Consider the following 72,089-nt stretch of genomic DNA (forward strand, 5'->3'; position numbering starts at 1 on the left):
GAGCTAGGCAACTGCAGAACCACAAATGCTACTGTCCACTGCCAGAGTTAGGCCTCATGATGCATTGGTTGTCGTGGTTGAATAACTCTGTGTCTACATAGCCTCCTCATCTTCCTTATCCTCCTCCTCTGCTGAACTACTCAGTTGCATACCTCTGGGTTTACAAAAAGTGTGATCTACTACCTCATCATCATCCTCTCTGTTCTCCCATTCCTCGGCCTCAGAGTCAGCCTCCTCATCTTCCTGCCTTGACAGCACGGTACAGTCCATGAATGCCTCAAATATCTGAGTCTTGTCCCAAATCGATCACTTTCACCCAACAGGGATAACGTCTGTTGAAGCGGGTTTGGTTTATGCTCGGACAAATCTTTTTCTGTCCATAGATCTAAGTGAGAAATAATTTGGCCATCGGTGCAGATAATTTCCTCGTTTTTACTCTGTGAATCTTTAGAGTACACTTCATATGACCATGGCATACAATGTGTGAAGAGGTCTGCAGACTCAGTCATCTGTGGTTCCTAAAAGTCAGTTGGGCACTTGGAGAGTTGTGAAGTGGGAGAAAAAAAGGTTTATTGGGGTGCCACCACTGAGGACTTTACTGTATGTGATGTTAAGGTGAAGAAAGATGAGCAAAGGCCACTTGATGCAGCACTTGCCATCTACTGGCACACATGTTCTTTCTGGCCCTCATCTACAAAGCATATCGCTTTTTGGTTGACAAAGAAAGGGAGCGGAGTTGCCCATCCAGTAACAGAGGTTGCAAAAATGCTGCGCAAATTCTGACTGCAGCAATGCAAATCAACTCATCATACCTGTCTCAAAACCCTAAACAGATATTCAGTACTTTCAATTCTTTCCTGAGTGCACCAGTTCATTCTCCTTCTCCTCTCATCTCAGCTGAATACTTTGCCTCGCCACCTGTGAACTTTACACAATAATGTCCCACCTCATTCTAAACTTTGCCAGTCTCTATCACAAGCATAACCCACCTCTTCAACCTGTCACTAACAACTGGTGTCTTCCATCCTGATTGACACATACCTCAATCACACCCATCCTCAAAATTCCCACCTTTTACCCATCCTCTGTGTCTACCTATTGCCCCATATCATTTCTCTGCTATGCCAACAAACTACTAGCACAACATGTCCATTATGAACTGTCCTCCCACTTCTCCTCTTGCTCCCTCTTTGACCAGATACAATCTGACTTCCGACTGCACCATTTCACTGAAACTGCCCTAACTAAAGTCTCCAATGACCTACTAACCACCAAATGAAAGTGATACAAGTTTTTCCTCATCCTTCTCCTGGACCTGGTATCTGTCTTTGACACAGTGGACCATTCCCTCTTACTACAGAATTTCTGATCTGTTGACATTACAGACTTGGCCCTTTGTTGGATCTCCTCTTACCTAACAGACAGTACATTCAGTGTCTCCAACTCACACACCACCTCCTCATCTCGCCCCCTATGTGTTGTTGTCCACCAAGGTTCAGTTGTAGGACCAGAAACTATGCTTAGAGAGCACATTCACACTCTCGCTCCCTCTAAAATGGACCGCCCGCATCAACCTTAGGTATTCCCAACCTATAGCTGGGTGACACCTTCTATTTAAGGCTTCTCCTCCAATATGGAGGTGCCTGAGTTACATTGATTGCCTTCCATGCTTGCTAGTTGTCAGGTTCCCCAGGTCTACATGTCTGCTTGTCTACCCTGAACCTGTCTATTCTTACCTGTCTGCACCCATCTGTTCATACCTGTCTGTGCTCTTCTGTCCATCAACCAGTCCAGATCGCACCTGCCAGGACCCATCTATCTAACACCCGGTCAAGCACGCACCTGCCAGTTCTTTTCTGTTCATCAGCCAGTCCCTTCTGCACCCATGGTTCCAGAGTCCCTACAGTGCCTGCCTGCATTTTTCATCCCTCCTTTGGGCCCTAGCCACATACCCACTGTAGAGTGTCAGCTGCCACATTCTGTAGGTCTGCCATGGAGTAGCACCTGGTGCCACCTCTTTGTACCTCCTTGGGTCACAGTTTTCACCTGCTGCCACTTATCCAAATAGGGATTTGGTAGGCCACCTAGTTACGTCCCTTCCAGGCTTTCAGTGGGATACAGAACAGTGATTCCACCACCTGTCCCATTACAGTCCCCATCTGTTGGGTTGGCTGTAGTGAATACCTGTCAGTCCCTATTATATTATTTCTACTGTGATGACCAAAGAAGAGACTGAAAAATGTCCAATAATTCAATATAAAAACAAAATTGTTCTGGAAAATATGCACAAAAATAAGGTAGGAAACAATTCCTGAACTTTTTACTTAATACAATGCCCAGTATATTTTCCTGCTCAAAAATAGCAAAGGAAATGTGGTCAACAAAAGTGATGTATGCAAGGTATGACGTATAATGCTGATGGTAAAGTGCATATGCTTATTAATACAGAAGGGGTAGCCAGAACAATCACTGAAAAATCAAGTGATAAATAATAATATAAACATCTAAATATATGTACAGCTAACCCAAAACCTCCAAACCAATAACTTAGTGCACATTTGCAGAGTCCCTAGGATGCACCTGGCCCTGACACGCATTTCGGAATCTGCCTTCGTCTGACGAAGGCAGACGTCTAACCATGTGTCGGGGCAGGGTGCTACTAGGGACTCTGCAACAATGTAGGATAGATCTTCAGCTCACCTGGTTCAGCCTGCCCAGTCCTCCTTTCCATAATCTCGGTGCACGGAGTGGATCCATCCCCATCTGGGAGAAATGCTCAATGAAAAAAAGTTTTTTATAGTTCCAGCACACGATGTGAAAAAATTAAGAAAAGCCTTTATTTAATCCATAATTAAAAAATGCAATTCCAGTGATGATAAAAGCATGTGTAGACTTACGCGTTTCGGATCATATTTGACCCTTAATCATAGCATAAAATACTGAATAAATGTTGCACTTATCAAGGAAAAGCAACCAGAGAAGGCTGCCTTGGGTAACACCCACCAAAATCAGCTGTGAAACTGACATCACTAATTCAAAGTTAACAATAGTACCTCACTGGTTTAACCCTATGATGCATTCATCTTATACAAACATATTACAATGTGAATTCTCACTTAATAATAATCTGATGATTAAACCAAAAACAAACAAACTTCAGCCTCCCTAGTAGCTGGGATTAAAGGTACATACCACCGCACCCGGCAAAAGAGAAAAAAAAACTCCAAAAAAAAAAAAAAAAACCTTCAAAAAAAAAAAAAAACTCCAAAAAAAAACAAAAACATTAATATAGATACATCAATTCATGCTTCAAATTTAATCCTGCTGGATATCTAGTATTAAGTTTTAATATCCATCGAGCTTCAATCATCTGGAGTAATTTAATTCTATCGCCACCACGCCGAGGAGCAGGAACAAATTCCAAAGCACTTACTCGCAGGCTATTCAATTCTCCCTTATGTTCATACAAAAAATGTTTAGAAGCCCCTGAAAGACTACGGGTAGTAATATTATTGATGTCATAAATGTGTTCCGACAATCTTTTTCTTATGCTACGACTTGTGGATCCTACATACTGTTTTCTGCATGTCGTGCAAAAGATGATATAAACACAGTAATCAGTGGCACAATTCATAAAAGTTTTGAGCTTAAATACTTGACCCTCATTACTTATAACAGACTTATTATTATTTATCATGAATTTACATAAACCACATAACTTCTGCCCGCATCTAAATGAACCTTTAGTAGATAACCATGTACAACCTATTTTATCTGTGTTCTCACTGAGTTCACTAGGAGAGATTATATTTCCTATCGTCAAAGATTTTTTGGGGACAAATTTGCAACCATTTTTCAAAATTTCCCTAAGTGTACTATCAGTAGTTAATAATGGTAGATGTTTACGAACAACATTAATTACTTTGTAATAATTACTATGATATGTAGTAGAGAAAATCATTTCATTAGAAAAATCTTTCTTATCTGATTTTTTCGACTGGAATAAATACTGATCTCTGCTTTTTTCATTGGCTTTAGTTTCAGCTTTTTTAACCATTTTAAGATTATAACCCCTGTGTTGTAACCTTTTTTTAATATTATCACATTCTTCCTTATACTTGCTGTCATCGGTACAACACCTACGGGCTCTGATAAATTCCCATGTGGGGATATTCCTAATCACATGTTGTGGATGTTGACTAAAAGCATGCAAAATGGAATTTCCTGAAATTTTTTTACGAAAAAGCTGACAATCTACTTTTTTCTTCAGACTATCACCACCCAATTGCATGTCGACAAAGGAAATCATATCCCTATTGGTATCTACTACGAAAGACAGATTTAGATTATTATCATTAATATAATCTTTAAAGCTGGACACTAGGTCATCTGATCCTTTCCACACTATCAAAATATCATCTATGAATCGTAAATATTGTTCTATATAATCTGAATAAGGATTAAATTCAGAATAAATAAATTTCGACTCCCACCAGTTCATGTACAGATTAGCCAGGGATGGGGAGAATTTAGCTCCCATGGAACAACCCTGACACTGCACATAGAACTGGCGGGAGAATCTAAAGTAGTTGTTTTGAAGCAAAAATAAAGTAACATCTAAAATATATTCTTTCATTACATCAGAATAATTGGAATATATATTTAGTTGATCTGTCAATGCTTGCATAGCTAAATTATGTGGAATGCAAGAATACAGTGTTTTAACATCACAAGTCATCCACATGAAATTCTCATCCCAATTCTGATTTAACATTACTGATAGCACATGTTTGCTGTCTTTCAAATAACTAGGTGACATAACTACCAATGGTTGCAATCTCTCATCTAACCAAGAACCTAGTCTTTCCAATAATGAATCCACACCTGACACTATAGGTCTGAAAGGAGGAGGAAAAAGCCCTTTATGGGTTTTAGGTAGGGCATGAAAAATGGGAATTTTGGGATTTACTGGTAATAAGAATTCTTTTTGTTTTAAATTAAGAATGCCTAGATCAAATCCTTCTTGTAAGATTTTTTCCAATTTAATTTTTATAGTTTCCGTTGGATCTCCATCTATTTTCTTGTAAGCATGACTTTCATTTAAAATACTATTAACCTCTCTTACATATAGGGTCTTATCCAATATTACCACTGATCCCCCCTTATCAGCATTCTTCACTACAATGTTTGGATTATTTTGTATGTTTTTTAGAGCTTTTCTTTCTCCCTTAGATAAATTATCCCCCTTGTTATTATCAGAAAATACAGATTTTAATTCCCATTCCACAGAGAGCTGAAATTCATCCATAATGGGGACTCTTGATTGTAAGGGATAAAAGTCCACATTTGGCACTCTAGAGACCACACTATTGTCACTGACAAAATTGTCCCTTTGTGAAGAATCAGATAAGGAATTAAGTTCAGTCAAGGCAAATTGTTCTCTGAAGGTAAGTCCTGCATATTCATTAAATGGTAAGAGAGGAGTGTTGATTTCAGCAGCTGATTGATCCTGATCAAAAAAATGTTTCTTGATAGTTAATCTTCTCACAAATTTGTTGACATCCAAAATTGTAGAAAAAAAATCTCCATTATTCTTAGGCACAAAATTGAGCCCTTTACGCAATACTTTCAATTCATTATTAGTAAGGATACATGCAGATTGATTTAGGACCGTAAACTGATTTATTTGCGATACCTCATTCTGTAATTGTATTTTCTGTGTTTTAACTCTGTGCTTATGCCCCGCTCTTCTATAGGATTTTGATTTGGATCTATATTTGGGGTTACACCGTTTTTTGCCCCACTAGATCCTTCCCCTGAACTATAGCGATCATTTTCATCTTCTTCCATTTCTCCATCAGTCGTTTCAAGTTCAGAGGAACTGAAAGTAACTCGTGATGTTCCTCCACCTTCTGATATCCTATTAACTCTTTGACCTTTCAAAATAGATTTTGGTTTCTTAGAAAACCTAAAATTTCTATAAGGTCTTTGCGGTGGTCGCCAGTCATACACATGTCCGGTCTCAAAATCTTTGACATCTCTTTCATATTTTTTCTGTTTATTTTCAACAATAATGTCCTCTAATTTATCCAATCTATCCATAATGTCAGATCTCAGTTTCTTATATGTGGCATTATCAAAAGATTCTGTCAAAGAATTTTCAATTTCTTTAATTTTTAAATCAAGATCTTTCACTTTTTTTGTTCATAATCTATAAGAAGCTCCATAAGCTTAAGGGAACATCCCGTCAAAATGTCATTCCATTCTTTTTGGAAAACTTCATCAAATCGAACATTTTTCCAATTGTTGCATGTTATGTATTAAATAAAGGCTTTTCTTAATTTTTTCACATCGTGTGCTGGAACTATAAAAAACTTTTTTTCATTGAGCATTTCTCCCAGATGGGGATGGATCCACTCCGTGCACCGAGATTATGGAAAGGAGGACTGGGCAGGCTGAACCAGGTGAGCTGAAGATCTATCCTACATTGTTTGATATTGTTACTGTCTGAACTTTTTTCGTGCTCCCTGGTTTATTAACGCTGAAGGAATTTTTTATCCTTCATCAATAACAGCGTTACAGCTGCGCATAGGAGTTATAAGTGTTTGTTGCACTCTCCTAATTCCCCTTTCATTTGAATTATATATTTTCTGATAAAATGGAAGTCACTTTCAAGGAAACTTTATTCCTGAGTTTAAATGACAAATCCAAATTGGAAAAAGTGGCAACTATAGTCTCCAAAAATAAGGGAAATCCCAATATGGAAGGTCAGGCAGATTTAAGACATAACATGCAACAATTGGAAAAATTCTTGTCTACACGCCTGAGAACCTGATGGGATCATATCATGCTTGAAAAGTATGTAGAAAATTGGATGATTCCCAGAGGACTGAGAATAAAAAAACAGTCTACTGTTCGATTTGATGAAGTTTTCCCAAAAAGAATGGAATGACATTTTGACGGGCTGTTCCCTTAAGCTTATGGAGCTTCTTATAGATTATGAACAAAAAAAAGTGAAAGATCTTGATTTAAAAATTAAAGAAATTGAAAATTCTTTGACAGAATCTTTTGATAATGCCACATATAAGAAACTGAGATCTGACATTATGGATAGATTGGATAAATTAGAGGACATTATTGTTGAAAATAAACAGAAAAAATATGAAAGAGATGTCAAAGATTTTGAGACCGGACATGTGTATGACTGGCGACCCCCGCAAAGACCTTATAGAAATTTTAGGTTTTCTAAGAAACCAAAATCTATTTTGAAATGTCAAAGAGTTAATAGGATTTCAGAAGGTGGAGGAACATCACGAGTTACTTTCAGTTCCTCTGAACTTGAAACGACTGATGGAGAAATGGAAGAAGATGAAAATGATCGCTATAGTTCAGGGGAAGGATCTAGTGGGGCAAAAAATGGTGTAACCCCAAATATAGATCCAAATCAAAATCCTATAGAAGAGCGGGGCGTAAGCACAGAGTTAAAACACAGAAAATACAATTACAGAACGAGGTATCGCAAATAAATCAGTTTACGGTCCTAAATCAATCTGCATGTATCCTTACTAATAATGAATTGAAAGTATTGCGTAAAGGGCTCAATTTTGTGCCTAAGAATAATGGAGATTTTTTTTCTACAATTTTGGATGTCAACAAATTTGTGAGAAGATTAACTATCAAGAAACATTTTTTTGATCAGGATCAATCAGCTGCTGAAATCAACACTCCTCTCTTACCATTTAATGATTATGCAGGACTTACCTTCAGAGAACAATTTGCCTTGACTGAACTTAATTCCTTATCTGATTCTTCACAAAGGGACAATTTTGTCAGTGACAATAGTGTGGTCTCTAGAGTGCCAAATGTGGATTTTTATCCCTTACAATCAAGAGTCCCCATTATGGATGAATTTCAGCTCTCTGTGGAACGGGAATTAAAATCTGTATTTTCTGATAATAACAAGGGGGATAATTTATCTAAGGGAGAAAGAAAAGCTCTAAAAAACATACAAAATAATCCAAACATTGTAGTGAAGAATGCTGATAAGGGGGGATCAGTGGTAATATTGGATAAGACCCTATATGTAAGAGAGGTTAATAGTATTTTAAATGAAAGTCATGCTTACAAGAAAATAGATGGAGATCCAACGGAAACTATAAAAATTAAATTGGAAAAAATCTTACAAGAAGGATTTGATCTAGGCATTCTTAATTTAAAACAAAAAGAATTCTTATTACCAGTAAATCCCAAAATTCCCATTTTTCATGCCCTACCTAAAACCCATAAAGGGCTTTTTTCTCCTCCTTTCAGACCTATAGTGTCAGGTGTGGATTCATTATTGGAAAGACTAGGTTCTTGGTTAGATGAGAGATTGCAACCATTGGTAGTTATGTCACCTAGTTATTTGAAAGACAGCAAACATGTGCTATCAGTAATGTTAAATCAGAATTGGGATGAGAATTTCACGTGGATGACTTGTGATGTTAAAACACTGTATTCTTGCATTCCACATGATTTAGCTATGCAAGCATTGACAGATCAACTAAATATATATTCCAATTAATCTGATGTAATGAAAGAATATATTTTAGATGTTACTCTATTTTTGCTTCATAACAACTACTTTAGATTCTCCCGCCAGTTCTATGTGCAGTGTCAGGGTTGTTCCATGGGAGCTAAATTCTCCCCATCCCTGGCTAATCTGTACATGAACTGGTGGGAGTCGAAATTTATTTATTCTGAATTTAATCCTTATTCAGATTATATAGAACAATATTTACGATTCATAGATGATATTTTGATAGTGTGGAAAGGATCAGATGACCTAGTGTCCAGCTTTAAAGATTATATTAATGATAATAATCTAAATCTGTCTTTCGTAGTAGATACCAATAGGGATATGATTTCCTTTCTCGACATACAATTGGGTGGTGATAGTCTGAAGAAAAAAGTAGATTGTCAGCTTTTTCGTAAAAAAATTTCAGGAAATTCCATTTTGCATGCTTTTAGTCAACATCCACAACATGTGATTAGGAATATCCCCACAGGGGAATTTATCAGAGCCCGTAGGTGTTGTACTGATGACAGCAAGTATAAGGAAGAATGTGATAATATTAAAAAAAGGTTACAACACAGGGGTTATAATCTTAAAATGGTTAAAAAAGCTGAAACTAAAGCCAATGAAAAAAGCAGAGATCAGTATTTATTCGAGTCGAAAAAATCAGATAAGAAAGATTTTTCTAATGAAATGATTTTCTCTACTACATATCATAGTAATTATTACAAAGTAATTAATGTTGTTCGTAAACATCTACCATTATTAACTACTGATAGTACACTTAGGGAAATTTTGAAAAATGGTTGCAAATTTGTCCCCAAAAAATCTTTGACGATAGGAAATATAATCTCTCCTAGTGAACTCAGTGAGAACACAGATAAAATAGATTGTACATGGTTATCTACTAAAGGTTCATTTAGATGCGGGCAGAAGTTATGTGGTTTATGTAAATTCATGATAAATAATAATAAGTCTGTTATAAGTAATGAGGGTCAAGTATTTAAGCTCAAAACTTTTATGAATTGTGCCACTGATTACTGTGTTTATATCATCTTTTGCACGACATGCAGAAAACAGTATGTAGGATCCACAAGTCGTAGCATAAGAAAAAGATTGTCGGAACACATTTATGACATCAATAATATTACTACCCGTAGTCTTTCGGGGGCTTCTAAACATTTTTTGTATGAACATAAGGGAGAATTGAATAGCCTGCGAGTAAGTGCTTTGGAATTTGTTCCTGCTCCTCGGCGTGGTGGCGATAGAATTAAAGTACTCCAGATGATTGAAGCTCGATGGATATTAAAACTTAATACTAGATATCCAGCAGGATTAAATTTGAAGCATGAATTGATGTATCTATATTAATATGGTTTTTTTTTTTTGGAGTTTTTTTTTTTTTGAAGTTTTTTTTTTTTTTTTTTTGGAGTTTTTTTTTCTCTTTTGCCTGGTGCGGTGGTATGTACCTTTAATCCCAGCTACTAGGGAGGCTGAAGTTTGTTTGTTTTTGGTTTAATCATCAGATTATTATTAAGTGAGAATTCACATTGTAATATGTTTGTATAAGATGAATGCATCATAGGGTTAAACCAGTGAGGTACTATTGTTAACTTTGAATTAGTGATGTCAGTTTCACAGCTGATTTTGGTGGGTGTTACCCAAGGCAGCCTTCTCTGGTTGCTTTTCCTTGATAAGTGCAACATTTATTCAGTATTTTATGCTATGATTAAGGGTCAAATATGATCCGAAACGTGTAAGCCTACACATGCTTTTATCATCACTGGAATTGCATTTTTTAATTATGGATTAAATAAAGGCTTTTCCTAATTTTTTCACATCGTGTGCTGGAACTATAAAAAACTTTTTTTCATAGGGACTCTGCAAGTGTTCACTAAGGTATTGGTTTGGAGGTTTTGGGTTAGCTGTATATATATTTAGATATTTATATAATTACTAGATGGAGGCCCTATCCTATCGCATCGGGAGGGCAGTAATGTCACGATGGGGGCAGGCTTTGAAGCGTTGAGAATCTCTCCCCCATGTGCTCACCCACCTATCCACTCTCTCTTTCTCCATGTGCTGACTTCTCCTGTCTGTGCTCTCTTCTTTGACCGGTCTACCCCATGTGTTATACCGCTGTCTCTCTCTTTCCTGTGCTGTGTTCTCCCCTCATGTGCTGTCCCGTTTCAGCTGTCTCCTCCCTGTGCTCTGTCTGTCACACCCCTGTGTGTCATGCTGGCCATGACTGTTATGGCGCATGACCACTGGAGCAGTGTTCACGCGCACTGAATTATCATGCCCGCCATGTCTGGTATGCCTCATGACTCCTGGAGCAGTGTGCACGTGCACTGAACTATCATGCCCGTTATGTCTTATGCTGCAAGATCCCTGGAAGCAGTGTGCACATGCACCTCATGACTGCTGTGCTGCAAGATGCCTGGAGCAGTGTGCATGCGCGCCTCATCTCATGGCTTCTTGCCACTGCGCATGTGTGCTTTGCCTCATGGCTATACGCTGTTGCTGTGTGACCAGCCGTCTCTGCTCTGCCTGCAGCAATCCTCTCAGTGTTTCTGGAGCCCCTGAATATGTGACCTTCTCTATGGTCCAGCCCAGTCTGATCTAGCAATGCTCTCTATGATACTGGAGGAACTGAACCGGAAGTCCTCTCCTGGTCCTGACCCGGAAGTGCAGGTGCTAATGCCCTATATCAGACCGCCCCTTCCTATAGTCAGGGCCTGAGTATTCTGTGACGAGTCAGCTTCAGCTGAGTCGACTTTTTATTTAGAGTGGACCATCTGGGTCGTGGAACTCACCCACTGAGGGCGAGCTGACCTTGTGAGGAACCACCCCCTACACTGATGACACCCAATTATACGCTTCTTCTCCTGACATCACGCCAGCCTTTCTAGAAAACACCGGCGATTGTCTAAACGCTGTGTCTAATATCATGTCCTCACTATATCTGAAACTGAACCTGTCAAAGACTGAACTCCTGGTGTTTCCTCCCTCTACTAATGTACCTATACCCGACATTGCCATTTCTGTGTGTGGTTCCACTATTACTCCCCAGCAACAGGCCCGCTGTCTTGGGGTCATACTTGATTCTGAGCTTTCCTTTGCCCCCCACATTCGATCACTGGCTCGCTCTTGTCATCTGCACCTCAAAAACATTTCTAGAATTCGACCTTTTCTTACCTTTGACTCTGCAAAAACTCTTACTGTTTCTCTTATTCATTCTCGTCTCGACTATTGTAACTCTCTTCTAATCGGTCTCCCTCTTACCAAACTCTCCCCCCTCCAATCTGTCTTGAATGCTGCAGCCAGGATCATATTCCTCACCAATCGTTACACCGATGCCTCTACCTTGTGCCAGTCATTACACTGGCTACCCATCCACTCCAGAATTCAGTATAAACTTATTACCCTCACTCACAAAGCCCTCCATGGCTCAGCACCACCCTACATCTCCTCCCTTGTTTCAGTATACCACCCTACCCGCGCCCTCCGTTCTGCTGATGACCTGAGATTAGCATCCTCAATAGTCAGAACCTCCCACTCCCGTCTCCAAGACTTTACACGTGCCGCGCCAATTCTTTGGAATGCACTTCCCAGATCAATACGATTAGTCCCCAATACCCACAATTTTAAGCGTGTCCTGAAAACGCATTTATTCAGACTGGCCTACCACCCCAACACATTAACCTAATCTATCCCTGTGTGGCAGAGCCAAAAGTTTTACCATAACCAGGTTCCCCGCATCATGTTCCCACATGCTTTATGCCTTCATTAGCCCTCTGTGTCTGTACTGTTACACACTTAACATTATGACTGGTCCATACAATCAGGGCAACTGTTACCACCCACCTTTCGTGTCTCCCTCTTTCCTCATAGACTGTAAGCTTGCGAGCAGGGCCCTCTTTCCTCTTGGTATTTGTTATAATCTACTGTATGTGATTATTGTTATGCTGTAATGTCTATTGTCTGTACAAATCCCCTCTGAAATGTAAAGTGCTGCGGAATATGTCGGCGCTATAAAAATAAAATTTATTATTATTATTATTATACAGGGACTGTCAGGGGCAAGACCAAGGGGGTGAACCACCACGACTGCGCAGTCGCACGAACAAAAGTTAATTTTAAAAATTGTCTGTGTCTGATCACATACAGAACATATCATAGCTCCTGGGCAGGGGAGAAAGCAAAAGACAATACTGACATTGCACCAGGAGATCGCAGAGAATACAGTTTATGAGGTAAAATATTGTTTAAAAACAGTTAGTGAAACATTTTACCTTACAAAATGAATCCTCTGTGCTCCTCTGCTGTAATGTCAGTATTGTCTTTTGCTTTCTCACCTGCCCAGGATATGTGGTATGCTCCGTACAGGATTAGACACAGACAATTTTTAAAATGAACTTTCGTTCGTGGAAAAATCCCTTTAATGTGATTGGCTTCTTCTGCCTGTAGACACGTTGTGCATCTGCTGCTGGGATCAGCCGAATGATTCACTGCACCTGCACGTAATTTGCACAGGCGCAGTATGACGGTGTTCCACTGGTGGTACCGCACAAGCAGCTGTGTGAGTGTGTGAGTGTGAATGTTAGTGTGAGTGTGTGAATGTGTGAGTGTGTGTGTGAGAGTATGATTGTGTGGGTGTGTGAATGTGAGTTTGAGTGTGTTAATGTGAGGGTGTGAGAGTGTCAGTGTGAGTGTGAGAGTGGGAGTATGAGAGTGAGTGTGAGAGTGTGTGAAAGTGTGAGTGTGTAAGTGTGAATGTGAGAGTGGGAGTGGGAGTGTGTGAGAGTGTGAGTGTGAGCATTTGAGTGTGTGAGTGTGTAAGTGTGAGTATAAGTGTGTGAATGTGAGAGTGTGAGTGTATGAGCGTATGAGAGCGTGAGTGCGAGTGTGTGAGAATGTGAGTGTGTTAGCGTGAGTATGGGTGTGTGACTGTTTGACAGTGTAAGTGTGAGTTTGGGAGTGAGTGGGAGTGTGTGAGAGTGGGAGTGTGTGAATATGTGTGTGAGAGTGTGAGAGTGTAAGTGTGTGAGTGTGAGTGTTACGGGCTGGCGGAACGCACCAAATAATAAAGATGGTATTTAGGTGCGTTCGCAGCCCGGGGTCCACCGTGCAGAGGTGTAAACTGCTGCACGGTAATGGCGGACGCTATATGGCGGTTTAATAATGGGACACACGGGGTTAACCTCACCCAATGTGTAGAGAGGCGGACTCTTATCTCTCAGAGCTGCACAACCACCAAATAATAAATGCCGTAGCCTGTTATTTCTCACAGAGCTCGGCAGTGTGAGCGCTAGCGTATAGTCACAGAACTCAGCCTTTAGACCGCAGGACTGAAGTCCCTCTAGACCGCTAGCGCTCGTCACTGCAACTGCGATGCCAGCAAGGGTTAAATCACATGTGCAAGTGTGCACAGTGCCACTCAGGTGGACGCCACTAATCACCCTGGGTTGGGCCAGGTAAGTGCACAGGTTGCGCAAGGTGTTGCACCGGCGTGGCTGTCACTTGCCGCAGTTCGATAGTGCCCTGCAGTGGGCCACACCATCAGACGCTAGTGTGCAGATGGCTGGTATGCACTGTGGCCTATAGACTAGCCACTGACAGGCGCTGACTCGGACTCTAAACCCTAACCACATTGGTATTATCAGAGGGAAGGGGTTTCATAATGAGTCAGTCACCAGATACATGCATCCATCATCATACATTCAAACTATTTCAGTCTATACTAGCGCATGAGCGAGCAGCCATGTGAACCTTTTACAGCCACGGGCATCCGGGACCTTCCTGGCTTCTCGGATGGGCCAATCCGAACACGAGCAGGACCTGAGCATGTGACCACTCCACGGGCATGCTCAGTGGCCCGACATGAGGACTTAGTCCCTGGAAAATCTCGCTGCTGAGCAGCATGCATTGTCATAGCTGTGCCAGAGGTGGCAGCAGCAAGCAAACCCACAGAGTTGGCCTGGGCAGAGCGCTGGGACCGACAAATCTGCTGAGCAGGCTCCACTGCGGCTGAAGAAGAGTGGTAGACCGCTGGGTGCAAGGCTCTGGATTCCTGCTGTGCAGTGGCAGGAACCCGACGCCTAACAGTGAGTGTGTAACTGTGAGTGTGAGTGTGTGAGTGCTTGAGAGTTTGAGTGTGTGCGTGTGAGTGTGGGAGTGTGTGAGTTTGTTTTTGTGAGTGTGTGTGTGTGGTGCATACGGCATAGAGAGTGTGTGTGTGGGGCAAAGGTGTTTTGCTGGTGGTACCATGCAATAGGTTTGTACAAGCAGCAGTTTCCATATTGAGACACCCATCACTTGGATGTCCCAATATGGCGGTCGCTTGGAATTCTGGGATACGGTGACATCTGGACAGAACAGGAAATTAAAATATTACAAAGAAATTATATAAATAGATGTATCACTTGATTTTTCAGCGATTATTCTGGCTACCCACCTCTGTATTCATAAGCACATGCACTTTACCATTGGCACTATACCTCATACCTTGCACACGTCACTTTTGCTAATCACATATCTTTTGCTATTTTTGAGCAGGCAAATATATTGGGCATTGCATTAATTCACAATTATGACATATTACTTGGGTGTCCCAATATGGCTGTCGGTGAACTTCCTCTGCTTGGAATTCAGGGATATGGTGACATCTGGACAGAACAGGAAATGAATACATTACAAGGCAATTATATAAATAGATATTTTAAGATGCATCATTATCTTTTTCTTGCCCCCAAAAGTTCTGGAATTGTTCCCCACCTTATTTTTGTGCATATTTTTCAATAATTTTTTTTTTATTGAATTATTGGACATTTTTTGGTTTCTTCTTCGCTCATGACATTGATTTCCCGATTTTCCTTTGGATTATCCATGGATGCACATATGGTGATGGCATTCTGTATTAGATATTATTTATATCCACAGAGGTCATATATGCACTTTGCCTCGAGTTTTTCTAAGTATTATTTCTACTGTGGTGAAATTGATGCCACTTTGTTGGTGTCTGCTAGGGATGAGCGAGTATACTCATTAGGAATCGGTACTCGGTGAGTAATGCGGTTCTCGAGGTACTCAAATTCTGGCGAGTAAATTTCACTTCTCACCTCGCAATATTCGGCACAGCCAGCACAGTCCCCACACAGCCCAGCACAGTCCTACACAGCCCAGCACAGTCCCCGCACAGCCCAGCACAGTCCCGCACAGCCCAGCACAGTCCCCGCACAGCCCCGCACAGTCCCAAACAGCCTGGCACAGTCAGTGCACAGTCCCCGCACAGCCCAGCACAGTCCCCACACTGTCACGGCACAGCCCGGCACAGTCCCTGCACAGCCCGGCACAGTCCCTGCACAGCCCGGCACAGTCCCTGCACAGCCCGGCACAGTCCCGCACAGCCCAGCACAGTCCTTCACAGGCCAGCACAGCCTCGCGCCCACACACACAGCCCATTACTCGCATTTCCCATAGACTTACATTGGACTCGCTACTCGTTACGAGTACCCGAGTATTAGGAGCTACTCGTAACGAGTACAGCGAGTCCGAGTATTTCACTACTCACTCATCCCTACTGTCTGCCAATACCCATGTTACTATCTTACATTTTTCTGACAGTGGTAGTCTAGAAAACTGATATTTGTGCACCTGAGTGTGGCTCAGTATGAAATCAAGTAGAGGTGTTGCATGTGGTATCAGGGCTCCTCTTACTGTGACGTTCAATTGAAAGCTGTAAATGCTGTCCCAGACCCCAATACATTATGACTGGCTGATAGCTGCAGTGCCATGCAAAAATCAGTACTGTGGGTGAATTGAGGACATTTTTCTGGTATCTGTCCCTCATTTGATGTGTTTTTGAAGCATTTGGAGCCATTCTATGGTTTTCTGCATGTGTTTATTTTTGCCTCCCATTGATGTGAATGGCGTTCGGTTATGTTCAGCGAATATTCAACAAATTAATTGGCTAATATTGCAAATTTGGCGAACGGAATCCAAACAGAACACTGAAATATTCACTCATCTCTACTTATAAGATGTAACTAGTTCTTTGCTATGAGCTTTGGGCAGGGTCACACTCTATTATAACTACCACGAGTCAGATGCAAGCTTTTAGTTATTATGATATATTTACCCTGGTCTGCTGTTATCAATAACTTGGTGCTCGAGTTTATTGGTGATAGTTGTTCCAGACCAAGATCCGTTTGGCTAATTTCTTGACTATTCTGTCCCAGACTCCACCCTCCTGGTATTAATTTTCCCATTTTCTGATTCAGATTTTGTCTTGTTTTTCCACCTCTGGTTGAGGACCAACTAGTCCACCCTTCTCTGACAGATGCCTCTAGCAGCCAACAGCGACTCCGTGGACATGGTCTAAAAGACTATATTTCTGTACAAGGATTAAAGGAGGATGTCCAAGTTTCATTTGGGACATGCTAAATGTAGTGACTGTAGCTAAACCTATCCAAGGAAACCCCTATTAAGAATTGCAAGGAAAAATAAATATCCAAGAAGTATCGTTTCTCCTTGCAGAGATTGACATGCTAAGCATGCCAAGATGAGAAGAATTAAAGCCACAATGCTCCTCTGGGGAATATGCAAATTGTCTCTTCAGAGAGGAAGAGGACCAGAACTCTAGTGCCACCTATTGGAAGTAGCAATCCTAAAAGTCAATGTCGACCATTTAACTAGCCTTGTCACATGACATATGCGACATATGTCTTGTGACAAGGCTCATTAAATGGTCGACATTGACTTTTAGGATTGCTACTTCCAATAGGTGGCTCTAGAGTTCTAGTCCTCTTCCTCTCTGAAGAGACAATCTGCAAGGCGAATTAAATAAATTTATTAAATTCAGCAAAATTGGGGCTAGCTGGCTGTCATTTCAATGAACCCTAGAAAGCCAACAAAAATTAAAAAAATATATATATATTCACTTTAATCCATGAATGAGAAGCTGGCTGTGTAATTCCAGCCATGCATGCTTGACTATGAAATGCTCCATTGACTAGTAGCAATGGCCAATCCCCAGCAACTTCTCCCTGTCCAATCTCCTTAAGCAACAGGTCTCTTCCCCCATGCATTTATATGGATTTTAATATAATATGGATTATTACTAGTGATTAACTGTGTGTAGGGAGAATCCAATGAAGACCTGCCTTTTCGATTAGTCACCCATGCAGCTTGGACCTTGAAGAGCTTTCAAAGTATGTTTCTTTCTTAAATACCATAGCAGTTCAGAGTCAAATATACAGGGCTGAAATGCTGAAATCATACAGCTGGTGTCTGATACATGCTTCCCATGGACGATGCAGCATGATTTGTTTCCACTTAACATTTTTTGAGATTTACCTTGCTTTTAATATCAACTTGCATGATTTATAGCTATTTTACGTTTGATAACGCATTTGAAATATGCTGACAAGGTTTTGGCCACATAATGTTTGGTTATCCTAATATATTTATGTTTGAAATTCTATTTGTGTTATAATGAATATGCATTTGAATTTTTATAAAATGTGTTCTATGTATATTTTTGTTGCATATTTTAGTGCTGTGTGTCCAGTTACAGTTGTTTGATTCAAGAAATTTTAGTATATTGGTACAGGTGATGCATTTTGCGTTGTTAACAAATGCTACATCTGTATATTATAAAACTGGTTGAATGTTTTTAGTTATGACAGGCGTTATGAGTGCTTTTCACTGGGTATAATATTGTCTTCAAAGTGGTGCTAAATAAAGCTTTCAGCTTACTATCCAGTCCGCATGCCATGCTATTTGTAGCTACCACCAAATCAAAATCTTATCTCTCAAGAAGAACTTTGAAGACTGTCTATACTTTTAAATTATTTTAAACAATCTTCTTATCAGCATTTATTCACACATTTTTTATTCAGATTTGCATTGAGTCAATGCCATAATCCAAAACAGGATATTTGTATTATTTATGAAAAGAATATAGTTGGACTTTTCTTATTTTGTAATTCCGGAAATATTAACTTCATATATCACTGACAATGTACCGGTCATGTTGTTATTGTTTTTTTAATGCCATTTAGACTTTTTAATAAATGATTTACTGGTAAACATACTTCAATTCTGTCTAGACAAAACAGATACAATATCACTCATTGCAGTTAATATGTATTAATACAAATATATTTGCCTCATATAGGAGCATAATTGGTATTCATGATGCATTTTACATTCAGTTATAGTATAACATATTATACAACCCGTCCTATAGTGAAATGATGGCTTATTAAATTTAGCAAAGTAACTTACGCATGCAACATACTGATATTTTGTTATAATGTACATTTTCATTAATTATTTGTAACACAAAGTATATAGAGTTATCCCTTTAGGACATATTATGTGACAATTAGATATATTAGCATTGAAATAATATGTGCTGTCTCATAGCAACTATAATAATAATAATAATAATAATAATAATAAATTTTATTTCTATAGCGCTGACATATTCCGCAGCACTTTACATTTCAGAGGGGACTTGTACAGACAATAGACATTACAGCATAACAATAATCACATAGATCATAACAGATACCAAGAGGAATGAGGGCCCTGCTAACAAGCTTACAATCTATGAGGAAAAAAAGGGGAGACACGAAAGGTGGGTGGTAACGGTTGCCCTGATTGTATGGACCAGCCATAATGTTAAGTGTGTAACAGTACGGATGCAGAGGGCTAATGGATGCATAAATCATGTGGGAACATGATGCGGGGAACCTGGTTGTGGTAAAAAAACTTTAGGCTGTGCCACACAGGGATAGATTAGGTTAATATGTTGAGGTGATAGGCCAGTCTGAATAAATGCGTTTTCAGGGCACGCTTAAAATTACGGGGATTGGGGACTAGTCGTATTGACCTGGGAAGTGCATTCCAAAGAATTGGCACAGCACGTGTATAGTCTTGAAGACGGGAGTGGGAGGTTCTGATTATTGAGGATGCTAACCTCAGGTCATCAGCAGAACGGAGGGCGCGGGTAGGATGGTATACTGAAACAAGGGAGGAGATGTAGGGTGGTGCTGAGCAATGAAGAGCTTTGTGGGTGAGGGTAATAAGTTTGTACTGGATTCTGGAGTGGATGGGTAGCCAGTGTAATGACTGGCACAAGGTAGAGGCGTCGGTGTAACGATTGGCGAGGAATATGATCCTGGCAGCTGCATTCAAGACAGATTGGAGGGGGGAGAGTTTGGTAAGAGGGAGACCGATTAGAAGGGAGTTAAAATAGTCGAGACGAGAATGAATAAGAGAAACAGTCAGAGTTTTTGCAGAGTCAAAAGTAAAAAAAGGTCGAATTCTAGAAATGTTTTTGAGGTGCAGATAACAAGAGCGAGCCAGTGATCGGATTTGGGGGACAAAGGAAAGCTCAGAGTCAAGTATGACCCCAAGACAGCGGGCATGTTTCTGGGGAGTAATAGTAGAACCACACACGGAAAAGGCAATGTCGGGTATAGGTACATTAGTAGTGGGAGGAAACACAAGGAGTTCAGTCTTTGACAGGTTCAGTTTCAGATATAGTGAGGACATGATGTTAGACACAGCATTTAGACAATTGCCGGTGTTTTCTAGAAAGGCTGGCGTGATGTCAACTAATAGCAACTAATCATCATTATGTCCTACTGTCAATTAAATAATGGAAGCAAAATTGTTATGGCAAGGAATACTTGGATTGATACACACAAAATTAGGGAGCTGTTATCTGATGTTCTAGATTGTCGTGAGTTAGAATGTGTGCCCACGTTGCATTTTTTAAGCGTTTCTGACATGTTTTTGCAGCTGCGGAAATGCTTAAAAAACGCTAACAAAACGCATTCCCATGCAATCCTATGGGATTCCACAGTTGCTGTGCCAATGCTGCTGATTTTTCTGCTGCGGAATTGCATAGCGGCAAAATCCGCAGCATGTCCATTAATTGTGTGGAATCATGGTGATTAAACTACTATAGGATTGCATTGAAATGTTCACTTTTTATGCATGTGGCTATACCCACCATGTGTAAAGTGAGCGCTTCATGTGCGAATGGTACTCAGGGTCTGGAGGAGAGGAGACTCTCCTCCATGCCCTGGGTACCATATTGCTGTAAAAAATAGAATTAAAATAAAAAATAGGGATATACTTACCCTCTGTCAGCCGCCCGAGTCCTCCTGGCCCTCAGTGGCGCTGCCAGCAACTTCTGTTCCAAGGGATGCATTGCACAAATGACCTGTGATGATGTAGTGGTCTCGCGTGACCACTACGTCATCAGAGGTCATTCGCGCAATGCATCCCTGAGAATGGAAGTTGCTGGAAGCGCCGATTAGGACTGGGAGAACTCCGGGAGCTGACACAGGGTAAGTACAGTATATCTCTATTTTTATAATTATTTATAACATTCTTTCTTTTACTATTGATGCTGCATAGGCAGCATCAATAGTAAAAAGTTGGTCACACTTGTCAAGCACTATGCTTGACAAGTGTGAACAACCTGTCAATCACTTTTCCAAGTGATGTATCAAATCGCTTGGAAAAGCGCAAGAATTCTGCAAGCTAAAAGCGCTTGAAAAATGCTTGTGTTTTGCGGGAAAACACATCTAAAATTCGGATGCATTTTACCTGTGGCAGGGAGCTGTGGAAACGCTGTGGACAATTCTGCAGCATTTCTGCAATGTGGAGACATAGCCTTACTGTAGAAAGTAGTTTTGCTTCCCAAATAAAGTACTATTGGTATCCATGCAGCTTAGTATAGATACTGCCCCTTATTGTAAAACCGAATTGTGTATGGAAATGTATTTAAAGGCTCCTTGAAAAAAAGTACGCAAAATAGCTCAGAACAGCTAGAAAAGAAATATATACAGTTGTGCTCAAAAGTTTACATACTCTGGCAGAGTTTTTGCTTTCTTTGCCTTTTTTCAGAGAATATGAATGATAAAACCTAAACTTTTTCTCCACTCATGGTTAGTGGTTAGGTGATGCAATTTGTTGTCAAATGTCTGTGTTTTCCTTTTTAAATCATAATGACAACCCAAAACATCAAAAAGTTCACTTACCCCATTTCTTAATACCGTGTATTGCCCCCTCTAACATCAATGACAGCTTGAAGTCTTTTGTGGTAGTTTTGGATAAGGTTCTTTATTTTCTCAGATGGTAAAGCTGCCCACTCTTCTTGGCAAAAGCCTCCAGTTCCTGTAAATTCCTGGGCTGTCTAGCATAAACTGCGCACTTAATATCTCCCGAGAGTGGCTCAATGATATTGAGGTCAGGAGACCGAGATGGCCACTCCAGAACCTTCAGTTTGTTCTGCTGTAGCCAAAGACAGGTCGATGTGGCCTTGTGTTTTGGATCTTTGTCATGTTGGAACATCCAAGTATGTCCTATGAGCAGCTTACGGGCTGATGAATGCAAATTTGACTCCAATATTTGCTGATAATGTGCTGAATTCAGATTTCCTTCAACTTTTACCAAGTTTCCTGTGCCTTTGTAGCTCACACATTCCCAAAACATCAGTGATCCACCTACGTGCTTTACAGTAGGAATGTTGTTTCATTCATCATAAGCATAAGCCTTGTTGACCTCTCTGAAAATGTAACATTTGTGGTTGTGACCAAAAAGTTCAATTTTGGTCTCATCACTCCAATTTACATTGTTCCAGAAGTTTTGAGGTTTGTCTCTGTGATGTTTTGCGTATTGAAAACCAAAAGCAAAACACAAAACAAATATCCTGGAATAAAAAAGTAAAAAAATATATTGCAAAAATTGCATGAAGGTAGTAATAATAGTAATAATAAGGGTATTTAGTTAACATAATTTTGATCAAAATAATGTAGAAGCCATCCCGCCACGTCACGGCAACCCTTGTGGGACAGTCCTAACTCTTGTATTTAAAACCTTTCCACTTGTCAAGTGACGTAAATGTGAACAAGGACAGAGGGACTGAACCACCAGTAATAGTATAGGCCAGACAGGATGGATTTTCCAACTCAGAAACAGGGCGGTCACACCCTTATATGCACAGAATGCACAATGAAACAAATGGGAAACTGGGTCTGAGCAGAAAAAGTAAATTAATGTGCATGCAAAATGTAATTGCATATGAACACATGACCTTTACACAGAGAAAACCAAAAGCAAAACACAAAACAAATATCCTGGAATAAAAAAGTAAAAAAATATATTGCAAAAATTGCATGAAGGTAGTAATAATAGTAATAATAAGGGTATTTAGTTAACATAATTTTGATCAAAATAATGTAGAAGCCATCCCGCCACGTCACGGCAACCCTTGTGGGACAGTCCTAACTCTTGTATTTAAAACCTTTCCACTTGTCAAGTGACGTAAATGTGAACAAGGACAGAGGGACTGAACCACCAGTAATAGTATAGGCCAGACAGGATGGATTTTCCAACTCAGAAACAGGGCGGTCACACCCTTATATGCACAGAATGCACAATGAAACAATGGGAAACTGGGTCTGAGCAGAAAAAGTAAATTAATGTGCATGCAAAATGTAATTGCATATGAACACATGACCTTTACACAGAGAAAACCAAAAGCAAAACACAAAACAAATATCCTGGAATAAAAAAGTAAAAAAATATATTGCAAAAATTGCATGAAGGTAGTAATAATAGTAATAATAAGGGTATTTAGTTAACATAATTTTGATCAAAATAATGTAGAAGCCATCCCGCCACGTCACGGCAACCCTTGTGGGACAGTCCTAACTCTTGTATTTAAAACCTTTCCACTTGTCAAGTGACGTAAATGTGAACAAGGACAGAGGGACTGAACCACCAGTAATAGTATAGGCCAGACAGGATGGATTTTCCAACTCAGAAACAGGGCGGTCACACCCTTATATGCACAGAATGCACAATGAAACAAATGGGAAACTGGGTCTGAGCAGAAAAAGTAAATTAATGTGCATGCAAAATGTAATTGCATATGAACACATGACCTTTACACAGAGAAAACCAAAAGCAAAACACAAAACAAATATCCTGGAATAAAAAAGTAAAAAAATATATTGCAAAAATTGCATGAAGGTAGTAATAATAGTAATAATAAGGGTATTTAGTTAACATAATTTTGATCAAAATAATGTAGAAGCCATCCCGCCACGTCACGGCAACCCTTGTGGGACAGTCCTAACTCTTGTATTTAAAACCTTTCCACTTGTCAAGTGACGTAAATGTGAACAAGGACAGAGGGACTGAACCACCAGTAATAGTATAGGCCAGACAGGATGGATTTTCCAACTCAGAAACAGGGCGGTCACACCCTTATATGCACAATGAAACAAATGGGAAACTGGGTCTGAGCAGAAAAAGTAAATTAATGTGCATGCAAAATGTAATTGCATATGAACACATGACCTTTACACAGAGAAAACCAAAAGCAAAACACAAAACAAATATCCTGGAATAAAAAAGTAAAAAAATATATTGCAAAAATTGCATGAAGGTAGTAATAATAGTAATAATAAGGGTATTTAGTTAACATAATTTTGATCAAAATAATGTAGAAGCCATCCCGCCACGTCACGGCAACCCTTGTGGGACAGTCCTAACTCTTGTATTTAAAACCTTTCCACTTGTCAAGTGACGTAAATGTGAACAAGGACAGAGGGACTGAACCACCAGTAATAGTATAGGCCAGACAGGATGGATTTTCCAACTCAGAAACAGGGCGGTCACACCCTTATATGCACAGAATGCACAATGAAACAAATGGGAAACTGGGTCTGAGCAGAAAAAGTAAATTAATGTGCATGCAAAATGTAATTGCATATGAACACATGACCTTTACACAGAGAAAACCAAAAGCAAAACACAAAACAAATATCCTGGAATAAAAAAGTAAAAAAATATATTGCAAAAATTGCATGAAGGTAGTAATAATAGTAATAATAAGGGTATTTAGTTAACATAATTTTGATCAAAATAATGTAGAAGCCATCCCGCCACGTCACGGCAACCCTTGTGGGACAGTCCTAACTCTTGTATTTAAAACCTTTCCACTTGTCAAGTGACGTAAATGTGAACAAGGACAGAGGGACTGAACCACCAGTAATAGTATAGGCCAGACAGGATGGATTTTCCAACTCAGAAACAGGGCGGTCACACCCTTATATGCACAGAATGCACAATGAAACAAATGGGAAACTGGGTCTGAGCAGAAAAAGTAAATTAATGTGCATGCAAAATGTAATTGCATATGAACACATGACCTTTACACAGAGAAAACCAAAAGCAAAACACAAAACAAATATCCTGGAATAAAAAAGTAAAAAAATATATTGCAAAAATTGCATGAAGGTAGTAATAATAGTAATAATAAGGGTATTTAGTTAACATAATTTTGATCAAAATAATGTAGAAGCCATCCCGCCACGTCACGGCAACCCTTGTGGGACAGTCCTAACTCTTGTATTTAAAACCTTTCCACTTGTCAAGTGACGTAAATGTGAACAAGGACAGAGGGACTGAACCACCAGTAATAGTATAGGCCAGACAGGATGGATTTTCCAACTCAGAAACAGGGCGGTCACACCCTTGTATGCACAGAATGCACAATGAAACAAATGGGAAACTGGGTCTGAGCAGAAAAAGTAAATTAATGTGCATGCAAAATGTAATTGCATATGAACACATGACCTTTACACAGAGAAAACCAAAAGCAAAACACAAAACAAATATCCTGGAATAAAAAAGTAAAAAAATATATTGCAAAAATTGCATGAAGGTAGTAATAATAGTAATAATAAGGGTATTTAGTTAACATAATTTTGATCAAAATAATGTAGAACTCAGAAACAGGGCGGTCACACCCTTTTGATCAAAATTATGTTAACTAAATACCTTTATTATTACTATTATTACTACCTTCATGCAATTTTTGCAATATATTTTTTTACTTTTTTATTCCAGGATATTTGTTTTGTGTTTTGCTTTTGGTTTTCTCTGTGTAAAGGTCATGTGTTCATATGCAATTACATTTTGCATGCACATTAATTTACTTTTTCTGCTCAGACCCAGTTTCCCATTTGTTTCATTGTGCATTCTGTGCATATAAGGGTGTGACCGCCCTGTTTCTGAGTTGGAAAATCCATCCTGTCTGGCCTATACTATTACTGGTGGTTCAGTCCCTCTGTCCTTGTTCACATTTACGTCACTTGACAAGTGGAAAGGTTTTAAATACAAGAGTTAGGACTGTCCCACAAGGGTTGCCGTGACGTGGCGGGATGGCTTCTACATTATTTTGATCAAAATTATGTTAACTAAATACCCTTATTATTACTATTATTACTACCTTCATGCAATTTTTGCAATATATTTTTTTACTTTTTTATTCCAGGATATTTGTTTTGTGTTTTGCTTTTGGTTTTCTCTGTGTAAAGGTCATGTGTTCATATGCAATTACATTTTGCATGCACATTAATTTACTTTTTCTGCTCAGACCCAGTTTCCCATTTGTTTCATTGTGCATTCTGTGCATATAAGGGTGTGACCGCCCTGTTTCTGAGTTGGAAAATCCATCCTGTCTGGCCTATACTATTACTGGTGGTTCAGTCCCTCTGTCCTTGTTCACATTTACGTCACTTGACAAGTGGAAAGGTTTTAAATACAAGAGTTAGGACTGTCCCACAAGGGTTGCCGTGACGTGGCGGGATGGCTTCTACATTATTTTGATCAAAATTATGTTAACTAAATACCCTTATTATTACTATTATTACTACCTTCATGCAATTTTTGCAATATATTTTTTTACTTTTTTATTCCAGGATATTTGTTTTGTGTTTTGCTTTTGGTTTTCTCTGTGTAAAGGTCATGTGTTCATATGCAATTACATTTTGCATGCACATTAATTTACTTTTTCTGCTCAGACCCAGTTTCCCATTTGTTTCATTGTGCATTCTGTGCATATAAGGGTGTGACCGCCCTGTTTCTGAGTTGGAAAATCCATCCTGTCTGGCCTATACTATTACTGGTGGTTCAGTCCCTCTGTCCTTGTTCACATTTACGTCACTTGACAAGTGGAAAGGTTTTAAATACAAGAGTTAGGACTGTCCCACAAGGGTTGCCGTGACGTGGCGGGATGGCTTCTACATTATTTTGATCAAAATTATGTTAACTAAATACCCTTATTATTACTATTATTACTACCTTCATGCAATTTTTGCAATATATTTTTTTACTTTTTTATTCCAGGATATTTGTTTTGTGTTTTGCTTTTGGTTTTCTCTGTGTAAAGGTCATGTGTTCATATGCAATTACATTTTGCATGCACATTAATTTACTTTTTCTGCTCAGACCCAGTTTCCCATTTGTTTCATTGTGCATTCTGTGCATATAAGGGTGTGACCGCCCTGTTTCTGAGTTGGAAAATCCATCCTGTCTGGCCTATACTATTACTGGTGGTTCAGTCCCTCTGTCCTTGTTCACATTTACGTCACTTGACAAGTGGAAAGGTTTTAAATACAAGAGTTAGGACTGTCCCACAAGGGTTGCCGTGACGTGGCGGGATGGCTTCTACATTATTTTGATCAAAATTATGTTAACTAAATACCCTTATTATTACTATTATTACTACCTTCATGCAATTTTTGCAATATATTTTTTTACTTTTTTATTCCAGGATATTTGTTTTGTGTTTTGCTTTTGGTTTTCTCTGTGTAAAGGTCATGTGTTCATATGCAATTACATTTTGCATGCACATTACTTTACTTTTTCTGCTCAGACCCAGTTTCCCATGTTTTGCGTATTGTAGGCTAGATACTTTGTGGCATTTGCACAGTAATGGCTTTAATAATAATAATTTTATTTCTAAAGCACCAACATATTCCGCAGCACTTTACATTATAGAGGGGATTCTACAGACAATAGACATTACAGCATACCAATAAACACATAGATCAAAACAGATACCAAGAGGAATGAGGGCCCTGCTCGCAAGCTTACAATTTATAAGGAAAAAGGGGAGACATGAAAGGTGGATGGTAACAATTGCTTTTATTGTTTGGACCAGCCATAGTGTAAGAATTGGGTGTTCCTGTGATGCTGCATGAACCAGTTAACAGTCTAAATATGTAATAGTACAGACACAGAGGGCTATTAAATGCATAAAGCATGTGAGAACAAGATACGAGGAACCTGGTTATGGTAAAAAAATTTGAATGAGCCACACAGGGATATTTAGGTTAATGCATTGAGGCGATAGGGCAATCTGAACAAATGTGTTTTTAGGGCATGCTTAAAACTGTGGGGATTGAGGATTAATCATATTAACCTTGGCAGCGCATTTCAAAGAATTGGCGCAGCATGTGAAAATTCTTGAAGATGGAAGTTGGAGGTTCTGATTATTAAGGGTGTTACCCTTAGGTCATTATCAGAACAGAGGGCACGGGTAGGATGGTAGGCTGAGGCGAGGGAGGAGATGGTTAGCCATGGAGTGGTTTGTGAGTGAGGGTAATAAGTTTATACTGAATCCTGGAGTGGATGGGCATCCAGTATAAGGATTGGCACAAGGTAGAGGCATCGGTATAACGATTGGTGAGGAATATGATCCTAGCTGCAGCATTCAGGACAGATTGGAGAGGGGAGAGTTTGGTAAGAGGGAGACCGATTAGTTGAGTTACTATAGTCCAGACGATAAAGAATAAGAGAAACAGTAAGAGTTTTTGCAGAGTCGAAAGTAAGAAAAGGTTGAATTCTAGAAATGTTTTTGAAGTGCAGATAACAAGCGAGCCAGTGATCGGATGTGGGGGTGAATGAAAGTTCAGAATCAAGTATAACCCCAAAACAGCGGGTATGTTGCTGATGAGTAATGGCGGAACCACACACGGAAAGGGCAATGTCATGCATAGATAGGTTAGTAGAGGGAGGAAACACAAGGAGTTGAGACATGTTTCCTGATGAAGCCCAGTGCAGTGAAACATGCATTGAGTATCCTGCGCGTCTCCTCAGCATCCCTGCATGTGGCATTTAAACATATCTCAAGGTAATATCCAGACCGCCATCTTTATTTCACTGCTTTACTAATTAATCGGCCATGTATAAGCCGACTTTCAGGTCTGTTAACCTTATATTCTCTGTAGAATCTTGCCGTTTATTAGACATGCAGTCTTGCTATGAGACGCTTGTTGCTCTATGTACTGCATTTCCATCTTGTAATGTACTAACTCCTTTAGCTGTCACTTGTATTGGCATATGAATAACCTGTCTATTTTGTATAATGTTGTTGCAATAAATTTCATTATTTTGCTAAAAAAACCCTATATTCTTTGCATTTGTATTATTACATTATTACTTAATTTCAGTATAATTTACTGATTCTTTTTGGAAGGATCTTTTATGTCAAGATCCTTCTGTTCTTTTTTGGTTTTTATGTCTGAATATATAGGAGGCCAGTTCTAAGATTTCTTAGGTTTTTTTTCTCTCTTTAGCAATCAAACTCAATTGAGACAGCAGGAAACAATAAATGTAGTGAGCAGATAAACAAGTGTCCAGGCCTACATGGATCATAAACCACTTTGAAGAGTTACTTGGCCTCATAGCATAAGGGGACAAGCAGAGTAAGTTGAAATAACTATATACCATTATATATGCTGCTAATATGAATAACATAGTTAGGACACATGCAGGTTTGAGTGCAGTAGCTTGAAAGAGTTAAATACTATTATATATGCTGGCTTTTTTCTGGCGACTCAACCATGCAGCCCAGTTTTCTTCAAGTGTCTCCTTATTGTGCATCTTGAAACAGCCACACCACTAGTTTTCAGAGAGTCCAGTATTTTAGCTGTTGTTATTTGTGGGGTTTTCCTTTGCATCTCAAGCAATTTTTCTGGCAGTTGTGAATGACACTTTTGTTGGTCTACCTGACCGTGGTTTTGTTTTTACAGTGCCCCTGATTTTCCATTTGTTAATCACAGTTTGAACGCTGCTGGCTGGCATTATCAATTCCTTGGATATCGTTTTGTATCTCTTTCCTGCTTTATATAGTTCAACTACCTTTTCCCGTTGATCCGTTGACAATTCTTTTGCTTTCCTCATGACTCACAATTCAGAAATATTAGTTTTTGGATGAAAGATGCAAGAGTCTGTCTGGATCCCTGAAACTCACTCAGCTTTTATGCACACACACTGACAACAACCAAACAGGTCACAGGTGAGGATGTTACCTTTAGTAGCCAATTAAACCCATTTTTTTCAACTTCTGTGCATGTTATCAGGCCAAAATCACCAGGGGATGTGAACTTTTGATCAGGGTCATTTGGATGTTTTGGGTTGTCATTATGATTTAAAAAGAAAAAACACGGTAGTTTTACAACAAATGGCTTCACCCAACCACTAACCTAGAGTGGAGAAAAAGTTTTGGTGTTGTCATTCATAATCTCTGAAAAAAGGCCAAAATAAGTGAAAATTCTGCTAGGGTATGTAAAGTTTTGAGCACAACTGTAGTAACAATTCGAATTTGCCAAAGATTATGAATTTTTTGTTGTAAACTAATGATATTAATTTCTACTAATATTCATCATACCTTCCTACACAAAGCAATTTTAGCACATTATGTACAGGACTATACTTGAAAAGAATTCAGTTTACTAATATTCTTGTCAATCATTAAACTGTCAATTGTATTCTAAATTACAATCGTAACCATAGAACTCTTATATTATGAATAAGCAAATATTACATTGTGTCATATACTGTACATTTCTGGTTAATATTTTAACAGGCCATTTAGTCACACAAAACAAAAAAACACATGATTTATTTTTTTATTCAATACCGAAATGTATTATATATTGTTAATATATACAAATCACTACCACATCAAAAAAGGCTTTGAATTTTATAGTAAAGTATGAAGCTACTACTCTATCTGGAAATTGCATGGGGCGCTGGTTCTAATTTATTTCCTACTATAAATTTCAAATATGCCATAGCTTCAAAACAAGGAACAAATGAGTTCATTTATTAGCTGTACAGAGTCGGGCCAGAGATCAACTGAATATTTTTCTGGTAACATTTATTTATTGTTCATGATTTTCAGTGGCATGCCAAAGAAATGTCTGAAAGATATGTAGGTGGAAAATACTAGGTACGGAACTCCTGCAAACTGAAAAAATGAAAAGTGAAAGATATTTAATGATCAAGTATGAATTGAATACTTACACAGATTTATAGCAAACTTCATTCTCAAGTCATAAATGTATTTTATACGCTTACAAATGGACGTGAACTGTGTTATCTAATATACATAATAGTTAATATAAAAAGGCAGTATATTTACCTTGTGCAATAGAATACTAAGATGTAGGGAAGTCAGAATAAATTATTCACACACATAACTGCATCAATATTCTAACTTTTCCACATATAGTTGTAAAGAAAAGAGCCATTTGAAATATTGATTTCAGTTTTGAGCATTATATTTTAGGCTGATTCAAAACTATTTGGGAGTGGATTTGCAGATAAAAGCACCATATTCTATATATAGGTAGATAGATAGTGGCACTTGTACAGGTAATACAACCTAGCAGCAAAAAGGACAATAAACACAAATTTGTCTAGGATTGATAGCTGAAACTAGTAAATTTTAATCACGCTTTAGTATAATTTACAGAGAAGAGAGGACCACTAGAAATAGTGCCCCTTTTTTAGTATATAAACTTGCCCCAAAAAATAGCATGTTTACCTGGCTTAGTAACACCATTTTTATTTGAATGTGTGACGAACAGCCCACGGCCGTTCGTCCACTTACGGGCGACGACTAACGGGAGTCCCGCTGCCACCAAAACTCGACGGACAGCGGACCCTGTGTCACCACTATGTCACGATCCCACCACTGACACCGGTGTATCAGCGGACGGAGGGACGTGACACAATGCCGGCACACGGCTATCACAGGCGCAGTGGGGCTTATCTTAGTTATCCCACCACTGGCACCATGTGACAAAAATATCCAGCAAGCTAATCTCGCTCTACAATTTGCCGCAGGGGGAGTTTAATTTGGATGCCCCACCACTGCTATCAATCTTCCAAGTACTGTGGGGATTTATGTATATCCCACTTTCTCAGTTCCACTTTGGAACTCGCAGCTCTCCGGCGCCCCCCTTACCCTCAGGTCAGTCAGGGAACTGCACCTAGGATAATTAGTCGCCGGACGGGCTGCCTGTTGTGAACCGGCAATTAGGCTTCTGCAGTAAGGGAATTATCAATGCTGTGGCTGAAGCCCCTTACTCAGCAATATAAGACCCTTCTAGACTGCCAGCAAGCCGTAATAGCCGTACACAACGCGCTGCCACCAGTCACGGTTACTTAATTCACAGTGTTAAATTAAGAGGGTCCGTGGCAAACCCCTTGAATTAGTAGCGATTATCTATCAAAGGCGTATAGTTCGATTCTTAGAGCATGGAGACAGATCTAAATAATTTCATTTATTTTCCGAAAGAGGACAGTGATTACAGATAAAAGTTGCTATAAAATTGAGACATAAAATATGTACAGTACAGGTATAAAATAAAAGTGGAGAAAACAAAGAGATTACACTCACAGTTCCATATTGTTCCTTAGGCAGACCATGCGGCTTTAAGGGAGGAGGAGCCACACGTCTCCATTCATCTGGAGTTCTTGTCAGCACCGACTCTGCAGCTGTTCTGCCCTGGTTTGCCCAGGAAATGCCTTATAGACTTTCCTATGTGACATCACGGAGAGGTGCATTCTGGGTTGATCCCACCTCTCTTATCCAAGTTATGTTTTGGCTACAAAACTTAGATTAGCTATAACTTTATGGGAGAAGCTGGTATGGACTCATCAGTGGTATCATGTTTCCCAGCGTAATGAGCCCATCAAGAAAACATCAAACATCTATGCGATATGACCGTCCATTTGGGCGCAAATCATATCTCAGGTTCTGGACATCCGAGAGTTTTGCAACAGGCACCACAGCGAAGCTGGGTCTGCTCGGATCGCAGAAATATGATTTTCATATCTCTACTGGGTATGGTTTTCGTAATATGACTTTTATGTTTCCCATATACCGGCATACAGCCTGTGTTTTTCCGAACAAAGGGATCCCTTCCCCCTGCTCTTCGAGAGGAAGTTGGTTTAAGGTTTCAGAGCTAGCCCAGGCAGGGGGGCACTGGTCAGTGTGTGAGTGAGCCATGGGCGAAAAGAGGAGGGGGGAAGGTGCTGCATGAGCTGACAGCCTGCATTGGCATAGAGGGCTGGATTTTTCTGGAAAGTTACAACAGAAAACATCATATTTTGTAGACAAAACCCCATACCTCACAGACATTGTACATCACACCTCCCCCCTTAAGAGGGCGCTAAGGAGGCATTACCTCTCGGTAATCGGCCATGCGCACCTCAGCGGGTTCGCCCCGGCGGGACAACCCATCGGCATTGCCGTTTTCGCTGCCCTTCCTGTGTTTTACAGTGAAGTCGTACTGTTGAAGGGCAAGGCTCCAGCGTAGCAACCTTCCATTGGTTCCGGACACTGTGTGCAACCAGCTCAGAGGGTTGTGGTCGGTTACCACCGTGAAGGCGCGCCCATACAGGTAGGGCTGCAAACGCTGCAGTGCCCACACCATGGCCAGACACTCCTTCTCGATGGTCGAGTATGCCACTTCCCTCGGCAAAAGTTTCCGGCTCAGGTACAACACGGGGTGCTCTTGGTCCCCCGAGTCGACCTGGCTAAGCACAGCACCGAGGCCAAACTCGCTGGCGTCGGTCTGTACCAGAAACGGGCGACTGCTGTCGACTGCTCTCAACACTGGAGAGTTGCACAGGGCTGCTTTCAAAGCTTGGAAAGCCGCCTCACAGTCATCTGTCCAGTTGACTGTTTGGGGTAGCCTCTGCTTGGTGAGGTCAGTCAAGGGTTTGGCAAGGGCGCTATAGTCCTGTACGAACCGCCTATAGTACCCTGCAGTGCCCAAGAAGGACTTCACCTGTTTCTTGGTCCTGGGGGTGGGCCAGGACACGATTGCGTCCACTTTTTCTGGCTCCGGACTCATGGAACCCCCGCCTACCCGGTGCCCCAGGTAGTGGACCTTGTGCATGCCTATCTGGCACTTCCCCGGCTTGATGGTCAGGCCTGCCTGGTGAAGACGCTTGAGCACCTCCTGGAGGTGCTGAAGGTGTTCCTCCCAGGTGGAACTGAAGACGGCAATATCGTCTAAGTACGCCACGGCGTACTCCTCCAGTCCCCGAAGCAGGTGGTTGACCATCCGCTGGAAAGTGGCAGGGGCATTCTTCATGCCGAAGGGCATGACCGTGGACTCGTACAGTCCAAAGGGGGTGATAAAGGCGGATTTCTCCTGCGCCTCAGGGCTCAGGGGAATCTGCCAGTATCCCCGACTCAAATCCATGATGGATATGTAGTTGGCGTTTGTCAACCGCTCGAGCAGATCCTCGATGCGCGGCATCGGGTGGGCATCAGAGGTTGTGATGGCGTTGAGCCCCCTGTAGTCCACGCAGAACCGGGTGGTTCGATCCTTTTTAGGCACGAGGACTACAGGTGAAGCCCACGCACCTTTTGACCGTCGAATCACCCCCAGCCTTAACATCTCATCGATCTCTTGGCGCATGACTTGTTGCACCGTTTCAGAGATCCGATAAGGTGTTCGCCGTAATGGGGCATGATTCCCGGTGTCCACCTCATGAACCGCTAACTCCGTCCTCCCAGGACGGTTGGTGAACACGGGCCGGAAGAGTTCCAGGGTGGCCATCAACTGCAACCGCTGGGACACGGTGAGCGAACCACTTATCTCCATGTCCTCAATGGACCCATTGGCCTTGGCCTGGGCCAGCATGTCCAGGAGGGAATCTTCCTCCCCATCCTCTGGCAGATTGCAGACCGGTAGGACGCAAGCTTCACGTTCGTAGTGCGCCTTCAGCATGTTGACGTGAAAGGCCTTGCGCCTACCCCGAGCATGGTCAAGCGTGACCACGTAGGTGACCGGGTTGAGCTGTTGGTGGACGACGTACGGGCCTTCCCAGGCTGCCTGAAGCTTATCCGTTGGTACAGGGACCAGCGCCCACACCTTTTGACCCACCTGGTAGGTCCGCTCCCGGGCGTTCTGGTCGTACCAGTGCTTCTGGTCAGCCTGAGCCTGCGTCATGTTGTCATGCACCAACTGCGTCAAGGTCTGCATCTTGTCACGGAAGCGCATGACATAATCCACGATGGACACTTCTGTGGGGTTTGGCTCATCTTCCCAGGATTCTCTTATCAACCCAAGGGGTCCCCGGACTCGCCTGCCATACAGGAGCTCGAAGGGGGAGAACCCGGTCGAGGCCTGCGGAACTTCTCTGTAAGCGAACAGCAGGTGTGGGAGGTACCGCTCCCAGTCGCGCCCTTGGGTCTCAACCAGTATGCGGAGCATCTGTTTGAGGGTACCGTTGAAGCGTTCACACAAACCATTAGTCTGTGGGTGATACGGACTCGATACCAGGTGCGTCACCTGCATTTTCTCACAGAGAGCCTCCATTAGGCGAGACATGAATTGGGGCCCTTGATCGGTAAGCATCTCCCTGGGAAATCCTACCCTTGAAAAGATGGTCACCAGTGCGTCAGCCACCTTATCTGCCCTGGTTGAAGACAGAGCTACTGCCTCTGGGTACCGGGTAGCGTAGTCTACCACGGTGAGAATGTATCGCTTTCCGGAGCTGCTGGGGACGGACAGCGGTCCTACAAGGTCCACCGCGATTCTCTGGAAAGGCTCCTCTATCACCGGCAAAGGAATAAGGGGAGCCTTAAGAGCAGGCCCCGCCTTACCCACTTTTTGACAGGTGGCGCAGGAGCGGCAGTAGTGTGATACATCTGTCCCCATCTTGGGCCAATAGAAGTGTTGAGACAGCCGTGCCTTTGTTTTGCTGATCCCCAAGTGTCCAGCGAGTGGAATCTCATGGGCAATCCGCAACAACTCGGTTCTGAACTGATAGGGGACGACCAGCTGCCTTTCCCTCAACCACTCCTTTTTAGGATCTCCGGGTACTGTCTCCCGGTACAACCTTCCTCGTTCCCAGAACACCCTCTCCTTATCAGACTTGGAGGTGGGCGTCTCGGCGAGACCTCTCAATTTCTCCAGGCTGGCATCTGAGTGCAGAGCAGCCTGGAACTCCATGCTGGAGGCTGCCAGAAGTGACGTCAGGGTCCCCTCTTTACTGGGACCCTCTGGAACCGGCTCTGGGTTCACCTCTGGTTCAGTCTCTCCTGTAGCAGCAGAGGGTCCAGAAGACAGTGCGTTACCTGCGATCTGGGCACTCTGACTGCGTGTGACAGCTGCTATGTATGCTGTCTCCCTGGGGATTTCTGCAGACCCACCAGCTGGTGCTGCCCTGGGCTCTACCTCCCCATCCACCCCCAACACTTTAGGAGCAGTGCTACTTATGGGCCAGTTACCTTCCTCGGTGGCACTGGTCAGCTGCATGGCATTACCTTCCTCATGGTCCCCATGCACCTCCCCATTTCCTTGAGCACCGTTGCTTGCTCCTGCCAGGGGTTCCTCAGCCGTCTCACTCCGCAGAGTGACGGGGCTGAGCACCTCGGTACCTGTGGACACATCTACCGTTTCAAAGAAAGGGTTAACGGGTTCAGTCGGCACAGATACATCATCATTCCTAGGAAAAGAATGGTTATCAGTTTGCTTTGGTACATTCACATCAGCATCAGCATCGTACCTGGGGAAAGAATGGTTGTTAGTTGCATCATTACTCATCAAGGCATTAGCAGGTAACACATTCAGTTTCCCATCATCAACATCATCAGGGTTAACGTTACCCTTATTATCAGTTTGGGGAAGGGTGTCAGGGACATAGTATGCAACCATCCTCCCCAAGTCCGTCCCCAATAAAACATCAGTGGGCAAATTTTCAGACACTCCCACCTCCCTCAACCCGCTCCCGGCACCCCAATCAAGAAAAACTCGTGCCACTGGCAAGGGACAACGGGTGCCTCCAATCCCGGTGACAGTCAGGGTTTTCCCCTCAACAAACTCTTCAGGGGCCGCCAGTCCAGGACGGATGAGGGTTCGTTCAGCCCCGGTGTCCTTGAGGCCTGTAGCAAGACGGGCCCCCACCTGAACAGGTTGAACGTTGTCGTCAGCCCTCCCAACCACACCTCCCACCAAAAGAACAGAGGCGTTGGGCCCGGGGGCCTTGGCTGGGGGGTTCTTCGGCCTATTCGGACAGGTGTAAGAGAAGTGACCAGGCCGCTGGCAGTGGTGACACAGGCGACTGTCAGTAGCCGGCCTGTTGTTGGCAACAGGGACAGGGCCTCCGGAGGGACGGCCAGCTGGGGCATTGGGGTTGGTTGCTGGCTTACCCCCTTTCCAGCTGGTGGTGACTGGCCTCCGCGTCTCGGGCTTCCGGTTGGCCTCGTGGTTGTCGGCGATCTGCGCCGCTTTGTCCGCGTTCGTTGGTTCGCGGTCCAGGATGAACTGTCGGACCTCAGCTGGGCAGAGATGCAGGAACTGGTCTTTGATCATCAGGTCCCGTAGCTGCTCAAAGGTTTCAACGGACAGTCCATGGATCCACTGGTCAAAGTGGGTCCTGAGTCCTTGCACCACATCACTGTAGCTATCGTGTGGGCCACGTTGGAGGTGTCGGAACTTCTTTCGGTATACCTCAGGTGTCAGCCGGTATTTGGCGATCAGCGCCTGCTTTATGGCGTCATAGTCGTCATCGGCTTCTGGCGGAAGAGAAGCAAATGCCTCCAGGGCTTTGCCTTTTAGCCCTGGGGTCAAGTACCTTGCCCATTGGTCTCTAGGCAGCTGGTACTGTCTGCAGGCTTTCTCAAAGGCTCGCAGGAACGTGTCCAAGTCCCCATCCTTTTCCATCACGGGAAAATGCTCTGGCCGGGGTTTAGGAGTCTGGACGCTGCTGGGCTCACGGCTTCGGGCTGTGGGGGCATTCCACCCCCGCTGGAGCATCTCCAGCTCATGGGCCCTCTGAGCTTCTGCATGACGCTCACGTTCGGCTTGGGCCTCCTGCCGATATTGCTGGATCAGCCTCACCCGCCCATCCCTGTCTTCGGCGGGGAGTTCGTCCAAGGCCATTTGCAGATAGGGGTCCACCCCGTTCTGGTTGAATGTGGGGCCAGCGCTCAGGAGTGGAGCCTCTGCTGCAGCCCCATGGCAACTTGGGCCAACTTCTGCGCTCGCTGGATTCTGGTCGTTGTCCAGCTGCACTAGAGCCGCGATCATTTGATCTTTGGTTCCTCCTGCGGCGTCTATGCCTCGGTACGTGCATAACCCAGCAAGGGTGTCCTTTTTCTGCTTCTGATACCACTCCACTGTCATCGCCGCCATGGTTGCCAAATAAAAGATAGAAAAAGAAAAACGAAGAAACGGGAGGGGGATACTTGCAAGTACACACTAATGTCTCAGGACTAGTAACCACTGAGTCTGTTCTCCAAAACCTATGATGCAGGATTCCCGCAGGAACCGTGCAGGTCTTTAGTGAGAGGAATGATTGCTCAAACCAAATCACTAATGCTCTAGGATTATCCCACCGCTCTGCCACCAATATGTGACGAACAGCCCACGGCCGTTCGTCCACTTACGGGCGACGACTAACGGGAGTCCCGCTGCCACCAAAACTCGACGGACAGCGGACCCTGTGTCACCACTATGTCACGATCCCACCACTGACACCGGTGTATCAGCGGACGGAGGGACGTGACACAATGCCGGCACACGGCTATCACAGGCGCAGTGGGGCTTATCTTAGTTATCCCACCACTGGCACCATGTGACAAAAATATCCAGCAAGCTAATCTCGCTCTACAATTTGCCGCAGGGGGAGTTTAATTTGGATGCCCCACCACTGCTATCAATCTTCCAAGTACTGTGGGGATTTATGTATATCCCACTTTCTCAGTTCCACTTTGGAACTCGCAGCTCTCCGGCGCCCCCCTTACCCTCAGGTCAGTCAGGGAACTGCACCTAGGATAATTAGTCGCCGGACGGGCTGCCTGTTGTGAACCGGCAATTAGGCTTCTGCAGTAAGGGAATTATCAATGCTGTGGCTGAAGCCCCTTACTCAGCAATATAAGACCCTTCTAGACTGCCAGCAAGCCGTAATAGCCGTACACAACGCGCTGCCACCAGTCACGGTTACTTAATTCACAGTGTTAAATTAAGAGGGTCCGTGGCAAACCCCTTGAATTAGTAGCGATTATCTATCAAAGGCGTATAGTTCGATTCTTAGAGCATGGAGACAGATCTAAATAATTTCATTTATTTTCCGAAAGAGGACAGTGATTACAGATAAAAGTTGCTATAAAATTGAGACATAAAATATGTACAGTACAGGTATAAAATAAAAGTGGAGAAAACAAAGAGATTACACTCACAGTTCCATATTGTTCCTTAGGCAGACCATGCGGCTTTAAGGGAGGAGGAGCCACACGTCTCCATTCATCTGGAGTTCTTGTCAGCACCGACTCTGCAGCTGTTCTGCCCTGGTTTGCCCAGGAAATGCCTTATAGACTTTCCTATGTGACATCACGGAGAGGTGCATTCTGGGTTGATCCCACCTCTCTTATCCAAGTTATGTTTTGGCTACAAAACTTAGATTAGCTATAACTTTATGGGAGAAGCTGGTATGGACTCATCAGTGGTATCATGTTTCCCAGCGTAATGAGCCCATCAAGAAAACATCAAACATCTATGCGATATGACCGTCCATTTGGGCGCAAATCATATCTCAGGTTCTGGACATCCGAGAGTTTTGCAACAGGCACCACAGCGAAGCTGGGTCTGCTCGGATCGCAGAAATATGATTTTCATATCTCTACTGGGTATGGTTTTCGTAATATGACTTTTATGTTTCCCATATACCGGCATACAGCCTGTGTTTTTCCGAACAAAGGGATCCCTTCCCCCTGCTCTTCGAGAGGAAGTTGGTTTAAGGTTTCAGAGCTAGCCCAGGCAGGGGGGCACTGGTCAGTGTGTGAGTGAGCCATGGGCGAAAAGAGGAGGGGGGAAGGTGCTGCATGAGCTGACAGCCTGCATTGGCATAGAGGGCTGGATTTTTCTGGAAAGTTACAACAGAAAACATCATATTTTGTAGACAAAACCCCATACCTCACAGACATTGTACATCACAGAATGAATATATGTTTATGGGGTACTTGAATACTTAGGTCATAAGAGGTAGTTATAGATAGCCTATTGGGGTTCAGGCAGTTCATAAAATGGTCTTGTTACAATAAGGTATATAATAATTTTGTCTTGGTAAATATATGGTGATGTTAATACCTTAACCCCTTAACGTCCAATGACGGTCATAGCCCATCATTGGACATCTCCCCTGCTTTGATGAGGGCTCCGGTGGTGGACTCGCATCAAAGCTGGGACATGTCAGCTGTTTTGAACAGCTGAAATGTGCCCGCAGTAGGCGCAGGAGGAAGCACGATCCACCTGCGCATATTAACTAGTTAAACGCCGCTGACAAATGGTAACAGTCGCATTTGACAAGAGCTGCCAGCCGCACGGCTGGAAATGCGCACATCACTGACCCCGGTCATGTGATCGGGAGTTAGCGATGCATTGGCATAACAACAAGAGGTATCCTGGAGATCTCTATGGTTGTTGATGCCGCATTGCTATGAGTGCCACCCGGTGGTCGGCGCTCATAGCAATGCAGTAATTCTGCTACATAGAGGAGATCTGTGCATCGCCTATATGTAGCAGAGTCAATCAAGAATGGGATGCTTCTAGCATCCCATGGAGGCTATTAAATCATGCCAAAATTTTTAAAAAATGTTTTTAAAAATATGAAAAAATATAAAAGTTTAAATCACCTACCTTTTGCCCCATTCAAAATAAAACAAATTAAAAAAAATCACACATACACATATTAGGTATTGGCGCGTTCAAAATCACCCAGTCTATCAATGAAGAAAAGCATTAACCCGATCACTAAACGGGTAGTGAGAAATAAAATCAAATTGCCAGAATTATGTTTTTTTGGTCACTTTGACATTGAATTAAAATGCAATAACAGGCACCCAAAAGAGCGTATATGCACAAACATGGTATCATTAAAAACGTCAGCTTGGCGTACAAAAAATAAGCCCTCACCCAACCCCAGATCACAAAAAATGGAGACGCTACGGGTCTCGGAAATGGCGCTTTTTTTTTACAAACTTGGAATTTTTTTAACCACTTAGATAAAAAAAACCTAGACATGTTTGGTGTCTATGAACTTGTATTGACCTGGAGAATCATAATGGCAGGCCACTTTTAGCATTTAGTAAACCTAGCAAAAAAAGCCAAGCAAAAAACAATTGTGGGATTGCACTTTTTTGAAATTTCACCACAATTGTTTTCCCATTTTCTAGTACACAACATGGTAAAACCAATGGTGTCGATCAAAAGTACAACTCGTCCTTCAAAAACCAAGCCCTCATATGGCCATTTTTATGGAAAAATAAAAAAGTTATGACTCTGGAAATAAGCGGAGGGAACAATGAAAATGCAAAACCAAAATCGCTGTATGTAAACGGTGCTAAAAAACAATCCGTGTCAGAGGTTCAATTGCACTCCTCCTTAGTCACAATTGAAGGACTGAGAGGTGCAGTATGCACGTAATAGTATATCTTTGGAGTGTGGGAGGACACTGGAGTCTTCAGAGGAAGCCCTCACAAACTCAAAGTGAACATTCAAACTCGTTGCAGATGTTGTAATCAGTAGGATCCCAGCGCTGCAAAGCAACCGTACTAACCACTGAGCCATCATGCTCCCTTGACAATGTGTGGAATGGATTCAAGAGTATTGGTGAAATAAATCCATTTCTAGCCTTGGTTCAAAAAGTGTCCTAGGAAACTGCACCACAATTTGCATCAAAAACTTCATAAATAATTACAGACTAAAACTGCCAATTAATTTGAGGAATTTTACAAAAGGAAATATAAATATATTTACAAAAATGGTTTTAATAACATAATTGTTTCTACTATGGCTTAAACACTAAAGTAATTCTTACATTTAGCAATCAGAGGGAAGTGAATTTGATACATTACTTAAAACACATTATCATTTCTGAAAATATGTCATATCTGGATTTCTCAAAAGCTCTGGCAACAGTGTTCCTATTTTTAAAGACTAGCCCTTTATCATTTCTGTCATCAGTTGCTGTAGGCTAATATGTGCTTGTTGATATATAGGTCTCTTGTTTTCATATCTCTGCTTCTCTTATTTTAAAGATTGATTCTCGTGAGCTTCTGTATTATTTCTGAGGTTGAGAGCTACATTTCTTAATCTGAACTGTGTCAGCTGGTGACTTTTGAATGGAAAACAAATAGGGAACTATTTCATGCTATTATTAGGAGTATGTCTTATATTTACTTTTTTATCAGATGCCTGTCAGTAACATATAACTTGGTTTATTTAATTTGATCTAGATTTGTATTGTGTTCAGTATTTGTCCTGTTTTCATTACTGCCATAATTCTGTGCTGTTGATGGATGCTGAATGTCCCTTTCTGACATAAAGAGCATGTACTCTTGAGACAACATGAATCAATAGTGATGTGCCGAACTATACAAACCTCATTTAGTTGGTCACCACACAGTAAAGCTTCCCAGCTTGTAGAATCCTGTAAAAAAGTAATACTGTATATAAGAGTAAGTTACCATATACAGCATTTTTTATAGAAATGTTCTTAATTATATTTCTGAAATATTTTATTACAATCCAATAAAAAAGCACTTAAATAAGCACTCCCTTCTAGATTTATTTATTAAATTTGTGTGTATATGCATGTAATTTAACATGAGTGTATTAATATACTCACCTACCTCTGCTCTCTCTGGTGTCCAGCACTGTTCTGCTTCTCAGTGATGTCACTGTAATTGCAACTAGTCAGCTCATTATATGCTCTATGCATGAGCCTGAAGTCTCTTTTACAATGAGCACATGAATCAAAAAATCTGTAGAGTGAAGATGTCACTGAGAAGAAAAGAAGAACAGCGCTGGACACCATTGAGAGCAATTTTAGGTGAGTAAATTAATAGACTTACAATATATTAAATGCATATATAAACACATTTAAAGAAATATAGATTGGACAGCTTCGCTAATGGTCTTAGATATTCATTTTTGACACTTTTATTCTGTTGGCCATCATTTTATATATTTGTAACTGTATTACATAGTAACATAGTTATTAAGGTTGAAGGAAGACCTTAAGTCTATCTAGTTCAACCCTTATCCTAACTTAACATGTCCTAACATGTTAATCTAGAGGAAGGCCAAAAAAACCCATGTGGCACACAGTAAGCTTCACATTGGGGAAAAAAAATTCTTCCCAACTCCACATACGGCAATCAGACTAATTCCCTGGATCAATGCAATATCAAGGAAATTAATGTATATAACCTGTAACATTATACTTTTCAAAAAAGGCATCCAGTCCCCTCTGAAATTTAAGTAGGGAATCACTCATTACAACATCATATGACAGAGAGTTCCATAGTCTCAATCCGCATCTGTGATTATGATTAAACCTTCTCTCCTCCAGACCTAGCGGATGCCACCTTGTCCCTGTCAGAGGTCTATGAGTAAAAAGATCAGTAGAAAGGTCTTTGTACTGTCCCCTCATATATTTATACATTAAAATAAGATCACCCCTTAGCCTTCGTTTTTCCATACTAAATAACCCCAAGTGTAATAACCTTTCTTAGTATTGCAGACCCCTCAGTTCTCTCTGCACCCACTCCAGTTCAGCTATGTCTTTCTTATACACCGGAGACCAGAACTGCACACAGTATTCTAAGCGTGGTCGCACTATAGAGGTAAAATTATGTTCTCCTCATGAGCATCCATGCATCTTTTAATGCATCCCATTAGTTTATTTACCTTTGTAGCAGCTGCCTGACACTGGCCACTAAATGTGAGTTTGTCGTCCACCCATACACCCAAGTCTTTTTCAGTGATGGTTTAGCCCACTGTTTTACAATTAAGCACATAATTATACATCTTATTTGCTCTACCCAAGTGCATGACCTTACATTTATCCCCATTAAAGCTCATTTGCCATTTATCAGCCCAAGCTTCTAGTTTGCATAAATCCTCCTGTAGTATAAAATTGTCCTCCTCTGTATTGATTACCCTGCAGAGTTTAGTGTCATCTGCAAATCTTGAAATTCTACTCTGTATGCCCCTTACAAGGTCATAAATAAATATGTTAAAAATAAGTGGGCCCAATACTGACCCTTGTGGTACCCCACTGCTAACTGTGACCCAGTCCGAGTTGCTCCATTAATAACCACCCTTTGTTTCCTATCCCTGAGCCAGCTCTTAACCCACTTACACATATTTTCCTCTGTTCCCATTGTTCTCATTTTATGTATCAACCTTTTGTGTGGCACCGTATCAAAAGCTTTTGAAAAGTCTACATACACTATGTCCACTGCGTTCCCTTGGTCCTGTCCAGAACTTACCTCTTCATAGAAACAGATCTGATTAGTCTGACAGGAATGGTCCCTCATAAACTCATGTTGATATTGGGTCATGAGGTTATTCTTCTTCAGATACTCCAGTATAGTATTCTTATTGATAAGTTTCCTCTGTTAAGTTAGTGCTTCAAGACAATTTTCATAATCATCAAAAGTGTCCCTCCCATAAGTCTATTAAAAGTCCCACTTACTCCCATCCCAATATATCCCAGGTGCACACTGCATGCTGATATCATCCAGCCACATTCTCTTCTCTCAAAGAGAAAGCTCCGGGCAGGAAGCTGATAACAGATTCCTGTAGCTATGTTGCCAATTTCTCCTGCAGGCAGAGGAGCTGGAGGAATCACTCCATGCCCACGTGCGTTTCTCGTGGACTTCATCAGGGGGCTGTCCGAGGAAGCCCACGTGAAATGCGCGTTGGGCCTGTGTTTTGGACACACTCATTGGCAGCTACACATGGGTAAGAGATGCATTCCTTCTCTTGTGGCCATTCATTCATGATATGCTCATGATATACACTTGTATCTTAATTATTTTGTTTGCTCCTGGAGATTTAGCTAGGACTGCCTACTACTGATATGCACTATGCACATTTTGGGATCATTGTGATTAATTGTTGTGAGTAATGCTTTATAGGGGATTGCTCTCATTATCCATACTGCTACAATAGTGTTTCTGTGTCCATCATACATGAGCTTTGCTTAGTGCTTTGTCTTTGTCTGCATATTATATGTACCTCAATTTATATTATATTAATAAAATTATTGCGTTTTATATAGTGTGGACCATATCTCCATTGTTTTTTGTAGGATCTATGTTATATTGGAGTGTCCGTATTACGCCATGTTCAGAGTATTGGTCTATTGACCTTGTATTTTATGGCTATGTATCAGTGGATTTTGTTCTACAGAAAGCTATATGCAGACTTTTTTGGTGGTCATCCATGCTTAGCGACATTAAAAAATTTTGTATCCAAGCTAAAGTTTTTCGTAACTGGGCGGACAGGGAAATGGCACCATTGCCTATTCCAGAAAGTGTGTGGACCCATTTTTTCCATTGATTTCATCACTAATTTGCCTTATTGTAGTGGGAAAATCGTTATTTGGATGGTGGCTGTCCGATTCAGTAAACAAGCTCACTTTGTTCCCTTATCAGGGTTATCTAATGTGGAGATGCTTTCCAGGTTATTCATGAATCATGTGGTGAGATTGCATGGCATTCCTTTGAACATTGCATCTGATAGGGGGGCAGTTTGTCTCTAAATTCTGGACAGTGTTTTGTAGAAGATTGGGGATAGACCTGTCGTTTTCCTCTGCTTACCATCCTGAAACCATCGGTCAGACGGAGAGAGCAAATCAGTCATTGGAACAAATTCTAAGGTGCTTTGTTATGGTTCATCAGGAGGACTGGTCCTCATTCTTACCTCTTGCTGAATTCGCCTTTAACAGTCGAGTTAGCCAGTCTACTGGAACCTCACCTTTTTTTGTAATTATGGCTTTTATCCTCATTTTGGTGAATTCTCGAGGATGAGTTATGATTGTCTGGGAGCAGAGGTTGCTATACAAAAACTGGGGCATGTCTGGAGAGAGGTTGAGAGGAATATTGAGGTAGCCCAGAGTCACCAGAAAGGGAAGGCTGATAGGAAACATTCAGGGGTCCCAAATTCAGAGTTGGTGGTAAGGTTTGCCTTCCAAAAATATTAAAATTAAAGTGCCATCAGGGAAGTTGGGCCCTAAGTTTACTGGTTCATATGAGATTTTGGAGGTAGTTAGCCAAGTGGCTTTCAGATTAAAACTCCCTCCATCATTTCACATTCCAAATGTATTTCATAAATCACTGAGTTTGTCCCTTCCATTTTGTCTCCTTCATCTGTACCTCCACCTGTTTCTGTCAATGACAGTTTTGAGTTTGAGGTTCAAAGGATTGTTGATTCCCAGAAAGTCCATAATTCCCTCCAGTACCTCATTCATTGGAGAGAATATGGACCGGAAGAGAGATCTTGGGTCCCTGCTCATGCTGTCAGTGCAGATTGTCTGGTCAGGGCCTTCCATTGAAGGCTTCATGGGAAATCTGGGGTCCGGTAGCCCCCCCTAGAAGATTCCTCCGCTCAGTGAATGATTGCTAATCTGTTCTGTGGAAACTGTCTCGCTGAGCAATCTTTGTATTGATTGACAGCTTGGTTGTCCAATACTGTGATGGGCCTGCTGGGCTGATGGTGCCTTGATTGACTGCTTAGCTTTCCATTCTGAGTCTGGGGCATGTGGGACTTTCTGCAGGTGTTCAGTGTTCTGGTAATCGCATAGCTACTTAACTGAGCTGTCTGACCCTAATACCTGCCAGATTCTGTTGCTCTAAGCTCTGATCTTCTGCTGCCTAACCTTTTCGACCGTGTTCTGACTATACGTTTGTCTTGTTTTTCAGCTTTTGATCTGCTGTCTCTTGTTATTGATCCTGTACTATGACCTGACTTACCCCTTCGTCTTTCCCCTTGGTTATCTATGTACTTTCTCAGTATTGACCCAGGAACATCTAACTCTTTTGCCTCCTGGCCTGTTTGTAAGTAGTGACTAGCATCACAAATGTCATAGATATGGTGGTTAATAGAATTACTGTGATTGGCCGGCTGTGTTACCCCATGGGGTCTTATTGGACCCGGTGACACAATTCTCAGCACACTGTGTTCAGGAACTAGTTCAGAGAGAGTTGTTATAGAAGACAGATCTTATGTTTAACCTAATTATTTATTTTTAAATAAATAATTAAAAAATATATGATTCCCCCCCTATTTTTGATAACAAGCCAAGGTAAAGCAGACACCGAGGGGCTGATATTTTCAGCCAACAAATGCCCAAGAATTGGCTCACCACATTAGATGCACCCAATCTGGCACTTTTCCCAGCTCTTCCCAATTGCCCTGGTGTGGTGGCTGTTGGGGTCATATTTTTGGGGGTTGATGTCAGCTCTCTAATGTCAGAAGGCATCGAGCTCAGGAGGTGGTAATGGAGAGACACCCATCACCCACATTACTAACCTGTTAATAAAAAATAAAAGCACACACACATAAAAATACTATATTTGAATAAAGAATTCCCAACACTATCCCTTATTTACCAATTTATTTAAAAAAAAAGTTCACACAAAGCTTCACCGATGTATTCCATGATCCTCGTGTGTGACTTTGGCATCCATGAAAGCGAGAACTAGAAGTTCTGATGAGAGATGCCCTTACTCCATAATGCCTGTGAATATCAGTAGAGTACAATATTAAGCCGGTGGCTCTAATGAGACATGTCATCACTACCCGGTGCCTGTCAATATCAGTGCTATGGACCTTCCCAGCCTGATAATATCAGTCCCCAGCTGTCTGTTTTACTTTGGCTGTTTATTAAATTGGGAGGGACTCCACAGAAATATTTTTAATTATTTATTTTGTTCCAGGCAGCGACCTGGGAGTCAGAAATGCATCCAGGCATCTTCCCAACTCTGTTCTCATTTCAATTGAGAGCTGTTTCTGTTTCAGCAATTTTCCTGCCTCCCCCTGTGCTCTTGATAGGGTCTGCCAGAAAAATGCTTGGGTTTCCAGCAAATTTCCATTATACTTGTAACTCGAGTTGAGCCCGTCTGAGCATCCGAACTGCTCAATTAAAGTATCGAGCACTCAAGCATTTAAGTGCTCAATCATCACTAGTTATAACTTTAGACAGCAAACAGGATAGAGCTACAGATATATTTTCAGTTAATCATGTTTGTGCCCAGTGATTATGATTTGAGGAGTAAAAGAGATAAATAGTGATGAGCGAACACTTTATCTGAGCATGCTCTGTTTCTGTCCAAGTGTCTTGGGCGTGCTCAGAAAATTTGTCGAGTCCCTGTGGCTGCATGTTTTGCAGCTGTTGGACAGCTGCAACACATACTGGGAATGCCTATTTGTTAGGCAATACCTGCATGTATTGTGGCAGGCTAACCACCACAAAACATGCAGCCACAGGGACTTGAGCATATTATCTGAGTACACCCAAGATACTCTAATAACACCTGATCATGCATGGATAACACATTATACAAGCATGTTTGCTCATCACTAGAGATTAAACCTACAGGCCAAAGTTCTTCCTGGCAGACAATCAAACATTTAACTGTTCAATATATGTATCAAAATCAACTATAAGTCACCAATGAAAATATCTAATCTCCACACATTTCTGTTCTTATTGCTCATTGACCAAAACTTTCCCAAAAAAGTTATAAATTATAGCAGACAGAAAGATATTTAAAATATAATATGCACTTACATTGGTGCTGATGAGTTTAGCTGTGACTGGTAAACTTAGAACATAGCTTTAGACTCTATACAGAACATTTCAAACAAAATAACGGTTGACACAGAATTGACGCAGAAAAACACATAAAAGAGTTCCAACATCAACCGGAGTTAACTCTGTATACAATAATGCTTAAAAGATAAAGACATGGACAAGAATTGTATCTCCTAAACCTTTCCAATTGTGTCTAAAATGTAGCGTAGTTGTATCAAAATACTTACCGACTGCTGTCTTCCCCATTTTCAAGTGTTTATTAGTTACTCTTCTGAGCCATGTGATTTCAAATTAAACTCACCAGATCACACATGGTGAGGTACAATAGGCATACACTGATGAAGCAGCATCAACCAGCACAATGTTCCCAGTGTGAGTCAGCAAAGGAGTGGATCAAAGCAGTTCTTAAAAGGGGAAGATGATGATCGGTAGGTATTTTAATATAACTATAAGTTACATATATATTTAGAAAGGTTCAAGAAAAAACATTTCTGCATGGAGGGCTTATTCTTTTTATATAAAATGCCCAGCTAATTTGAGTCATTGACACATGTTCTACAAGCTGTTTATAACAAACCTGCAAGTACTTAAACTACCCACATGATATACTTGACCACTCTCTTGAAGCTTTTGCTTTAAATGGATCATAGCTTCTTCTTAAATACTGCTTTGTTGTTGACTTGCTGCAGAGAGCTTTCCAGGTCCGGACTAGAGATGAGCGGTCCGGATATTTAGTTTCTTAGGGTTTGACTGAACTCGAGTAAAAACCCGAATCCAATATAAATCAATCGGAACCCGAACTTCGGTTTGTTAACCACATAGTGACCAAGCCAATTTTGACCTTAATGTCCAAGTCAATTTTTTGCAATTCTGACCACTGTCGCTTTATGAGGTTATAGCTCTGGAATGCTTCAGCGGATTCCACTGATTTGGAGCTTGTTTTGTGTGACATGTACTTCATGTTAGTGGTAAATTTTCTTCAATATTACTTGCGTTTATTTATGGAAAAATGGAAATTTGGCAAAAATTGAGAAAATTTTTCAATTTTCAAACTTTTAATTTTTGTGCCCCTAAATCAGAGAATTGTGTCACAAAAATAGTTAATAAATAACATTTTCCACATGTCAACTTTACATGAACACAATTTTGGAAACTTTTTTTTAGGATGTTATGAGTTAAAAGTTGACCAGCAATATGTCATTTTTGTAACAAAATTTAAAAAAACATTTTTAGGGACCACCTCAAATTTGGACTGAACACCACCACACCCCTAACCCTAATCCCAACCCTAATCCTAACGACAACCATAATCCTAACATAACCCTAGCGCTAATCACAATCCTAACCCCAACACCACCCTAGCATCAACACCACAACTGTAACTTCAACACAACCGAAACCCCAACACAACCGAAACCCCAACACAACCCTAACCTCTACGCAACCTTAACCCTAACTCTAGCCCTAGCTCTAACCTCAACCGTAACGTCAACCCTAACCCTAAACTTAGCTCCAACCCCAACCCTAACCCTAGCCCAACCCTATTACTAGCTCTAACCCCAACCCCAACCCTAACCCTTGCCCCAACCCTATCCCTACCTGCAAAGAATGGGAAAAAAAGATTTTTTTTTATTATTTTAGTTAATTAAGGGGGTGACACAGGGGGTTTGATTTACAATTTTTTTATTTTGATCACTGTGATATTATCTCTTATTTTTGTTGGGTACCGGCATTCACCCATCATTTTCTTCTGGGGCGATGATGTGGAGGGCCATGGGATGCAGCCATAGGGTCAGGGGATAGCAAAGGTAACCAGGGGGCTTGAGGACCCAATTTCTCTCTCCTTTGGTATTCTAGATCATATCAGAGGAGAGAGAAATTAATTGAAAATCTGACGTTTTTTGTAATCGCTATTCGGTGAACGGTGATCACGTGACTAGGGACAGTAAAAACTGACCCAAATCATGTTCTCCAGGGCCTCAGCTACCTCCCAGTAGTCGAGGTTGTGGGAGAGAGGCATAATTCAACAAGAGACTCCTTTACGTCTGGCTAATTCCGATGTGGCATCTTATACTGAACCTATGGAGGTAGGGGCCACCAACCTGAAGGAGGAGAGGAGGTGACGACGATAAGGGAGATTGTGTTTTTACTGTGGAGATCCTGAACATTGGAGAAAGGACTGCCCCTCTGGCCCATCGACTGATAAGCTGCCGAGTCTGGGTAATCATCGAGGAGGTCTCCCAGACTCTCAGGTACCTTTTTCCTTATGTCAAAAAATGTTGCTGGATTTGCAACTTTATCATGCGGATTGTTTCACACTCACTTCAGCTTTCATAGACTGTGGGTAGTCCATGAACTTCATTGACTCATGCTTGGTGTCTAAGTGTCAGATAGGGACAGTTAGGTTTGAAACACCAATTCATATCATTGCTATTTATATTTATGGTTAAGAACATTGTTAAATTTGTCTCGGAGGCATTCCTCCTCAAGGTGGGTTCCTTGCATCAGGAACGCATGTCATGTTATGTTCTGGATAATCTACCAGTGGGACTGGGGTTGGGATTCCCCTGGCTGCGGTTACATAATCCTGTTATTGACTGGGAATCTCAGGATATTGTAAAATGAGGGCCTAATTGTTTTAAAGGTTGTCCTTCTACTGTAATGGTGTCGTCCATTAATCTGGATGGTATTCTGGGGTAACTGAAGGTTTTTAAGGACGTGTTTTCTGTAAAAGTTGCTGAGGTTTTACTTCCACATCGCTACTATGATTGCACTTTCAATCTCATTCCGGGTGCTAAATTGGCCAAGGCCTGTCTGTACAATCTTTCTGGCCCGGTACGCTCTGCTATGAAAGAGTATGTCTCTGAAAGTTTACGTAAAGGACATATCCATCCCTCTGTCTCTCCTGTGGCTGCTGGATTTTTTTTGTTAAGAAAAAAGATGGTGGTTCATGCCCTTGCCTCGATTTTTATGAACTTAATAAGATTACAGTGAGAAATACTACCCTCTCCCGCTCATCCTGATCTTTTCAACAAATTGTCTGGGGCTAAGTGGTTTTCCAAGTTTGACCTCAGGGGAGCAAATAATCTTATTCGCATTCAGGAAGGGGATGAGTAGAAAACGACATTTCTCACCTCTGAGAGTTAGTTTGAAAACCTAGTTATGCCCTTTGGTGTCACCAATGCGTCAGCTGTGTTTCAGGATTTCATTAAAAATGTTTTTTCTGATTTCATCAGGCGTTTTATGGTGATATATTTAGATGGCATCCTGGTGTTTTCATCTGACAAGGAACCTCACTTGGGTCATCTGTGTACAGTTCTCCAGAGGTTACGAGAAAATTTGCTGTTTGCTAAACCTGGGATATGTGTATTTTTTGTCCAAGAGCTGTCCTTTCTTGGGGTCATTCTGTCTCCTAAATGGTTTCGCATGGACCCTAGAAAGGTGCGGGCCATTGATGATTGGGTGCAACCAAAAGATCTGAGAGGTCTTCAGCACTTTTTGGGGTGTGCTATTTATTATGGGAGATTTATTAAAGGGTTTTCTCAGGTGGTCAATACTTTCACTGATCTCACTCATAAGGGGCTGATCTTAAAAACTGGTCAGTCTCAGCAGTTGCAGCATTTTCTTAATTGAAAAAAATGTTTTGTCTGCTCCTGAGTAAGTCCAGTTCGATCCATCTGAACCATTCATTATTGAGGTAGACGCATCGGAGGTGGGAGTGATGACAGTGTTGTCTCAGAGACCTGCCACTTTGACTTACTTGAGACCTTGTGCATTGTTCTCCAATAAATTTTCTCCTGCTGAGAGAAATTATTGTCGGGTATTAGGAGTTATTAGCCATAAAACTGGCTTTTGAAGAATTAAGGCACTTTTTGGAAGGGGATGTTCACCGGATTGCGGTGATTACCGGCCACAAGCACCTGTCCTACACTGAGTCAGCTAAATGCTTAACTCCTAGGCAGGCGAGGTGGTTGCTTTTTTTTACGGTTCCATTTTTCCATCACCTTTTGGCCTGGTTCCAAGAATGTCAGGGCTGATGCCTTGTCTCGCAGTTTGGATCTGGTGTCACCTCCCCGAACCTCCCTCCTTCATTCTTTAGCACAGGGTAGTCATTGCTGGCGTGTTCTCAGAATTGGTGCAGGAGATTAGTGAGGCTCAGTCTCTTGCTCCTCTGCCTTTACTTCATAACGCCTTTCTTCGGTATGGTTCAATACCGGTTGAGGGTGCTCCAAGAGTTTCATGATTCTGCTCTCAGTGGGCATCCTGGAATCTCGGCCACCCATTGTTAGGTTGTTTTGGTGGTCCTCTATGGCCTCTGATGTCACCGTGTTTGTGTCTGCTTGTGATAAGTATGCTCATGCTAAAAGCTCCCATAACCGGCGGGTGGGGGAATGGATGCCATTGCCAATTCTGGATAGACCTTGGACTCATTTGTCCATGAATTTTATCACTGATCTCCCTATTTTCAATGTCAAAAGTGTGGTCTGGGTAATGTTGACAGATTAAGTAAACATGTGCATTTTGTACCGTTGGCGGCAGGATTACCTAATGAGGATACTTTATCCAAGTTATTTATTGAGCATGTTGTGTGGTTGCATGGTGTGTCTCTGAATTTGGTGTCTGATAGAGGGGTGCAATTTGTGTCAAAGTTCTGGAGGGCTTTCTGTAAGAGACTGGCTATTGATTTGACCTTCTCCTCAGCCTACTATCCTGAAACCAATGGGCAGAGGGAGAGAACCAACCAATCACTTGAACAAATTTTGCAGTGTCTTGCCACATCTCGGCAAGATGATTCGTGCTCCTCATTGCCGGTGACTGATTCACATTCAATAATCGGGTTAATCAGTCCACTGGTACTTCTCCGTTTTTCTGTAAATACTGTTTTCACCCCCATTTTGGTGAATGTTCCAGGCTGGATTTGGGGTGTCCAGGGGCTGATATGGCAGTTCAACGGTTGGAGGAAGTGTGGAGGGAGGTTCAGAAGAACATTGGGGTGTCTCAGGGCAAACAAAAACATTTTGTTGATAAGCTACGATCTGTGGAACCTAAGTGGCTTGTGGGAGATAAAGTCTGTCTACCAAGAGCGTACATCTGAAGGCTCCTTCCATTAAGCTGGGTCCTAAGTTTATTGGTCCTTACGAGATCATTCAGGTTGTCCACCCAGTTGCCTTCAGTTTATGCTTACCTCCGTCACTTCTGATCCCCAATGTGTTCCATAAGTCCCTTCTTAAGCCATATGTACCTTCCTCTATTGGGTCTCCACCTCCTCTGCCTCCGGTCTCGGTGGATGGTCAGACTGAGTATGAAGCTGAATGGATTGTCGATTCTCGGATGGTTTTCAGTTCGCTTCAGTACTTGGTCCATTGGAGGGGTTACGGTTCTGAGGAGCGATCTTGGGTTCTGACGCGTTCCATCCATGCTGTTTGTCTGGTTCAGACATTTCATGCATGTTATCTGGTGGCCCCCCTCGAGAGGAGGGTACTGTCATTGGGCAGCACGGTGGCTCAGTGGTTAGCACTGCAGCCTTGTAGCGCTGGGGTCCTGGGTTCGAATCCCAACAAGGACCACATCTGCAAGGAGTTTGTATGTTCTCCCCGTGTTTGCGTGGTTTTCCTCCGGGAACTCCGGTTTCCTCCCACACTCCAAAGACATACTGATAGGGAATTCAGATTGTGAGCCCCATCGGGGACAGTGATGAAAATGTGTGCAAACTGTAAAGCGCTGCGGAATATGTTAGCGCTATATAAAGATTATTATTATCCAGTCCATGTTTTGAGTCCTGGCTTTGACTCTGACTTGACATTGCCTCTGGTCCCTGATACTTCTGCCTTTTGTCTGGTATTGACCCTTTGACTCTCCACTGACTCTGTGCTTGTTTTTCCCCTTTGTACTGCATGATGGGTTTTGACTTTTCTGCTGCCACCTAGTGTTGGCTTCGCTGCAGCACTGCAGGTCTGCTCTTGCAGACTTGCTAATATCCTTCCACTCTATTGCCATCTAGTGGAGGTTTCAATTAACAGCATAGCTGCAGCGTGACACAGAGTAGATTTATTTTTTTTGCCACACTGCTCGTCTACACATAGCAGTGCAGTAAAATTGTTTTTGTGGCCTACTTATGGCAAAGAAATGGCTACAGAGTGCAATAACGTTTTCGTAATAAAAAATGGCAAAGACATGACTTCAGACTAGAATTAGTTTTTTCCACACTACTCATATAAACACAGTAGTATAGTAGAACTATTTTTTGGCCTAGAAATGGCAAGGGGAAGGCTGCACAGTAGATTTATTTTTCTGCCATACTATTTGTATACACAAAGAGGTACAGTAAACATATTTGTTTAGCATATAAATGGCAAAGAAAAGGCAACAGAGTACAATAAGTTTTTTGTACCAAAAATGGCAAAAACAAGACTGCAGAGTAGAATTAGTGTTTTGCTATACTACTCTTTTAGACACAGCAATACAGTAAAATTATTTTTTTGACCTACAAATAGCAAAGAGATGGGTGCAGAGTAGATTTATTTATTAGGAACAATACTTTCACAGACATGGCTGCAGAGTACACAGAGGCTTTTAGGAACAGTAGTCCAACAGATGAAGCTGCAGAGTACACACAGCCATATTTGGCACAGTACTTCCATAGGTGGGGCTTAAGATATCACCTGAGTGCAGTGCAATTCCCGCGGATGCCGGCAGGTGAGGAGATGGTCAAATTAATTTCTCCGTCTCCTCCGCACCTGTGTTCCAATTCTCTCATGTGAGAGTATTGGAGCACAGAGAACTGACACTCAGCTCTGCTCGTAGCAGAGCAGGAGCCGAGTGTCATTAGCATATCTCATCCGATACTCTCTCATCGAATGTGATTCGCTAGTGGGACCCCGGCCATAGGCTAACTTTAACAGGAATATCATACTGAATGACACTCGTTTCTTCAGCAGACTCATGGCTGTCATGGCAACTCTTCATCGCCCTGGGATCATGTCACGGGGATGCCAGTGTGAGCATAGAATAAATTGCCCCTGCCGAGTGCGTTAAATGCTGCTGTCAGAAATTGACAATGGCATGTAACAGGTTAACAGCAGCATGCAGAGCGCAACTCCACCCACAGCTGTTAGAGTCAGGTTTTTGCTGAATACTTCAGCCATGGTCTACCTATTAAGATTCAAACTCGGCTTGTGAACCTGCATCAAAGTCAGGAACCCAGCATATGTCGTAACTGTTCATCACATGTCGAAAAGAAGTTTTTAATGCTGAACTGGAATTTTTTTAAATTGAAAAATGCAGCAACCAACATATTGATCATGTCATTGGATATGTCAAATGTTACTTCATCATGGTTGTCCTGATTTGGTCACATATATAACCGTACAGTAATATTTAATCTATTGAAGTCAGTTAAACATTAAAGAAATTGGATATTTTTAATGGAATTATACTGCACTATTAAATATAAAAAAGTGCATTTGTAATGAGTGTAAACATCTAGTTATTTTTGACTAAAATAGGCTAAAGTGTTTAACAAACTTCTAAAGAAATATGGTTATAGTGCAGGACATTGCAGAATAATTACTATTCTAAATGTATTTATTAGAGGTTTTGCTGTTAATCAACAGCATGAACTAGTTGAGTCCTGAGCTTTGGGTGGACTAAACTAGGAAACATGCTATTTCTCATGTACATGTTTCTCATGTAACCCTTTCTCATGTACAGCCTCATGAAATTAATGGCGCTATATAAAGAAACTAGCTGAAGAGCCTGGTGCTGCCTGGGCATAGTAACTAACTGTGGTTATTTATAGCAAATTATAATTATCCTCCATCCCATAGTCCCGTGCCCATGTACCCATCATTCATATCCACGATCCCATAGGCCTGTGCCCATATACCCATCATACATATCCTCCATCCCATAGTCGAGTGCCCATATACCCATCACACATCCTCCATCCCATAGTCCCATGCCCGTATATACCCATCACACATCCTCCATCCCATAGTCCCATGCCCATATACCCATCATACATATCCTCCATCCCATAGTCCAGTGCCCATATACCCATCACACATCTTCCACCCCATAGTTCTGTGCCCATATACCTGTCATACATATCCTCCATCCCATAGTCCTGTGCCCATATACCCATCATACATGTCCTCCATCCCATAGTCCCATGCCCATATACCCATCATACATATCCTCCATCCCATAGTCCAGTGCCCATATACCCATCACACTTCCTCCATCCCATAGTCCCGTGCCCATATACCCGTCATACACATCCTCCATCCCATAGTTCAGTGCCCATATACCCATCACACATCCTCCATCCCATAGTCCTGTGCCCATATACCCATCACACATCCACCATCCCATAGTCCCGTGTCCATATACCCATCACAGATCCTCCATCCCATAGTCCCGTGCCCATATACCCATCATACATATCCTCCATCCCATAGTCCCATGCCCATATACCCATCATACATATCCGCCATCCCATAGTCCTTGCCCATATGCTCATCACACATCCTCCATCCCATAATCAACCATTATAACATCATAATGAGTGGCGGCAGGGCTTGCAACCTATGATGACATCAGCGTCGCCATGGCAACCATTGTGACATCATAATGAGGGGTGGAGCTTGATACGCACACATTTTTTCCCCAGTATGCAAATAGGGGCATTATGACATCATAATGAGGGGCGGGGCTTGACACGCACACACTTTTTCCCCAGTATGTAGATAGGGGCAAAATTGTTTGGTGAATTGGAATGCGCGGGGTTAAAATTTCGCCTCACAACACAGCTTAGGATGCTCTCGGGGTCCAGACGTGTGACTGTGCCAAATTTTGTGGCTGTAGCTGCGACGGTGCGGATGCCTATCCCGGACATACACACATACACACATGCATACACACATACATACATACATACATACACACTTTGAGGTTTATATATTAGATAATAATAATTTCTATTGCCAGGTCACAGTCCAGTCTTCAATACAAGAGAAGCATCAAAGGAGTTTACAACATGCGCTTTACACTAAAGAGTAGCGAATAAGCAGGATATGGTTTGCTGTAGCAACAGCACAGAAAGCCATCAAATAAATAATTTACAAAAGCAATTATTAAGTAAATACCTGCACTATAATTATTTTTTTCTTTTAAAACTAAATATGTAATTTAACATTCATCAAAAACACAAAAAGTTAACTATTAGTCCTCTTTTCTACCCCAGATTCAGATAATGTAATTCTGTAATTAAAGGGGCATCCTAAATCAGCATGGGGTCTGGGATCAGACTGCTGGAATCCCCTCCAGTCCTAACAATATGTCTCTAAATATTATTATACTTTGCTTTGATAGCGCCATCATATTCCGCAGCATGTTTCAGACATCATCACTGCCCCCTTTTGAAGCTAACAATCTAAATTTCCTATCAGCATGTATTTGGAATGTGGGAGGAAAACAACGCAAACATGGTGAAAACATACAAACTCTTTTCAGATTAAGTCCTTGGTGGGATTTGAACCCACAATCCAGTGCTGAAAAGCAACAGTGCTAATCACTGAGCCACCAAATGGATAAATGGCCAAGCATGTTCCCTTTATTGTCCACAGAACTGCTGTTTTCAGCTATTTCCAGCAGTCCCATGAATGATAAATGAATCGATAGTCAAAGTTCCACTCAAATGGGGCATTTCAGTGCCCCTCCATACTTAGGAAATTTACTATATGTGTATATGAAAAAACTATTCCCTATGTATCTTTATGTAAAATAACATTTTGTTAATCGCTACTCACTTTCAGTAGTGAGCTTCCATGTATGCTACATGAATGAACATCATTTACGAAGAGATCTGTGATATATACGCATTTCATTATCAGTTAATAAATGCGACAGTATGTTAAAGAATGATCATTCACATACTTTCCTAAGACTTCATTACTTATGAAATAATATAAAAAATGGCATGCGAATATCAGTTCATTTTAACCTTTAAGCAAAAATCTGTTCATTTACAAGCTAGAGAAAACTATTTTAATATCTTTTTTTGTACTGAAACCAATCTGAATACCTCACAGAAAAGTGGAACAACACGCTAAACACGATTTTACTATGAGATAGAAAAAAGACAATATTTGAGCATTCACTAGACCCCTTTAGAAGTATACAGCTGCTGAAATGTCATACTGATAATGAAATGTCATTGCTAGGTCAAGTCAATTTTTGAGAAAAGGAATGGCAGGTTTTTTTTTATTCTCCGTATTTGCCCATTATTTTCTTCCACGTCAATATATTGAGAAATTTGTATGAGCAAAGAGCTAAAAATGAATAAAACATATCTATGTGTAATTTTGTAAAGAATATATATCAATACTTAAACATTACTGCATCAAATTCTATTCAAGATTCAAATATTTCCTTTACAAACCGACATGACTTTAGTAATACAACTTACAGTATTTTAAGTAGAGTTTTACCCGTCACTGATTGACAGCAAAAGTGAGAACAACATGTCCTCTGGCTACTCTGCAGGGGTTGAATATATTATTATTTGTTCTAATGTGAGCAAAATCAAAACAAACTGAAAAGTTGCATCTATTACTTCATATGTTTGGTTAATAATTCATGAGAAAGTATACAGTGGTGTATGACTTGAATATCATATTCATAGCTAAAGTGACTTTCATTTTTGTTTCTTAGGAAAACATCGCAACAAAATTGATTATACTTATCTGAGTTTTTTTATTTTGCTCATTGTTTATATTTGCAAAAACACTGAATTAAATCTAATTTAAAACCACAACAAAAAAAACCTTTTCAATTTTATTGTCTGATTTTGTGGAAATAAGTTTCAATAAAAATTGCAATGCAGCATAGAGAGGTGTGTGTTTTCATATGTCAAGGGAAAGGCAAAACCAGGGGTACACCCAAATAGTAAATTGGTCTTCTACATGTAAACAGAAAATGTTTTTGATGAATGCTTTTTAAATAGAAGGAAAAAGGCTTTATCACATAACGTACAAGCTCTACTTTTAGGTCTGCTATGGATACAGACACTTAACACTAAGTTATATGAAAAATAAACACACAGGAAATAATGTTTATTTGAATAAAGACTCCCCCACACATTCCTTGGTTTACCCATTTAGTAATAAAAAATAATCCCAGCTGCTCCAACACAAACCATTGTGGTTCCCACGATGTTAAGCGATTCTCTCCTGCAACCTATGGAGCATTGTTCTGAGAAAGACGCTTCATAGGTTACTCGCGGTCATGTCTTGCGAGTAACCTATGACCGCAACTAACCTATGGAGCATAGTTCTCAGAACAACGCTCCATATGTTCAAGGAGAGAATTGTTGAACGTCGTGGGAACTACAATGTATTACATCGGCGCTGCAAGGATTTTTTCAGTAATAAATGAGTAAACCAGGGAATGTGTGGGGTGTCTTTTTTCCAATATACTTTTTCTTCCTGTTTGTGTGTCTTTGTACATTTAAACATGGGCTTAGTAATGTGTCTGGCTGATAGCTCTTCCCTTACTAACATTGTGCAAGGTATGATAATCTGTAAGTTACAGTGCATTATGGGAAGGCCTGTGCTGCAATGCAAAATTAGAGCAATGCAAAATTATATTTATCTGCTCATCTCAATCTTTCATGAGTAGGGATGAGCAGACCCGTATCTTTTTCATTTTTGCGTTTCTGTTTTTTGTTCCCCTTCTTCCCAGAGCAATAGCTTATTATTTGTTTCTGTCAATATGGCCATGTGAGGGCTCTTTTTGCGGGACAAGTTGTATTTTTCAACGATACCATTAAACAATGGTTTAAATATATCCTGTATTCAAAAGCGGGAAAAAAATTCCACGTGCGGAGAAATTGCAGGAAAAGTGCAATTGCACAATGTTTTTGAATTTTTTTAACCATGTTCACCAAATGCAAAAATTTACCTGCCACTATGATTCTACAAGTCATTGCGAATTCATAGAAATTAAACAAGTCTAGGTTCTTTTTTATTTAAGTGGTGAAAAAAAGAATCCAAAGTTTGTTAAAAAAATGTTTGCGTCATTTTCCGAGACCAGTAGTGATTCCATTTTCGTGATTTCGGGTTGAGTGAGGACGTATTTTTTGCATACCGAGCTGACAGTTTTAACGATGCCATTTTAGTGTAGATAAGATCTTTTGATCACCCATTATTGCATTTTAATGCAATTTTGCATCAACCAAAAAACGTAATTTTGGTGTTTTGACTTTTTTTCTCATTACAGAGTTTAACGATCAGATTAATTATTTTCAATGTTTATAGAGCGGGCGATTCTGAATGCTGTGTACCAAATATGTGTATGTTTGATTTTTTATTGTTTTATTTTGAATGGGGCAAAAGGGGGCTGATTTAAACTTTTATAATTTTTCATTTTTTAAATATTTTTAAAAACTTTTTTTTAATTTTGGCATGCTTCAATATTCTCCATGGGAGGCTAGCAGCTGCACTTGTCCGATGAGCTCTGCTACATACAGGCAATGATCAGATCGCCTCTATGTAGCAGAATTACTCACTTGCTATGTGCGCCAAACACCAGGTGGTGCTCATAGCAATCCAGCATTCACAACCATAGAGGTCTGCAAGAGACCTCTGATTGTCATGTCAACCCATTGGTGACCCACGATCACGTGACGAGGGTCACCGGTGGGCAGATTTCCTGCACTATTGCCTGAAGCGCATGTTAAATGCCACTGTCAGAGTTTGACAGTGGCATTTAAAGGGTTAATAGCCATGGGTGGATCATGATTCCACCCGCGACTGTTCCGGGCACATTTCAGCTGTCCAAAACAGCCGTCAAGTGCCGGAATAGATGTGGGCTCAGCGACGGAGCCCACATCAAAGGGGGAGACATGACATGCGCAGTATTAGTAAGGCCATGTTGTGAAGGGGTAAAACATAATATGATCCAAGACGCACTATAGTGCACACTTGGACAAAGAGCGATGCGTTTTGATCGCAGTATCGATCTTCCTCAAAGCTGATACACCTAAAACTATGAGTGCTTTAAAGAGATCAAAAACAAATCAATTATCAAAGACATAACGCATGTCATTTAAGGTCCTAGCAGACATATGCATAAAAAACAGACACAATTGCATAACATAACAAAAAATGAAAATGTAGCATGAATATACAATTCGGAAATATAAAACAAAGTAATGATGTGAGATGCTGTTAATAATGAAACATGATTTTTTTACACTAATACTAACCACAAAATCTCATCAGGTGCCAAGCATTTCATCCTCCATCATTCATTCAGTATTGCCTCTCTCCAGGTATGTGGGTTAGACCTGGTTAATAAGCCTTTGTGGGGTGGAGATATCAGGCGCAGCTTACTCACTCATTTAGCCTATTGGATATACAACGTGGGCACCAGGTTTCCAAATGGTTTAAACAGACGCAATGAAATCATATTTAATTATTAACAGCAGCTCACATCATTACTTTGTTTTATTTTTCCAAAATATATATTTGTGCAACATGTTTATTTATTGTTATATTATGTAATTTTTTCTGTTTCTTGTGCATATGTCTACTAGGACCTTACACACCGTGTGAGATGTCTTTGACGATTGATTGTTTTTTTGGTCTCTTTAAAGCACTCATGGTTTTTAGATATATCAACTTTGATAAAGATCGCTACTGCAATCGAAATGTGTCGCTCTTTGTCCCCATGTGCACTATAATTCGGTCCAGGAGCACATTATGTTTTAAACATTATCAAATAAATTTGAAATTTAAATTTCTTCGCTGGACAATCTTTCTTGCAGATTTTTCATCTGGAAAAAAAACAAAAAGAAACCCTTTTCCTCAGTCCTCTCCAGTCAAATCTCTTAACTTCCTGCAGAATCTCAGTCTGATGGCAGTACAGGGATTTCAATACAGTGGACTTTAAGAATGATTGCTCTTCCAAAGCATGGATAGCTAACAGAGTTGCATAAAATGAGGAAAAGAAGGACTTTCCACAAAACTTCATGTACTTACATTCCTTAAGGTAGAAATTTCAAGACCAAAAATGTGAAGGTGTTGTTTTATGACATTCACAGGACCAATAGACAATTTAAGTATATGCAAGAGATTATAAAATAGAAATACATTTTCAAAACATTTTTGCTTATCTGGTATTACATTTAAGTGCCACACACAGAGATAAACTTATCTACCCTCCTTAAGGTGCTATCAATGAGGTAATTAATCATCTTATAAAGAAAGTTATTCTATGCTGAATGCCTTTGGACATACTAATGATTAAGATTCCCTTCTGGCACTTCCCTTTCTAATTGTCTTTCAATGATGTCAAAGATGCTCTCCATGGGAGACAAGTTGGGAGATGCTTCAGCCCATGGTACAAAGTTTAAGCAATGCAGTCTACTCACATTAGCTCAACATGTGAGCTGGTATTATCATTTTGAAAATCAGTTCCTGTGAAACTTTCACTTTCCCTCATCTAGGCCTCTTTATGTTCTTTTTGTTATGGCCTATGTGGTCCCATACCATCTACGGCTAATACTGCATTCAAGGTCTGGTGTGATCTCCATTGCAGCTGCTATTGCTCATTGCCAGCTTCCATTGCTTCATTAAAGCCTCCATTGCCATCTTGCACTAAATCATGATAGACTTTGTGAGTGGTAGCCTTAGGTCACTTGAACATCTGTAGCTGAACATCTGTGTCTTAACCATTGTGCAAATGTCTCTGATGGTTTGTGTAGACACTGATTGGCTATTTAGGCTTGATATTTGAAATCTAAATTTATTTGCGGTTCAGAATGGATCACTACACACCATTCTTTGAATTTGTCAAAACCTTTTTGGTAATGTCATAAAGAATCCTCCTTTACAGTATATTGGTCCTATTTCCGGGATTATGGTTTGGGGTGGCATAATGTATGGCAGCTGTACCCATCTAGTCTCCATTCAAGGTACACAATCAGCTATGTGTTAAATTAATTAGGTTATGACACCAGTCATACAGTTATTTCTTCAAAGTGTCCCAGGAGATATTTATCAACACATAATTAGGCCGCATGTTGCTTGTGTTATTGTGATAAAGCATAAATATACTACAATGGTGTGCATGATCTTTGGGCATGATAAACAATAATCTGGAATGTCAGTGACTTTAAATTACAAAGCAAGCTGCCGGCAGTGGATATTAAGGCCCCGTCGCACATAGCAATCTCGCTAGCGAGATCGCTGCTGAGTCACAATTTTTTTGACACAACAGCGATCTCACCAGTGAGATCTGTTGTGAGTTCATTTTCCCCTTCACTACTGAGGCCCGAGGAACTCCCTCTTCTGGTAAAGAAAGGTAGTGAGCCTGATTATCAAACACCTGAGTCTGATGATGATGACTGGGTGAGTGGAGTTACTGACTGGATATAAGGCTGCCGACGCCCTTCTGCCCTGCGGGTGATTTCTCTGTGGGATCCTTGGAGACCAGTCTGAATTCCTGCTCCTCTAAAGCTAAGTTTTCTGCTCGGCCTTTTGCATTTGTGCTTAGACTTTGTTTTGCTTTGTGTTTCTGGATTTCTGCCATTCCCTGCTGGGGTGTGCTGAATTCCTTTAGCTCTGTCCTCTGAAAATACCTGAGTGCTGATTTAGTTTTTGAAGCCTAGCTGCTTCAGGGTCTTTTTCATATCAGCTTGTTGGCTTATGTCTTTGATAGGGTTTTGGCAGATTGCAGACAGCAACCTTCCTTTCCTGTTCTGTTTAGCTAGCTTGGGCCCCATCGTTTGCTCAGCCTATCTTTCTATCTGTGTGAGTGTTTTTTCATCTTGCTTCACCGTCATTATATGTTGGGGGCTGCCTTTTACTTTGGGGTCTGCTCTGGGGCAGTTTAGATTTCCTTTTCTGTCTTTAGGCTATTTAGCGCTCCGGCTGTGATCGAGGGGTCTAGGGCATCGTAGGAACCCCCCACGGCTACTGCTAGTTGTGTTGATAGGTTCAGGGGTCTGCAATCTGATAGTTGCCAACTTCTCTGGTTTTCTGGACGTAGCTTCTATTTTTGTGTCTGCCTCCTATGGTGACTCAATCATAACAGAATCACCCGCCATACCGCAGATCCTAGGGTACTCAATAGCAGGAAAGAATTGTAAAAAAAAAAAAAAGTGTATATTTTTTCCTCTATATCTCTGAGGCTGTAGGGGGAATTTTTTTTTCTCTCAATAGAGATAAAGCAATTGTCTGATCGTGTGGAGCAGCTCGCTGCGGAAGTGCGGGGAATTTCTGCCTACCTTGCTCATTCACATGCTGCTGAACCAAAGATTCCTACACCTGATGTATTTTTTGGGGATCGGTCTAAATTTTTGAATTTCAAAAATAATTGTAAATTATTTTTTGCCTTGAAGCCTAACTCGTCAGGGAGCTCCGCGCAGCAGGTTAAAATTGTCATCTCTTTGCTGCGTGGCGATCCCCAGGATTTGGCCTTTTCTTTGAAACCAGATGATCCTATTCTGACTAATGTGAATGCATTTTTTCAGGCCTTGGGGTTGTTGTATGACAAACCTAATGCCATTGATCAGGCTGAAAAGACCCTGCTGGCATTGAACCAGGGTCGTGTGATTCTGCAGAATTGTACTGTCAAAAATTCCGAAAGTGGGCAGTACTTACTACCTGGAATGATAATGCCTTGGCTGCTCTCTTTCGGAAGGGGTTGTCAAAAGCCGTAAAAGATACTATGGTGGGATTTCCTGTTCCCTCTGGTCTTGACGATTCTATGTCATTAGCCATTCAGGTTGATCGGCGTTTGCGTGAACGCAAAGCTGCACGAGAGGTGTTGCCACCTGTTGAACAAATGTCTGAACCTATGCAATGTGATAGAGTTTTTTCCAGAGAGCAGCGTCAGGAGTTCAGAAGGCGTAATAAGTTGTGTTTTTTCTGTGGCGATGCCTCGCATATTATTTCTGTCTGTCCTGAATGAGAGAAACGCTTTGCACACACGTTTTCTGTTGGTGGTGTACAACCTAAGTTTCTTCTGGCTATTACTCTGATCTGCTCCCTGTCCACATTTTCCGCCAAGGCTTTTGTGGATTCGGGAGCAGCCCTAAACCTAATGGACTTGGATTTCGCTAAACGTTGTGGATTTCCGATGACACCTCTGCAGACGCCTATCCCTTTGAGGGGGATTGATGCTACTCCTTTGGCTAAAAATAAACCTCAGTTTTGGACCCAGGTGGTCATGCGGGTCGCCCCAGACCATCAAGAAAATTGCAGATTTTTGGTGTTGCATAATCTGCATGATACTATTGTTCTGGGGTTTCCCTGGTTACAAATTCATAATCCAGTTTTGGATTGGAAATCTGTGTCTGTGGTGAGTTGGGGTTGTCGGTGTGCCTTTAGTGAGGCTCCGGTGTTTTCCATCTCTCCTCAGTCGCATGATGTTCCTGATTATTTGGCGGACTTTTATGATGTATTTAGTGAGAATGAGTCTGCGTCTCTGCCTCCTCATAGGAGTTATGACTGTGCAATTGAACTGAGCCCGGGGTGTAAATTTCCCAAGGGTCGGCTCTTCAATCTATCTGTACCCGAGCACGAGGCTATGCGATCCTATATTAAGGAGGTATTGGAGAAGGGTCATATTAGACCATCCTCGTCACCCTTAGGTGCCGGGTTTTTTTTTGTAGCCAAAAAGGATGGATCATTAAGACCTTGTATTGATTATCGTGCCCTCAACAAAATTACTGTTAAATATCAGTATCCGTTACCCCTGATTTCTGATCTATTCTCCAGAGTTAAAGTTGCTTGCTGGTTTACCAAGCTTGACCTCAGGGGGCGTATAATCTTATTCGCATTAAGCATGGGGATGAATGGAAGACGGCGTTTAATACTCCGGAGGGACATTTTGAGTACCTGGTGATGCCTTTTGTGCTCACTAATGCCCCTTCTGTCTTCCAGTGCTTCATGACCGATATTTTCCGAGATTTTGTCGATAAATTTTTGATGATCTATCTGGATGATATTTTGATCTTCTCCAAGGATTGGGATTCTCATGTGGAACATATTCGGACTGTGTTCCGGATCTTGAGGGAGAATTCCCTGTATGTCAAAGGATCTAAATGCCTTTTTGGAGTACAGAGGATTTATTTTTTGGGATTTATTTTGTCCCCGTCAACTATTGAAATGGACCCGGCCAAGGTACAGGCCATTTACGATTGGGTTCAGCCCACTTCTTTGAAGGCCCTCCAGAAGTTTTTGGGTTTTGCTAATTTTTATCTGAAATTGATAGCAAAATTTTCTAGTATTGCCAAGCCATTGACTGATTTGACTAAGAAGGGTGCTGATGTGTTAATTTGGTCTCCGGAGGCTGTTTCTTCCTTTCAGGAGCTGAAGCGAAGATTCACCTCTGCCCCGGTTTTGCGGCAACCTGATGTCTCACTTCCGTTCCAGGTAGAGGTGGATGCTTCTGAGATTGGTGCAGGAGCTGTTTTGTCCCAAAAGGATCCTGTAACATCTAAAATGAATCCCTGTGCTTTCTCTTCCCGAAAGTTCTCTCCATCTGAACGTAACTATGATGTGGGGAATCGGGAACTGTTGGCCATGAAATGGGCATTTGAGGAGTGGAGACATTGGTTGGAGGGAGCTAAGCATCAAGTCGTGGTCCTCACTGACCACAAGAATTTGATTTACCTAGAGTCGGCTAAGCGCTTGAACCCTAGACAGGCTAGGTGGGCCTTGTTTTTTACATGTTTTGATTTTGTGGTTTCTTTTCTTCCTGGAACTAAGAATGTCAAGGCACACGCCCTCTCTAGGAGCTTCTTTGCTGATTCTCCTGTGGTGACCAAACCTGCTACCATCTTAGGCGAAGGGGTAGTTCTTTCTGCCATCTCGCCCGATTTGAGACGTGCTCTGGAAGAGTTCCAGGAGGACAAACCTGAGCGTTGTCCCAGTGGGAAGTTGTATTTTCCTGACCAGTGGAAGAAGAGAGTGATGTCTGAAGTTCATTGCTCTGCTTTGGCTGGTCATCCAGGTATTTTTAGTACTAGAGATCTGGTGAGTCGGTCTTTTTGGTGGCCCTCCTTGTCTCGTGATGTCAGGAATTTTGTGCAGTCCTGTGGGACGTGCTCCCGGTCTAAATCGTGTTCTCGCTCTAGTGGGTTGTTGATGCCTTTGCCTGTCCCCAAGAGGCCATGGACCCATATTTCAATGGATTTCATCTCTGATATGCCTGTCTCTCAAAGGATGACTGTTATTTGGGTGATTTGTGATAGGTTCTCTAAGATGGTTCATCTTGTACCACTCCCTAAGTTGCTGTCTTCCTCTGAGTTGGTCCCCCTGTTTTACAACAGGTGGGTCGCTTGCACGGGATTCCTGAGAACATTGTATCTGACAGAGGAGTCCAGTTTGTGTCTAGATTTTGGAGAACTTTCTGTTCCAAGCTGGGAATTCAGTTGTCCTTCTCTGCTTTTCACCCTCAGACCAATGGGCAGACAGAGAGAACAAACCAGACCTTGGAGTCATATTTGAGATGTTTTATTTCTGCTGATCAGGATGATTGGGTTTCATTTTTGCCCTTGGCCGAATTTGCTTTAAATAATAGAGCTAGTTCTGCCACTTTGATGTCACCTTTTTTTTGTAACTTTGGGTTTCATCCTCGATTTTCTTCAGGGCAGGTGGAGCCCTCTGCCTGCCCAGGTGTTGACACTGTGGTGGAGAGAATGCACCAGATCTGGGACCAAGTGGTGGATAAGTTATCTCTCTCCCAGGAAAAGGCCCAGCGGTTTTCTAACCGACATAGGACCATTGGTCCCCGGTTTAAGGTTGGTGATATGGTGTGGTTATCATCAAAAAATATTGCTATGAAGGTGGCTTCTCCTAAGTTTAAGCCTAGATTTATTGGACCTTAAAAGATTTTGGAGATTATTAATCCGGTCTCTTTTCGTTTGGCTCATCCTGTCACATTTAAAATCCATAATGTGTTCCATAAATCTTTGTTGTAGAGGTTTGTTGAACCTGTTGTTCCGGGGGTGGCACCTCCAGACCCTGTATTGGTTGAAGGTAACATGGAATATGAGGTAGAGAAAGTACTGGATTCCCGTCTGGCTAGACGGAGACTCCAGTATTTGGTTAAGTGGAAGGGTTATGGTCAGGAGGATAATTCCTGGGTCTCTGCCTCTGATATTCATGCCAAAAGATTGGTGCGTGCCTTTCATCGGGCTCACCCTGATCGCCCTGGTGGCGTGGTTGAGGGTTCGGTGACCGCTCCTCAAGGGGGAGGTACTGTTGTGAGTTCATTTTCCCCTTCACTACTGAGGCCCGAGGAACTCCCTCTTCTGGTAAAGAAAGGTAGTGAGCATGATTATCAAACACCTGAGTCTGATGATGATGACTGGCTGAGTGGAGTTACTGACTGGATATAAGGCTGCCGACGCCCTTCTGCCCTGCGGGTGATTTCTCTGTGGGATCCTTGGAGACCAGTCTGAATTCCTGCTCCTCCAAAGCTAAGTTTTCTGCTCGGCCTTTTGCATTTGTGCTTAGACTTTGTTTTGCTTTGTTTTTCTGGATTTCTGCCATTCCCTGCTGGGGTGTGCTAAATTCCTTTAGCTCTGTCCTCTGAAAATACCTGAGTGCTGATTTAGTTTTTGAAGCCTAGCTGCTTCAGGGTCTTTTTCATATCAGCTTGTTGGCTTATGTCTTTGATAGGGTTTTAGCAGATTGCATACAGCAACCTTCCTTTCCTGTTCTGTTTAGCTAGCTTGGGCCCCATTGTTTGCTCAGCCTATCTTTCTATCTGTGTGAGTGTTTTTTCATCTTGCTTCACCATCATTATATGTTGGGGGCTGCCTTTTACTTTGGGGTCTGCTCTGGGGCAGTTTAGATTTCCTTTTCTGTCTTTAGGCTATTTAGCGCTCTGGCTGTGATTGAGGGGTCTAGGGCATCGTAGGAACCACCCACGGCTACTGCTAGTTGTGTTGATAGGTTCAGGGGTCTGCAATCTGATAGTTGCCAACTTCTCTGGTTTTCTGGACGTAGCTTCTATTTTTGTGTCTGCCTCCTACGGTGACTCAATCATAACAGAGATCGCTACCTGCCGGTATCGCTGATCGCTGCAGGAAAGGCCAGGACTTTTTTTTGGTCACTGGTGTCCCGCTGGCCAGCACGCATCACTGCGTGTGACAGGTGGGAGACCAGCGATCTGCTGGTAACTAAAGTACACATCGGGTATCCAAGGGACGTGCGTCCCTTAGATACCCGATGTGTACGTTAGTTACCAGCGCGCTGATGCAGGGAGCTGGTAACTAACGTACACATCGGGTATCTAAGGGACGTGTGTCCCTAGATACCCGATGTGTACGTTAGTTACCAGCTCCCTGCATCAGCGCACTGGTTTCTAACGTGCACAGCGACGCCGGGCGCTCGGCATCGCTGGTGCTGATTGCTGGTGAAACTGTCTGTTTGACAGCTCACCAGCGATCACATAGCGATTCACCAGCGATCCTCACACATTGATATCGCTGTCAGGATCGCCGGTGAGTCGCCATGTGTGACTCCAACCTTAGATGACTTGCATGAACAAATGCATTATTACCAGCCGATTTTTTTCTCACATAAAAATTGATGACCTCATTGACTGCATTTGAAGGCATGTAATTGTGCTTATTTATATACAAGGGGCTTAAACTTGGTATTTAATACATTGAGATTAAAATGTGATTTTAATTTTTTCAGCATTTGCATATTAATAACATGGATATCAATCAAGTGATCATCAGAAATCCAGAAAATGTCTGTTTGGCTGTTGACCTTTCAATATAGATCAGTGTACTAAGTTTGTGAATAATACCTACTTTATGATGCAACAAAGACAAAAAAATATTATTCTGTAAATGTTGGCCTCGAAATTAATTATCGCCTGAAGACTTTAACTACCTGACTTCATTTTTATTGCATTTTTAGATGTTGTATATTCTGAAGTAATTTACACTACTATGTATAACAAGATTTGGGGTACTATTATGTTACTGTGGAATACAGTGTTATGGCAAAGTGAAGATGGAGCTTATCAAAACAACTAGGGTATGAATCTATTTTTATTCTTTTTTATCATCTTGTAATTTACCATTGGATGTGTTTACACTTAATGATATTTTCTTGTCCTCTTACATATTGGACACCGATTATTTAGTTGATAATACATTTCATAAATTTTAAAGAAGGATTTTTGAGGCTTACAATTTCTACCATTGATAAGACAAGAAAAGGTTTAATAGAGGATAAAAACAGAAACGTTTAAGGGGTTTTCTGTCACTATTTTTGCTTTTTTTTTTACGATGGGCCTGAGAAGTAACAGAAAGTGAGCTAGCTTTCATTTGGCATGACATTGGCAGTCATGCCCTCTTAATAGAGAAGAGTGGAAAAGAAACAGCTGTCTTGTCAACATGATGTCAGCAGAACCCGCAGAATGGTCTGTAATTGCTCAGAGCCAGCAGAGATCGGTGGTAGGCAGAATAAGCCAGGTAGTTGTTGCCTGTTAGTTCTTAGGTCCATAGTAAAAAATATAAATTATTACCAGATAACTCATTTAATAGAAGATAAGGATGAGAAAATCTGCCAAAATTCGAATTTGGCAGATTTGCTTGAATTTGGCATGGAAAATCAATTGTCATTCAACGTAATCAATGTTAATCAAAGATCTCTGCCTAAAGCGCATGTCACAAGGACCTCACAATGCGCATGTGGCCAGAAGTTTCTACTTAAGGTGAGTGACCAGAAGCTATATATCTGTGAGCATACATATTGCAAGGACAAAGTGACTTTGTGACATCATTGTGACCTTCTGATGCCCACTTTAAGCTGAGACTTCAAGCAACAACTATGTCTGGGATTAACCTGTGCCTTGTGTAAATATGAAGTGTGTGGATGCAATAAAAAAATGTATTAATGACAATGAGCAAAGGGGATGAGCAGCGAGATGAGTATTAGTTTCTTTTTCTTTTCAACAGCTGGTATGCCATGAGATGTCAGAGCGAGGCTGCAAGCAAGCACTTTAAACACACTGAGTTAAACATCACTCAATGTGAACATAGTGCAAAATACATAGCTCTGTTATTCCACAGCAAAATGATGCTAGTTGGGGTCCCTATCGCTATCTTCCAGGGATATCTAGGCTGGTGGTTGTGCTTCCTCTGACACTCAGCAGTACTAACCGCACAAACGACCAGAATCAGATGCTAAGCCAATAGGGAGTTCTTACCCTATACTGCCTGCCTAGACACTCAATCGCCATGCTAGAAGCAGCACACGTGCACACAGAGTGGTAGCGAATCCACTCACGCACATTACACAAATGACACTGGGGTGTGCCTCGGAGGACCTTTCACATGTTCAGATCATATCCATTCAGACAGGACCTTGCTTGTGGACCAATCTGAAGCTGCCACATCACCAGAGCAGCTGAAGACTGACCACCAATGAGATGTCGCCACATCATAAGCATGCTGAGTAGGGTGATTTCTGGACTTAACCTCCAGAGCATATGTTTGCCGCTGCCTATCGCTGCTTACCTTAGACTTGGCTGGAATGCCAGTAGTAACCAAGCGAACAGCACTAGCCTAAGCAAGATGCTGGGATTGACATCTTTGCTCAGGAGCACCCAGTGCAGCCAAAGCAGAATGGGAGAACACAGAAACAGACAAGGCTTGGGATCTACCCTGTGCAGTGATAGAATCCCAGCATCTAAC

Source organism: Dendrobates tinctorius, unplaced genomic scaffold, assembly GCF_039654945.1.
Source record: "Dendrobates tinctorius isolate UK_male_01 unplaced genomic scaffold, ASM3965494v1 ptg000008l, whole genome shotgun sequence".
Taxonomy (NCBI): Eukaryota; Metazoa; Chordata; class Amphibia; order Anura; family Dendrobatidae; genus Dendrobates; species Dendrobates tinctorius.